Raw genomic sequence first — 72089 nt, 5'->3', positions numbered from 1 at the left:
TAAATCGTTTTAACTAGAACATTTTCGAAATAGTCTCTGAACTGTTCGTGTGATGCCAATTTAGCCCTAAAGTATTTAGTTGCTCTAATTTAGTCCATCGACTATATAAAATTGATTCAAAATGATCCCTCACGTTATAAAGAAATTATTATGTGCAGACGTCATATGCAGTTCTACATCTGGATGAAAATCAGGTACAACCACGTCAGCGGTACCGAGCCATGGTACTGAGCGGTGCCGATCGAAGGGGTGATGTGGCACCTTCTAGTTAGTCTATGACGGCGTCCGGCTTCCGCACGACTTCCACACAGAATAATTTTTCCATGTTGTAATTGTAATGTAAAATTGAACCAAATTTAGTACTAAAAATATCATTTTGGTTCAAATTTGTATGGTCAATGGAATAAATTGGAGCAATGTAATACTTTGGAACTAAATCGGTCTCATATATGAACAAATGAGAGACTATTTTAAAGTACTTTTTAATATAAATAAAATTATATGGAAATTAATGGATTATTCTTAACAACAATATTCCTGCAGCAGACCTTTGTCCTGGATTTTTAAGCAAAATTTATATAATAAGGACAGTTAAAAACGCCAAAGGTAAAGTAACAAGGTAAAATCAATGCATTAAAGGTAATACAGCAGCATTTACATGCTAAGCTACACAAATCTTTTAACTGGACTGGCTTTCTACCTTTAATTTCTCTCAGATCATTGATGGTAAGTAACAAGTTCAGAGTTCAGAATTCAGATAACACTGTAGGATGCATCAGAGTGTATTAAGGCATCAATAAATGCCATTAGAAGCAGGAAATAAAAGAGATCATTAAATGCTATTCACACATGTAATGGTGCAATCACAGAAGGGTTATATAGCTATGTATAATATTAAAATTTTGACTTTTTTTTTTTTTTTTTTTTTGCAATTGTCAATTATTTGATCTTTTTAATCACTCAAATATAAACTTGATTTTTTTTTAATTTAAAAAATAACACAATCTGCATTATTGATGAAGGCCTTCTTCAGTCGAAAGTCAAATATGTGTATGACTTCGTTCAGTTGCTCTAGCAGAACGTCAAATTTTTCGCTATTTGCTTGTGGGTTGTTACACTGTTAACCTGCTATATATATATTAAGTATGGAAAGGAATATACTATGAATATTCTTTTTTTTGTGTTAGAAAATGGAGTTCAATTGGAGACGAGTTTTTGCATTTTGATGTATTACTGTATTTTGAAGTGAAAATTAAGTTTTTCGGTTGGAGATGCCCTTACTATATACACGCAAAACAATTTATTTTGGGATATGCAATTTCTTGCCAACATTGATATAAATGGAATATAGTTTATTTAAAAGCCACATAATAAATGGTGTAATAAAAGGTTAATAAAATAGCCTTACTATATATAATAATTTATGTAATGCCTTTTGTGATGCAATGCAATGTGGTAGGAGCAAGGACCTTGGAGTGCATGGTTAGAGCCCCAAGTGTGCTAGATTTTGTGAAGTTTATTGCTTACTTCTTTCATCCTACACATGCTCTATTTTTATTGCATTCTTAGAAACAAGAGAAGATTTATTATTTTCCTTAAAAATGTCTGTGAATTTTTTAATGCTTTGGACATTTGAGTAAGCTTGTTGAGTAAATCTTCTACATTAAAGCTAAAAAAGAACAAACTTCTTTTAAATTCTTTAGCCACTTCTATTTTTCTATAAAATGATTAAAACAAATATTTATCCAATTTATGACACAAAAGAGTAGATCAAGCTACCAAAATTCATGTGTTAGATTTTGTATTATAGCATAGCCCATGTCCTCTTAGTTATAAACATAAGATCAACTAAAAAATGTCTATTGGCACATAATCGTAGTGTAAACCTAAGATATGTTTGTATGTTGATTAAGATAATACTATATTTATCAATTGTATTAAGATTTTATGTCACTAAAATTACATCATTCTTTAACTTTGGTACTTTAACTTCTTTTGGCTCATCTTGCCTAATTGGAGAAATTATTATGTGCAGTCATCGAACACCATCCGGAGGCGAATCAGGACGCACCATATCACTTTTTACTGTATATTGCTATGTATCGGGTGGCGTGGTACATTCTGATTCGGCTCTGAACATTCCGGTGACTGTACATAATAATTTATCGCTTGATTGACTCCTTCATTCGAGTAGTTGCGTAATCCCCTTTATGTCGAATCAAGAACACCAATTAAATATTCTTAATTAAAAGTATTCTCAAATATCACACTCATAATGTAATTTCATTTGGGCAAGCTAAAACAAAAACTTCCTAGCATCAATTCTCATCCAACTTGATCAAAATATGTATAGTTTTTACTGACTAAACTTTTAAGGATATTTCCTGTAGCAGCCACTGCTACATTGAATGAACAATGTTGCCCTTTAAAACCTTCAACAAAGATCATGTCATGTAAAATCAGCCTGCAAATGATCAACAGTGAGAAGGGAGAAAGGAGATCAGAATGTCACAACAAGCCAAACAGGTGAAAGACAAAGAGCAAAGTAATGGAGGGCAGTGGGAACCAATTAGTAAGAGGAGAAAAAAAAAAAAGTGGAAGTCACATCAAATTCTCTTTGTTTGAAATGATATCCAATGCTTTTAATTATAAGGATGTGTTTGTTTCCTAGGAATTTCAAAGTGGGAAGCTATGATGGTAAGTACTTTGGCTTTTTGGTGGCCTACTTGATAAAGAAGTTTGGACACTATTTCAGCCATGAAATCTCTTATCATTTAAATGATTAATTAATAAGTAAATAGAGTTTTTTTTTTTTACATAATTTTTCATCTACAGTAATCTCATGACTATAATTTTTAGAACCGAATTAGCCTTCAACAATCTCTTTATAATTTATTTATTAGCACTCAGATTTATAACAAAAGTAGTTTTTTTTTTTTCCCCTTTGGAGTTTGGAACAATCAAATAGGATAGGCCTGCAGCCTCTAATAAACTTAATGCAACTCAGAATTCTCATGGTGCTCAAAAGCAGTGTTAGAAATAAAATGGAAAGAGAAATGATAAAAGATGAAGGTTTTTAATGATTCAGAGATCAATCTCTTATATTCATGAAGCATAATTTTTTTAAAGGTTTTGTTGGGACTGTTTTTTTACTATTTCTTAAAATAACTTTTTAGTATAAAAAATAAATTTTTTTACTAAAAAACTACTTTAAGAAGCAGTAAGAAAGCAGTCAAACGAAGCCTAAGATATGGAGTTTTTGCTATACAATGCAGTGCTTCCGATTTCTGACTACTAACTTTGTTAAAATAGTGAATAGAATGCAACAACAACAACAACATCAAGCATTTATCCCACTACGTGGGGTCGGCTTCATGAATCCTTTTTCTCCATTGTGTCCTATTAAAGGTCAAATTCTCGTTTAAATCTAATAAAGAAAGGTCATTCCTAATATTTTCTAACCAAGTTTTTTTAGGTTTGCCTCTACCTCTCTTAACAAGTCTTTTTAGGTCTGCCTCTACCTTTCTTAACATAAGTCAAATCTAATACATCTACTCTCCTAACCGGGCCATTGGAAGTCCGCCGTTTTATGTGACCAAACCATCTAAGACGACTCTCTCTAATCTTATCTTCTACTGGAGCTACTCCAATCTTTTCACGTATATGCTCATTTCGTATCCTATCTTTAAGGGTAAAGCCACTCATCCACCTGAGCATCCTCATCTCTGCCACACTTAACTTAGTATTATGCTTCTCTTTTAATGGCCAACATTCAGCACCATAAAGCATTGCAGGCCTCATTACCATCTTATAGAATTTTTCCTTAAGTTTGAGGGGTACTTTTCTATCACACAACAAGCCCGATGCATTCCTCTACTTCTACAATCCAACTTAAATTCTGCTGATAATATCCCCATCTATTCACCATCACTCCGAATAATAGATCCGAGATATATAAAACATGTACTCTTATTAATAACTTGATCGTCCAAAGTCACAATCCCCTCACTAGGTCTATTACTATAAAAATAGTGAATAGAATAATGATATTATATAAAAATATTCTCATGATAACTCTACTTTTTTTATAACTGTTGATTGCCTCCTAAATAGGGGAATTATGATTAATCAGATTTGTGTTATATGTAAACACCATAATAAAACTAAGTCACTCCCAACTCTTCTTCGATTGTGAAGTTTCTTTAGGCTCCTTAAAAATTGCATCCCTAAAGAAGAATTCTTTCACTTGGGAGGGGTCGTTAAATCAGGCCTTAGAATCATTTAAATTCAATTGGTTGTAAGATTATTAGGAGAATCTTCATTCTGGCTGTGCATATTACCGATTATTTCACCTGGCAACAAAAGAATAACAAAATTGGTTTTAATCTGCTATTGTTGAAGAGATCTATTTTGTTTGGTAATCTGCTAGCTGCATAATATGATTTTGAAGGATATTTGATGGGAAAAAAAGTCCTTTTTTTATTATTTTGGTTTTAGTTTTTTATTTTAATTAGGGGTGTCAATTCGGGTCAACGGGTCGGGTTCGAGTCGAACCCAGAATTGACCCGGCACTATTCAGGTCAATCCGAGGAACCCGACCTGACACAAATGACCCGAGGTTGATCCAAAATTGCTAGTTTTAGGGTAAAAAATCGGGTCAATCTTTGATTTTCGGGTCAAAAACAGGTCAAAACAGGATCAATCTCAGGTTTTCGAGTCAAATACAAGTTTTCGTGTAAATAACGGGTCAATTTCGGGTTGCTGGGTCAACCCGAACCCGAACCGGTTTTCAAAATGGGTTGATTTGTTGAACTCGAACCCGACCAATTTTCGGTCCGGGTTGACCCTAACCCGTATATTTTTGGGTTGAGTTTCGGGTCGTGTCAAAAATTGACACCCCTAATTTTAATTATGAAAGAGCTTCAAAGATAGAAGGCCCAGAAAAATTCCTCAAATTGAACTCAATCCCTAGAAAGTGGATTTATTATTGTGAATTTATTTATTTATTTTTTCAGCTTTTACGATCACTTATTAAATTAAAGAAACCTGATCCAACTAAAACACATCAAATACCTCACTTTCAACCTAATAGATGACACTACTAAAGTTAAAAGCATCAACAAACAAAATACAATGGAAAATTGCTCATTATAAAGCTCACCAAAAAGTGATTTTCTTCTCAGAGAAGCAAAGGGAGAGGCGACAAAAACCATTTATTCTCTTCTTGGCCGCAGCCAAATGTTAGACTACAAACTGCCTTTTGTACTCTTTATGTCACAGCCTATCTTCTTTGCTTGGAGAAGCCATGTTGCCTTCCTCTTCCCTCTCTTTAGATGGCTTCTAACTAAGGGGTGCAAATAAGTCGAGTCGAGCTCAAGTCCGGCCTTGTTCTAGCTCGACTCGCGAGACAAATACCGAGCTCGAACTTGAGTCGAACTCGACTCGCCATGGGAAAACGAACTTGTCGAGCTATCTGTCGAGTAAGAGCTCCGATCCCGCATTCGAGCTTTTGTTTCCTGCTCGCGGTTTTGTTTTCCCACCCTCCTCATCTTCCCGCCCGCAGTTTCGTTATCTCGCTTGCCCGATCGAGCTCTGATCCCGCTTCCCCCCACGTACAAATTGCCTTCCCACCTTCTGTCCCGCTCATGATGCGATCCGTTTTCCTGCGTGTGAAACCGATGTTCAGTTCCACCTTTGCGTCCGACTGCGTTTTCAATGTGCAGTTCCGTAAACCACTCGACGAGTAATCGAGTCGAGCATAAGGTTGTTCGAACTCAAGCCCGTGGAGCTCAAAATCATGTTTGACTCGTTAGTTCAATAAGCTCAACTCATCGAGCCCGTTAATGAGTCAAGCACGAGCCGGCACACAAGTCAGCTTGACTCGGTTGCACCCCTACTACTAATAGTATTTTTCTTCTTATGACTTTGCGCTCACTATCCTTATTCCATTATAAAATAAGAGTGCATCATTGTCCTCATAATGAACGTGTTGTTAGGATAGTGATAAACTTCGAGCAAAAATTATTCTCTAGACGAGTTTCCCTCACACCCACCTTTGCTTATCTTGTGACACCAATTAACTAGCTTCTCATATTTTTTCTTTACGAGTTCTCCGCTCTGAAACCATTTCATTCATTACATCTACCTAAAACTCTTCTCTTTATTGGGCATGCCAATTATATTTCTCATTTCCCTCTTTATTTATATTACTTTAGTTTACTAACTACCCTTACTTTCATACACCCTATCGAGCACACTTTCTCCTCAAACTAGAATTATCTTCGGTCAAAGGCTCAATACTTAGCACCCAATTTTCTCCTTGCCGGCCGCATCGACCCAATTGAGTTGAGGGCAAAATCTTGTCATTCATAGCCATAAAATTTTCATATCTTAATTTTTTTTTCCTTTTGCATTCAACACAAAACCTTAGATTAAATAGTCCACTAACCTAAAAAAAAAAGAGTTAATTAGTGATTTTTCTTTATATAAAATTAAAGATATTGATAGAAATAAAATTTATTTTTACCAACAGATATTGATGTTGCTCCTACTATATATTATCTTCCTTTCTTGTAATAAGAGTCCAAATGAAAACTTTGTCTTTTCATAGAACCAAAACTAGTAAAACTTCTTTCTTAATGAATAAGCAAACTCAATATGACTATTTTCTTTTCTATTTTCCCTTTTTTTTTTTTATAAGCTTATGGCTGTGAAGATTTTAGTATGTAAATTTTGGCTCTATAATTCTAGCACATGATATATGCTTGTTCTTGTAGGTTGTACATATAGTTATAGGAATGAAATTTGAAGAGAAATCATAAGAAGATCACAAAAATATAATAAGAGAATTATAAGATTATAAAACTAGTAATTATTTATCCAAATTATTAAATATTGAAATATTGCTCAAGTTACAATCACAAGATATGATGCCATTTTAATATTAAATAGTTAGAATGGGATACTCAGACATAGCTATTAAAAAAATAATTAAGCTTTTAATATCAATAATGAGTTTTAATCATTAGTCTAAGGCTTCTTTTGGGACAGCTTTTGATCAATATTTTTTTTTATGCTTTCAAAAAATTATTCTATTAAAAAGTTGTTTTATAAATCAATAAGAAAATGTCTAAAACAAATACTTATAACTATCAAACCAATATTATATTAATTTTAATATGAACTTTTTGTATTCATCACCCAAATATGTGATATTAGCATTCATAATTCAGCTTAATTTAATTGTTCCATGTGATTTGTGCCTTACATGAGTTCTATGCTTCGTTTGGGACAGCTTCCTTACTGATTTATAAAGTAGCTTTTTAATACAAAAATTTCGAGTTCAATAATTTCTTATATTAAAAAGCTTCTTTAGAAAGCAGGAATAAAGGTGTCTCAAACGAAGCGTTTGTTACTTCTATGATATCAAACAATGTTCAATAATTAGGATTTCATATGGTTGAGTGAGTTCTCATTGCTTAATATTGGATGGTATTGAAATACTTACGTCTAAGAGTGAGTAAGGGCTTAGGCGGATCCACATTCAAATTTGCCCACCCTTAAAAAATATATATTCATTAGAGAGGACTTTTTTGGAATTTTGCCTCCCTCCCTCTCAAAGAACTTTTTTGTCATAAATTTATTGATCGTGCGCCACTTTTTTCCATCCCACCTCCCGTCGTTCTCATAATCACAGTAGAAGTCCTCTAGTTCCATCGTTCGCAACTCGCAATATCAGGTCTCTTTCGCAGTCTCAAGAGGTCGCCGGCCTTTGCTTTTGCAAATCGCAAGAATTTGACCATCCTTAAAAAAATAGTACTCCCCCTATGCGAGAGAGTGATCTCCAAAAGTAGATTACTCTCATGTTAGGACGAAATCATCCACAAGAATTTAAACAATAGTAGGAACTTCCAAGCACCCAAAATTAAAGTTTCATTTGAGACGACATTCTTACTATTTTTCAGAAGCTTTTTGGTACAAAATTTATAAATAATAAAAAGAGCGTATCTATGAAGAATAATAAAAGCCAAACAGGCGAGATGACCAGTGGACTGGCAGGATGACCGATGGACAGGCAGACTCAGCATTTCTTATACACTTTATCATCCTCCATGATCAATTAATGCATCAAAGAACATTACAAAATCAATGCAAGAAGACAATACTTATCTCTATAAATAACTCCCCAACTTCAAAATACCATTAACCCAACCATCCACTCTTCAGTTCCCCTTTCATCCCATGAGGAGACAAAGCAGTGAACCAGCTGTTCTTCACTCCTCCATTGCTCTCCTGCAAGAAAGATTCAGACAACTTCAAAGAGTAAAAGAAAAGAGGGAAGAGAGAGAGCAAATAAGAGCCATCAATGAACATCTTCATCTTCAACAACAACAGCCAAAGTGGTTCGTTCACCCTGAGCTTCTGCATCCTTCAAGTCATCTAAGAAATAGTTCTTCTTTTCTCCTTGGTGAAAGTAAGGACTTCAATGAGTTTCAGAGCTTGGAAGCTTCCCTGTCATTGCGCTCATGGCCTCCTGCTTCGGTTATTCAGAGCTCTAATGGCTTCAACGAAGAAGTTGACACTTCTCTTCATCTGTAGATTATTCTTTTGGCTTTAAATATACTGCTATTTGATCTCTTGGGTCTCTCTATCTTCGAGTGTTCGGTGTTTTTTGAACTATGATGCTTGTTTTTTATCAGAAATTACTGGTTTTTGTGCCAATCCATATCATCTATGCTTTCCAAATTTGTTTTTTAATGCTTCGTTTTGCTAGTTTTTCATAATCAAAGGTCATTTTACGACCGTTAAGTTATGAATTTTGAAAACTAAATGAACCGTTGGAAGTATTTGGCAGCTTTTTAGATGATATGAGTTGGAAGCAAGATTCTTTGATGCAATTAATTACTAGAAAATTGTTTTTCAGAGAATTTTTAGCTATTTTTGATAGTCCTCTTATCTTCTTGCTTTCACAAATTGCCTTTTCCTCAGCTTTTCATTATGATAGTCCTCTTATCTTCTTCCTCCCATGTCTTGATCTCTGCTCTGTTTTACTTTCTATGGGTTGATTGCTTGAACTTCGAGATGTAGTAATAATATTTCAAATAATATGATTAATAATGTAATAATTATTAAATAATTTTAATTTAATTAAAATGTTGCGTTACTAAAATTGATTATTTAGCTACATTATTATTAAAAATTGTGACATTAAGGTCCTATTTTAGACAAATTTATTATTATTTTATTTTTTAGACTGCAATTAAAATTTCATTCGTTTATTTTTTTTTTAATTTTCAAAAAAATTTATAATGAAATGTTGGATTAGAGTTATTATTATCTGATAACTTTAAGAAAATAACTGTTAAATAAAAATAATATTTATAATATTTACATTAGCTTTCAAAAATTTATTCTGCCCACAGTAGCTTCCAAACTATTTTTATAAAACTTTATAGCCATCCCAGATGAACATAAATATTTTTATTTATCATAAAATTAACGAAAGTTATGAGTAAATATTAAGCGAGGAAGTAATTTTGCAGAAAAATATAGAAATGTAACAATGAAGCAATGATTACGTAAGCCACAAATGTGAATGTGACAAAGAAACAATGGTGTTGTTGTGGACTAAATATTCGCGGCGATATATAGAGAAATATAAAGTTTAATGTTTTAGTTTTGTATGAATATCCACCATGCAATTAGATAAAAGAGAGGGGTGTGATATTCATAAGAGGCACCGGAGTTTTTACATGGAAACTCTTGAAAATGGGGAAAAAATCATGAGGCGTTGCCTTGTTTAAATGAATCCACTAATATTTGTAGTTGATTACAAATGAGGCATGTTCCTTAGGGAGAAGGTCTTAACTTGATGAAACAAATATACATCATATAGAGTGCATTACATGGTGGGAGTTGGAAGAATCGGTATTGAAATGTTTGTTTGGTTAGCAAGTTCATAGTTGGTGAGCGATGTAGGTCGGAAGGATCATAGTCGGATGATGGATGTCGAAAATACTGTAGTCATGGGACGAAGGCTAGGGAGACTATAGTCTGAAGATGGTGGTCGAAGAGACCTTAATTGGTGGGCGATGGAGGTTGGAAAGACCGTAGTCGTAAACGGTGGTCGTAAGAATTGTTGTCGACGGGTGAAGGAAGTAAAAAAAGAATGTAGTCAAGCAACTGTAGTTGGGGAGACCATAGTCTGGAGATGATAATCAGAGAGACTATAGTCAGCGGACGACTGAGGTCAAAAAAATCATATTTGGGTGATGGTGATTGGGGAAACCATAGTCTGGAGATGATAATCAGAGAGATCGTAGTCGACATGCAACAAATGTCGAAAAAACTACAGTCGGGTGAATGTGGTCTAAAGGACCATACTTAGGTGATGAAGGTCGTAAAGACCTTAGTCGGGTGAAGGTGATCAGAATGATCGTAGTCGGGTGACAGTGGTCTGAGAGACCATAGTCAGCAAATGACGGAGGTCGGAAAGACCTTAGTCGGGGTAAACGGAGGTTCGAAGGACTGTCATTGGTGGACAATGGAGGTCAGAAAGACCATTGTTTGGCGATGGAGGTCAGAAACACCATAATCATTGAGTGATGGCGGTTAGAAAAACCATTGTCTGGCGATGGAAGTCGCAAGAATCATAGTTAACAGGTGATGGTGGTCATAAAGACTATTGTCTAGCGACGAAGGTCAGAAGGTTCGTATTTGGCGAGCGACGGTGGTCAGAAAGATTGTTCCCTGGCGACAGAGATCAAAAGGATAGTAGTAGGTGAGCGACGGCGGTCAGAAAGATCATTGTTTGGTGATGGAGGTCGGAAGGACGTAGTCACCAGATGGAGATGGTAAGAAAGATCATTGTCTAACAACGAATGTCAAAAAGTTGTAGTCGGCAGGCGATTGGTCAGAAAGACTATAGCTGGGGATGAAGGTCAGAAAGACATTAGTCGGGCAAAGGTGATCATAAGGACCATAATTGGAGGGTGACGATGGTCAAAAATATCTAAGTAGGATGGCGAGGATGGCTGAAAGGAAATATGGCGACCACCATCCGATGACAATTGGTGATCGGACGGAAGTTTGGAGAAAGTTCGACGATGATCGGTGGTCATGCATAAATACAGCGTTAGTTGGTGACCGAGCAGAAGTCTAATGACAATCGGTGGCTTGGCATAAGTTTGGCGACAATTGGTGGTCGAGTGGGATTTTGGCCACAAATGGTGGCCGGGTGGTGGTCGAAGAGGAGCTTGGTGGCAAAAAAAGATGTCAGATTGCTCTTCCTCTCCTCTCTCTCTCTCTCTCTCCGCCCCCGCCTCCAAATAAAAAGAAGAATGAGAGGTCTATTTATAGTTTTCTAGGACACGGTCAATAAATAGGAAAAAGACAAATGGCATGTTGGGAGTGGTTCGAATGAATGACTGATATTGATTCCCTTTATCAATGATAGTTTATGGAGCATTTGAGTGCCTTAATGATGTTAGAATTCATTGATCTTAGGCTCGTTGGATTCATCTCGTTTATCCGCTCGATTCTATTATAAGCATGGCGCATTTGAAAAACATTTTGTGATCCAATTTTTTGTTTGAATATTCCAATTGCGATTCAGGCCCTTGATTTGGACCCATTTGGGCTCGGATTGGATTGAATTTGGTATCGTTGGGTTCATCTTTCATGACATTCACTTCAAGTAAAAGTTTGTTGAAATCATAGTTCGGTTCATCCCGGATTTAATTTCAAAAGTTTTCAATCTAAATTGCATCAAAACTCGTGCCCGATCATAGAAATCTATGCATGAGATATAAGAATGCTTAACAATGCCAAACCAAGAAGATCTGCCCAATATTTGATATTTCAGCTGCTGTGGTGTCTCAGAGTTGCAGTTTTAGAAGGAAAAATCACTTTATTTGCAGAAGTTATTAAGCTTAGGAGTACGTTTGGGCAGCTTTTTCATTGTTTGATTTTGAATACAGCTTTTATATTTTTGTTCGGCTAAAGCAATAAAAAAGTCGTCCCAAACGAAGCCTAAGTCTTTCACACACAATCAGAACTCTAAATCGCCTTCCCCAACGAGATCTCTTCACAATTCTTCCCAACTAGAATCCGTTGCGACTTGTCGTGACCATCTCTTCATTTTTGAGGGTTATGAGAAGGTCTTTAACATTAATAAAGTATTATATTATTAAAATTTAGGAGTTAAATATATAAATATGATGATTATAAATTTTTTTTTTGTGATAATTATATATGCTTTGTATGTAAATTCCTTCAAATTTTTTTGTTTAGGAAAAGCCTTTTGCAACTATATGTGTCAAGACTACAATAAAAAAATTGTAATTTTTTTTTTCTTTTTGAAAAGGAAGAAATTTATAACATTTCAAAAAAAAATCCGAAGAATAAAAAAGAAAAAAAGTTTTTAAAGGATAATAGCAAAATAACTCGGAGATAGAAACGAAACCAATATATCTCAGACAAAATAGAAATGTGGAACATAAATATATTTATATAATTGAAAAAGAACAATTTTTCTCAGAATTTGTACAATTGCATTTTCTGAAAGTTGAAAAAATAATTAAAATACATATTATTCTAAAAGAAAAAAAAAAACATTTCAGGGGATAATTGCCCACCCTGAAATCTTCCTAGTTCCGTCTGTATTGAAGAGGAAGCCTCTATTTAAATTTACAAGGTTCCATAAGAGTACTTGAGATTAATAATAATAATAATAATAATAATAATTAGGTGAATGTGAGTTCATACTTTTTATCTGGTCCGATGAACGTACGTAGAGGTACGTTCGGCCGGCACTGAGATTGCGCCACGTAGCAGGCAGAAAACGAGAAATACCGAGCAAATACCGAGCAATACCAACAATAACGAGAAATATCATTATGTGAAGACAAAATACCGAGCAATACCGAGTAATACCGAGTAATAACAAAAAATACCAAGTTTTTTCTAGAAAAACTAGATATTTTTTGGTATTACTCGATATTGCTCGGTATTACTCGGTATTGGTCTTCACATAGCGGTATTTCTCGTTATTACCAAGCAATACCTAGCAATACCGAGCAAATACCGAGCAAAAACCGAGTAACTCAGTGATGACCGAACGTAGAGCTACTCTGATCAGAGGACCTAATAAAAGTTCTTCGATAAGAGGGGGAATTCCTTAAAATATATTTGTGCTAATTCAGTTTTTAGTGTTAGTCGGTTCGTTAGCCACTCTAATACTTAAATTTTAGAAAATGGGCTGATTGTTCTAGTTGCTTGCTTAGTTTGTATGGTAATGGGCTTTTAATAGACTGGGCTTTGAGCTTGAAATATTGTTTTGTTGCCCTTGCTTTTGGTTCTGGATATATTTATTCCATTCGGGCCTATAGTTTGGAGTATCTGTAAATGGGCTTAAATGGTCTTTTTGGTTTTGAAATGCTGATCTGATAAGAATTTGTGGAAAGTTAGGTATCTTTTTATAGTTTGTGTTCAATCTTGATAGAAGCTTTTGCATAAGAATTAAATATTTTTAAACAAAAAATACAAGAGTTAATGATTTGGCTTAAAGTAATTATGTGATTTGTAGGTTTTATAGAACTTTAAAAAAAAACAAATTATTTGAAGATATCCTAATTAAACAGTTTAATTACTTTAAAATGCGTGTAATATTAATTATTTATGGAGTGCATTTATCTTAAAGTATATTCAAGAATTTTAAGGCTTATCATAACCAACATTTTGATTAGAAAATCCTAACACAATTTTCTTTTGACTTTATCATTTTTCATTATAGTTGAATAATGTTAGTGAACGTGAGTGATTTTTATGACAACTTAATATGATTTAGTAATATATTAATCTGAGTCATCGAATGACTATAAGAAGTTTTTTATTGAGGGATAGTAATAAATAATGTGGACAACTCTCATTAGAATGAATAATATTTACATGAGTTTATTTGATTTAAGTTCATATCAAATAGACAAAAATATCAAATAGAAAACTTTGATTTTAATGTTAAAATGGGATTTATGATCATTTTAATATCACCCTCCTAAATAATATCTACTAAATACATATCAATAAAACTTATCATACCCTTTTTTTTTTAATGCAAATTTTCATGAAAAATATCTAAAACTTATCATACCTTAGAACTAGTAAGGCCCAAGAGTCTTTTTTTTTTAATTAATTTTTTTAATTAGTAGTTATCGACTGCCTAACGCAATTTTCTATTTTTCTCACCCAAGACTTGGGACCTAACAATGGTGGTGCAAACCTAAAAAATATTGGTTAAAAAATATTAGAAATAATATTTATTTATTAGATTTAGATGAGAATTTGACTCTTAACAGAACACGATGGAGAAAAAGCATTTAAGTAGCCGACCCCACATAGTGGTTGTAGCATGGTCTGGTGAATCTATATACTTATATTTATTGAATAAGTTTTAGATGAATTGACATTTATTTAACTCTAGAATATAATAAATTTTCTAACAATTTGCTAAAAAATGATGATTTTATTATTATTAATAAAATTATTTTTAAAAAATATATATCTTTTATTTATAAGCAACCAAATGAGTCCTAACTCATCTCCCAAATTAATAAAAGAAATATGATTGATATGATTTTATAATTTTAGTGAACTATATCAATTGTTCAAATCAATTACTAATAATGATTAGTAATAATCTTATGAAATATATTGGTAAGGTAAATGATAATATATTTAACCGTATGAGCCATAATTTGTACTAAAATGAAAAAAAAATAAAATTGTGATGTAATTTATTTATTTTTAAATTATTTTGAGATGAATGAAATGTATAAATGTTAAAAAAATTGCATAAAATTATTTGAGCTTTAGTTTTTTATAAATAAATAATCAAATTAGTAAATTATATTATTCAGCTCATCAAATATTTATCTAAAATAAGCATTTTTATGTTATTTATTTTATTTATTTCGGGTTTCTAATAAAATCCAAACCAAATGTTCGGTAATCACGTTATTTTTTGAATTAGGCTTCATTGGGCAACTTTTTTACTACATTTAATTTTTAGACTGTAATTATATTTTCAATTTGAATATTATTTTTGTTGCTTTTAAGAAAATTTATTTTATAATTTAGTTACTTTTTACAACTATTTAAAATAATTTTTTTCATAATAATTCATAGTCATATTTACAAAAAGCTTCAAATAGTCTCAAACGAATCCTTACAGTATGTTTGGGGAGAAATTATTATGTATCGAGTTTGGATGTAACTTTTCGTCCGGACTCCAAGCACGTGAAGACACTTGGATTTTCTCTCTTTTGTACACACCTTTTATATAAGAGAGAGAGAGAGAGAGAGAGAGAGAGAGAGAGAGAGAGAGAAGTCCATGTGTCTTCACCTATTTAGAGTCTAGATGAAATACTTACTTCGCATGTAATAATTTTTTATGTTTAGAATGATTTCAATTTTTATAAAAATGGTTGTAAAGTTAGTGTAGAAAAAAGCTTTTTCGAAAGCTATTATGAAAGATAATATTCTCAGCACAATTTTTTTAATTAATAAAAAAATTGTAGCAAAAAAAAATTATAATTATCACCTGAAAAAATGAAAGAGGAAGAAAGCTGTCATAAACCATTCGTTATCAGATGATTAGTAAAGAAATTAGTTCGGCGTGAACAAAGCTATACGGAATCTAAGCAGATTCGGCCAATCAGAGCCGTTGTTTTAAATTCGGCACGAAGACGCGTGGGATCCGTACCGTACGTATAAGATCAATAGTCATCAATGCGGGTATGTATCGACGGCTGAGATTACAGTACATGTTACTTTTCACGTGAGAAGATCTAACGGATACTGCTGATGCAATTCCTACAACAGCGAACATTTACGTACACTAAGATACTACCTAATTACAGAATACGTACTTAAATAATTCTCTGAAAAAGTTTGTTATTCAGATTAATCTGTATTAATTTTTTTTATAAGAACGAAAAAGTACTGGATAAAATATTAAATTAATATTATATGTTTGTTGAGTCTTGAAAAATTAGTGGCGGTAGAGAGATAGACTTTAGCGTCCTGATATCAACTCCTTCGATCATAAATCATTTATTGAGAATTTGAGTGTCTTGATGATGTCAAAATTCGACGATCTTGGGCTCGTTCGATTCTTCCGGTCAAGCCGCTCAATTCAACTATAAGTATGTCACATTTGGATATCATTTGATCATCCAATTAAATATCTAAAGCCTTCAAATAGGCTTCGGGCCCTTGATTTGGATCCATTAGTGTTCGCATTAAACCGATTTTAGTGTCGTTGGGTTCAACTCCTCAAGACATTCAATTTGACTATAAGTTTGCTAAAATCAAGGTTTAGATGCTCACATATTTAGTTTTAAAAAATTTGGATTCATATTTGCATCAAGATTCATGCCCGATTAATATGATTTTTTTATGACATATTAATAATAGATCTTAATTGCCATAATGAATAATGGGTATTAAAATACTTAATAGGCATAGATCAGGTTTTAAATTGCAGTGTCAATAAATGATCAAATCTAATAACTCGATCAGGCATGACTCGAAAAAACTAAATTTTGGTTGAGCTAACTATTTTTTGTGCTAGGTTTAGGTCTGAAATTTAACTCGATTAATTGAAAGTTGGGTTTTTTTTTTTTTTAGTTGGGTTTGATTTGTCTCAAAATTCTAAAATAACATCACATTCATGTAATTATCAGTTAGCTCATGGTTAAATGGCTTCATTTTAAATGCTTTATATAATATCATTTAATTCAAATGAATTTATAAAAAGTGGGATAAAGTTAAGAATTTTTTTTTTTAAGAACACTTTATTCCATAAAAAGAAGGGAGATACAAACAAGTCCAGTCACAGACCAAACAAAACACCACAATAAGGTCAAAACAACCAAGACCTGACAACTCACATCAATGCGGGCATTAATAAACGAGACAGGCTCAGTTAAAGGTGGATCAACTGCAACAATCCAAAACACTTGAAGCCAATCAATTTGTGACTTAACATTATCCCTCGATCTGACACCCACGTGGGCATAAAAAAGCATTAGCAAACAGTAAATCAACTGAGACATCAGCTTGCTGCTCATTTACTCCAAATCCCATAGAAGTTGCTGACACAAGCCGATCAACAGGCGTCACAGGAGACACAATAGAAGGGTTAATAGCAACAACACCAACAAACACTTCATTTCCAACAATAACAGCAGGACTAATAGCCTCCCCAACCACAGCCCCATCATGAAAAGCACCAATGGAATTCTAGGTACCCATAAGAGCCAAAGCATCATTAGAACCCCAACATTTACAACCTCAGACAGTCTACCCAAAGGAACAGTAGCATCCAGCTCCAAAGAAGCAGGGTCAAAATTCACAACATCAACCTTATCACCATCATCAATACAATTCACCATATAATTGTTTAAGGTCAAATTAGCATCCTCTCCAATAGCATTCTGCAAGGTCATAGGGGAGCCATCGCCCCCATCAATTAAACCCACCACATTTCCATCATCACAATCATTCACATGATGAAAAATGTTATCCTCATTAACTACCAAAACCTTCTCGCCCTCAGGTAAATCAACAGCAATCGCAGAGACATCGTGACAGCCAACCCCGAAAGAACCAGGAAACACAAAAGGAATATCAACCGAATTGGCTAAACATTGGTTCGACTCAAGTTCCACAACAACATCCTCATTAGACACGCCGGACTAACTCACATTTTTATAGGCTCAGTAACAGTAGGATGAACCTCCCGATTCATATGGGCTTTTAACAAATGCGGGTGCAAGATAAGACATTATGATTTGGAATGCCCCAAAGATTTGCAATGAAAGCAATACAATGGAATATCCTCCATAATAATTGATTGGACATACCCTAAATTATCCGGATAAATCCAAACCTTGTCAGGAAATTATTTGGAAACATCCAACTCGACCAGAACACGAGCAACTGAGGGTCTAGAACCAGTAGAGATAGCATGATAAATTTTAAGGGGGCAGCAAAACATGGAACCGAAGCCATGAAGAATCCTTGGAGAAAAAAGATGAGGTCTCAAATTCGGAAAAGACAGTCAAATAGAAATAATAGGTGATTTATCATCCATATCAAACGAAGACGACCACTTGATCAACCACATGTAACAATTATTAATAAAATAGGATCGATGTGCAAAGATACGGCAGTAATCCAAATCGTTCACTATTTTTATCAAGACGTGCTTCAGATTGAGCACCGTAACAGAGAAATCACCGATAAGTTTAAGGTTGAAAAAAAAATTTCGAATAGCTTCAAGGGAAGGCCGGTGGGTAGGAAATTTCCCAACCAAAGTGAAATCAAACGGCGCGGCAAGAGAAAGAATCTCGGCCTTAAAAATTCACAAAGAGGGAAGCCCGCGGTGAGTAGTGATTTTCAGGTTAGGAAAAGAAGATACGTTACTAGATAAAACATCATGAAAGGACTTGGAAGTTATTTTGCCATCAAGAAATCTGGCATCCACTAAGTGCTTACCAGCCATTGAAAGCAGAAGGCACGAGAAAGCACAAAAAACTCAAGGAATGCACAAAATGAAAAGGCAAATCATTTCTCTGAACGAAGATGCATTGTCGGAAGGGACGAGCAAGGCATCAAAACAGGTTTCGCCACGGAGGGAAAAAAATCCTAGCAGAGCTCATTCCTCCCAGATTGTTAAATCTTTATAATTATTTTAAGAAAGATGACCTAAACTAATTACACATTTTTGTTTTATTTGATAGTGGTTGTATTGCGTAAAAAATTATGTAAGTATACCTTGATGTAATTTATGTCAGGATTAACTTGAATGCTCTTAGATTTATGCTGATTAGAGCTTGATTATGATATCATAATTGCATCAATCCCAGAGTGAATCTAAGAGCATTAAAACACATCATGATCCAAATTATATAAGGATATTCTTACTAAGATGAAACAAATCCAAGCAAACCCTCAAAAAAGGATAATGCTCATAAATTTGGTCTTAAAAAGAGTAAAAGTGCTTAATTTCAAAGTATTAAGTAGAGGAGAAAATTGTGAAGAATATTTTTATAAATTTTTAATTTATAAATGAGTTTAAAACGATTAAATTTTCTTTTATATGAGTATAATATAAGCTTCTTTTAGGATATCTTTTAACCTCTATTTTTTTGTTGGTTAAAAAAAAAATTTAATAAAAAACTGTTTTAAAAAATAGTAAGAAAACTATTCCAAATGAAATCATAATTTTTACTTAATGTATATATATTTTATTTATTTCAAAACAAATTTAATAATTTTAAGGCTTATGAAAATTAACAAATATTATTATAAATTTTTTTTATAAATTAAAATTCATCTTTTTTTTTTTAAGATTGTTGCGTCCTGGAATATTCGCGGCGGTAGAGAAATATTTAGTTTAACGTCTTAGCATTGTACGAAGGCTCGGATTGGGTTGATCTTGGTGTCGTTGAGTTCGTATTTCCGAGACGCTCAGTTCGACTATAAGCTCGCTGAAATCGGAGTTCAGGTGCTCCCGGATTTAATTTTTGAGGTTTCCAACTAACTTTTGCCTCGAGATTCGTGCCCGATCAAGCTAATTTTGTGATGACGTATCAAAGATAAAAGACGATGTGGTAGGCTTATGGAGCATTTGTTCTCAATGCTGTGCTGTGTTCAGTTCGAGTAGCACATCGTTGAAGTTCGGATTGTTAGGGTTCGGCCACGCGTCATTTAGGTCACAGGTACACAAGTCACGGGCTTCTTAAGAAGGCTGGGTTTAGAATTTAAAGGTGAGAATTTCAATGCAAATCAAATAATTACATGCATAAAAATTTTAAAGATGAAAAACATTATTTTTATTGGGATTTTAATTTGATCAAGCATAATAGTTAATGAAAAATGTGAATCTAGAAGCACTAAAAAGGTGTTGAATGTACTGATTTTCTTTACTTCAAAAATTATTTAAGAACTAAACTAGCTATAAACAATGCAAAATAATACTAAGAATGATCATATTATTGCAATCATACTTGTTGCATCTTGAAGTATTCGCGGTGGTGGAGGAATATAAAGTTTAGCATCTTAGCGTTGTACGAAGATCCAGCACTCAAGCATATAACAGAGAGGGTGTAGCATTTATAAGAGATACTAGAGTTTTTACGTGGAAACCCCTGAAAAAGGGGGGAAAATCATGAGGTCTGGCCCAGTTTGAATGAATCCACTAGTATTTGTAGTCAATTATAAATGAGGCCCTTCCTTAAGAGAAGGCCTTGAATTAATGTCACAAATGTACATCATATAGAGCGCATTACATTTTGGGAGTTACAATAATCAATATAAACAAGTTTTTTTGGTCGGCATGACCATAGTTGATAGGATAGAGGTTGGAAAGATCGTCGTAGGCAGGAGACTGGGGTCAAAAAGACTATTGTCCGGCGATGTACGCCTGAAGGATTGTAGTATGCAGGAGATCGAGGTCAGAAAGACCGTTGTCTGGTGATGTATGTCGGAAGGACCATAATCAGCAGGACACAGGGGTCCAAAAGACTGTAGTTGGCTAGAGGTCGGGGAAAGATTGTTGTTTTAGGGGGAACTCTGGTAGAATTATGGGTATTAAGTGGTGGCCCGATAGAAGTCTGGGCTTCAGGTGGTGGTTCGACAGAAGATTGGGCCTTAAGTGGTGGTTCGACAGAAGATTGGGCCTCAGGTGGTGGTCCAGCAGAAGTTCAGACCTCAGGTGGTGAATCGGTAGAAGTTCGGGCCTCAGGTGGTGGTCCGACAGAAGTCTGGGCCTCAGGTGGTGGTATGATACAAGCCTGGGCCTCATGTAGTGGTCCGATAGAAGTCCGTGTGTCAGATGGTGGTTCGGCAAAAGTTCAGGCCTAAGGTCGTGATTCGACAGAAGTCCAGGCATCAAGTGATGGTCCGATAGAAGATTGGGCCTCAGGTGGTGGTCCGTCATAAGTCTAGACCTAATGTGTTGGCTCGGTAGAAGTCCGGGCCTCAGGTAGCCGTCCTGTAGAAGTCTGGCCCTCAGGTGGTGGTCTGACAGAAGTCCGGGCCTCAGATAGTGGTCTGGCAAAAGTCTGGGCCTTAGGTGGTGGTCCGGCAGAAGTCCGAGCATCAGGTGGTGGCCTGGTGGAGCACAGGGCCTCAAGTGGTGGTTTGGTGGAAGACCATGTGTCACATGGTGGCCTGGTGGAGCTCAGGGCCTCAAGTGGTGGTCCGGTAAAAGTTTGGACATCACGTGATGGCCTGGTGCAGCTCAGGGTCTCAAGTGGTAGTCTGGCAGAGCAACAACGTCATGTGGTGATCCGGCGAAGCTCAAGCGGTGGTCGAGGAGGATCAAGGAGGCAAGAGCGATATCCAATCCATATCTTGCTCTCTTGCTTGGAGCCTCCTTTTCAAGAGAAATGAGGGGTCTATTTATAGATTTGTAGAGTGGCATGACATGTAAATAGGTGAGAGATCAGGGGTAAATGAGGAGTGGTTGGATGGACGACAGATGTTGAATCCCTTGATCATGGAATGTTTGATGGACATTTGAACGTCTTAGTGATGTTGGAATTCGGTGATCTTGAGCTTGTTGGATTTGTCTCGTCGAACCGCTCGATTCGGTTATAAGCACGTTATGTTTTGAAACCGTTTGGCAATCCAAATTGTGGTTCGAACCTTCCAATAGCACTTCAAACCCTTGATTTGGACCCGTTTGGGCTCAGATTGGGTTGGATTTGGTGTCGTTGGGTTCGTGTTCTCGAGACGCTCAGTTCGAATATAATTTTGCTGAAATTAGAGTTCGGATGATCCCAATTTTAATTTTAGAAGTTTCCAACTTGATTTTGCATCAAGATTCGTGCCCGATCAATATAATTTTTTGATGATGTATCGATAATAAAGTTTTTGAATATGAGTATTTGAAGTGGAAAAATTGGCATAATCAATTTAAGCTGAATCGAGGGAATAAAAAAGAGAAATTTCACTCTCTTGTGCTTGTATAATGGTGCACATCGACCATGATGTCAATGATACTTAGAGTTAGTTGATGATGTGAATCATTATTAGCGATGAGCATACATTGATGTCGACATCATGCATTATCCTTATTAATAATGATAGGCGTCAAGATTTATGTCCATTATGATGTTAGCTTTATAAATAATGGCATGTAATAATTTTGACGTTAATAGCATGCATGCATTGGCTTTGTTGACGACGACATGCATCAAGATTGATGATAATGGCATGCACCAATCTTATTGACAATATCATGCATTGACATTATTATCGAAATCATGTATAATCGTTATTGGTGATAATAAGCATCGATATTATATATCATAAGGTGATATAGTCAGAGATGTCAGATATGTATAAATTTGCTAAAATTATTCAAACGATCCAACAACTAATTTTGAAAGTTTTTTTACTTAAAAAATGTGCCTCTTTCTCAAAGTTCCTATCACAACCTCATCATATTAGTAATATCACTAAGACTCCAAAGGCTTTCTCTACTAAAGCAACCAATGAGTTCAAAAGGCATATTCAAGAAGATCACAAGGATTACCTTTCCAACTATTGAAAGTAACTTAAACCGATAGAGATGACTTTCTTACTGCTTCTTAAATCAGTTTTTCAATACAAAAATTAAAATTTTTGTACTAGAAGCTGTTTTAAGAAACATTAAGAAAATCATCCCAAATAAAGTCTAAGAACAGTATTTTTTGATATAAAATTTACACCAATTTTAGTACTTCGGCATATGAGAAATTTTGTTCTTGTCCCAACAACCTTGATGTATTTCATGAATACAACACTGTGCACTCTTCTTCTTTCTCTCTCTACGTGTCTTCTTCTCCTTCTTTCTCTTCTCTCCTCATCTCTCCACCCCAATCCATCTAGATACCAGTACATTTTCACCTTCAATTCCCCCTCTCCATCCATTTACTCCTTATTTCTACGGCCAACTATATATGGCCTTCAATGTTTCATAAATTATGAACGTGCAAACAAACAGTCGGTTGGCTGCTCTAATTCAACCAAATTATTATTTTTATGCAGCACTAGAAAATATTTATCTGAACAATCAAATGAACTGTTCTATAATTATCTTATTTATTTAATTATCACTATTAGGTGTGTGAATACGACCATGCCAGCCCAAATTGGTTGGGTATCATTCAATTCAACTAATTATGATGAAGATTAGCTTAAAATTATTTGATTTTTTTTTAAAGATTGGTGCTCTATGTAGTTTGTATTGTACTAATCTCAAAGAGAATTTAATGATTTTCAAGCATATTATGATATAATTTCTTTCACATTTGTGTTACTATTCAATAAATGCATGGGCGGACTAGGGCTAGCGGTTCGAGCATACATACACATTATCTCATATGACATTCTAAATGATAGAGCTTGTGTTTAGTCGAACTGGGAGTGTAAGATAGGCCGTTGACAAATGATTATAAATAAATTATTACACTAGCTAGGGGTGTCAAAATTTGATATGACCTGAGAATCTGATGAAAAAAATTTCGGGTTCGAGTAAAACCATTTAAAAAAAGGGTTGGGTTATGGTTTTATATTCTGACCTAATTATTGTAGTTTCGGGTCAACCCGAAGCCTGAAAGCAATCAGCCATGCTCATACTGCTAACGGTCATCTACTAATCCCGCTTGCTATCGTCCGCTCCTCCATTATTGTGCTCATCCGTCACGGTTGGGAGTCATCCTCGCGGTTTATTGAAAGCTTGTCCCTCCTTCACACTTTTCCTCATGCTTGTATGCTCGCACAGTGACGCACATTCGCCTGCGCAGTCGGGCCCAACCAACTGGGTTAGCGGGGTGGGTCAAATTGGGTTAGAGGCAAGTCTGGTTCGGGTATGGGTTTGTGATAAAGATTCATTAAGTCGGATGAGATAAAGAATTTTTTTATTTGATTTCATTATTTAATTAAACATGATTATAAATTAATATAAATTTTAAAAATAATAATTTTATATTCACTATTTAAAAAAACTAAAATAATTATTTTAAAAATATTTTTTTATCTCATCTAATCCAGTACCGCACGTCTTAAAATTAAAGAAAATACAATTTACAACTACCTGTTTTAATATTAATATTATTATTATTATTATTATCAGAATTATAATATATATGACGTTGACTCATTATCTTCTTGTATATCGTGTATCTATTACACATTAATTTTATGATAATGAGGAATATTACTCCAGCATTAGCATGATTGTGATGTAACTGTAATTTAGTAATATATGTATTTAAGGAATATTATTGGTTCATATACTGAAAAAAAAAAATTATTTTTTAATTAATAATGAAGCCATTTATTTCTTGATAAAGCAGAGCTGGACTTATTTATAGCCTTCCTCTAATAAATTGCTATGAAAATTCAACTTGGAATTATGAAAGATTGATTGCACACGCATGGTGGTTGATATTTCTATAGTTGGTGTACCCAAAAACCTTATAAATAAATACGTGTGGTAGCTTTTATGATATTATTATATTTCTAATACTCCATGCGGTCAAAATTTTGCTATTTCACTAATAGATGTGATTATATATTGTGGGAAAATTTGAATTAAAATATTTTAAATAAATCTTAAAATTATTGAATTTAGTTGAATGGTTGTAGTCACTATGATTCAATAGTTGCATAAGAGAGCATTCAAGCAAGAAGAAATTTGTATCATTTAGGTTTCGTTTGGGATGACTTTCTTACTGCTTAAAATAGCTGTTTAGTACTAAAAAACTGATTTAAGAAGCAATAAAAAAGTTGTTCAATACGATGTCTCCTTCAGCCTAATTGTTGTGAATAGTATATGTCAATAGTTTTATGGTTGATAAATGTAGAAATATGTGTATAAAATTATCTTGAAATTCTAACTGTTTAAGGGTCTAAAATTGATGTGTTGTGCAGAAGGAGTAAAAAATGTTTGATTCTCTATTTGTTAAATGCTTGAGATATATAAGGGCCTAAGTGGGAGGCTAATCTGATGTGATTGGAGATTGATGTAACATGTTTATTTTTGTTATATGTGAATGTGTGTTATTGCTGCTATCTAATTGATACATTATGTTGACACTGAGCTAAAAATAGCTCAACTTCTGATGCATGAGATATTGCAGTTAGTAACATTATTCTTAACATTATGTTGAAAGTTTATGTATGAATAATATGTTTTATTGTTTTCATGATAATAGAATAATATGTTTATTTATTATTTTGTATATTATTAAGAATTTAGGTAGGTTTCTTATAACCTATTATGTTATGGTTTTGTTATACTTAGTCTTTCTGTGTGTGTTAATTTCGAGTCAGGAAACGGGAAATGAATAAGTTGAGTAGATATAAATTACATTTTTTTAATGTTAGGTATGTTTTCTTGTTAGCATATTCCTTTCTGAAAATCATGATATATTTATGATGGTTATAGAATGATTCTGTATCATATTATATTTGTGATGATAATTTGAACCCTAGAAAAGGCTATATAGTGGATTGAATCACATAGACCTGAAGATATTTAGCTCTGTATTGATAATCATGATCAAATTAAGAAATCATATAGTAGAATATCAACCCAAATTTTAATCAAAGTAAAAACATTTGACCAACAAAAACAACTTTTGCAAGCAAGATTTGATAGAATAGAGTCATTTTAGTCAAAATTTTGCCCAAAATGTCATTTGATTAGGTAGACTAAACTTGCAATATCAAACTCTAAATATTACCCAAATTCAATAACCTATATATATTTATTTTATTTTTATGCCTAAGTCATACATAGTTGGGATGGTTGGCTATGGATTAGGTCTACATTGCAAATGAAAAGTCAACAACTCAACAATCAAATGATTAATATTGTTGTATGTAGCTTGTTGCTTTGTACATAGAATTTTGGCTTTAGATTGGACATTAGGAGGGGAGGAGAATGGTTTGATGTGTTATTTTATTTCATTTTAATTTCTTTATTCAATGGGTGTTTGGACCAAGCAAGCATGATTGTGAGTTGTCATGTAGATTAAATTTTAATAAATTGGGGCCCACATGTCATTAATATAATATATGTAATCATAAAAGGGCCAATTAACATTCATACTTAGATTGACTAAGCCTTAGTTGTTAGCTTATGCAGGTTTCTTACATGTGAAAGATATTAGGTGATGTTGAATTGTTTTATTTTTTTATGAGTTTGATTATTTAATCTTTCTCTCACTATCACTTTCTCTCTCTAGATTGTAGACTTTGTATTTTAATATTTTATAATGTCCAAATTTGGTATGATTATTCCACTTATTTAGTCTTATTAAATAAATAACTACTATAATATAATATCAAAGAAGTTTAGTTTTAAGTTCCCTAAATTTCATGATAGAAGTCTCGTATTTGAGTTTTGCTCTTATAATCAGGGGTGTAAATGAGTTGAGCCAAGCTAAAGTCACTCCTGCTTGAGTTTGAGCTTGAGCTTAATTCTTGGAGTTCAAGTCTGCTCACGAGTTGACTCATTTGTTTTGAATATTTAGGTCAGTTAAACAAAGTCAAATACACATTACATATGCAATACTTGAACCTAAGACTTCTTAGGCTCCGTTTCTGACCATTTTTCATGTTTTTTAAAGCAGCTTTTTGTACTAAAAAGTTATTTTAAAAAACAGAAAAAAATCGTCCCAAACAAAACCTTAATTGATAGTCAACGGTCCCAAGTCCCAACGACCGAATCAAGAAGAGTTGCGAATATAAGATTGTTCCCAATATATAAAGTTTTTTAAATGGGATAGATTTTAGTTCATTAATTATTGATAAATTTTAGAATACAAATAATAAGTTCCATTTTAAAAAACAGTCAAAATCGGGTCACGGGTCGGGTTCGGGTCCAACCCGAAATTGACCCGACACTGTTCAACCCGACCCACTTTAACTTAAGGTAAGATTTAGTTCAATTAATTTAAAATAAATCAACATTAATTTAATTTGGGCAATAATGTTTATAATTTTTTGAAATATCATTTACTTATTTCATAAAAATCCATTAAAACCCTCCTAAATTAATTAAAAACGGGTTAAATCGGATTGATTTCGGGTTTCCGGGTCAACCCGAACCCGACCCGATTTTACAAACGGGTCGAAATCCCTAACCCGAACCTGACCCGGTTCGGGATCGGGTTGACCCGAACTCGAAATTTTTGGGTCGGGTTTCGGGTCGAGTCAAATATTGACACCCCTAGTCTCATACATACCGTTCTCTCTTTTTTTTTTCTTTTTCCTTTTTTTTTTTGGTTTTTTTACAAGTTTGGATAATGATTAAACGTATATGAAGATCGTTGACAATCGATCATATCGCAATTAATTAAAAAAGGCATTTAATGTTATCCTAATTATTAATATTATTCATATAGCCTTATTAATTATGCTATTAGTTAATATAATTAAAAATGATTTTTTATTTATAGAAGGTGATGCCTCTTCATCAAAGAACAAGTCTCTTCACGAAGAGACAAAGCAGTCGCTATTTAGATGCCAGTTAACATTCATATGACATTATTTATATTAATTTTAATATAATTTGAAAGTTTTTTTTATTCAAATTAATCATATTCAATAATTTCATAAATATTGTTTTTTATGATGATAATTTGAGTGAAATTGAAAGGGGTCTTTTTATCTTCGCGCAAACTATTTGATTTCATATGGATAAATTTTAAAAAGGAGCATCATATAAAACTATATAAGTAAAAATAATTAGAAGAAAATTAAAAAAAGGAGATAAAACACACTAAACCATTTTGTATATTTTTTAACAAAGAAAAAAATAATTAAGTTTTCATCATTTTATTAGTTTCTTAAGGGAGAACTTTTTTATTGCTTTATTTTTAAGACCACAATTACAATTTATATTTATCTACTATTTTTTCGTAATTTTAAAAATATTTGTGTGCTAAAAAGCTATATTTTATGGCAGTTTTAAAAATTGTTAGTTTATCCGCAATACTTTCACAAGTGCCTTTATAAAAAGTTGGATCCTCAGGCTTCGTTTGAGACAACTTTTTGTCATTGCATTTTCGATGCTTTAAAAATTTGTGTTAGAAAATTGCTATAAAAACATCAAGAAAATTGTCGCAAATGAAGTCTTAAGTTTCGTTTGGGATGGCTTTCATACAGCTTTTTAAAACGACTTTTTGTATTAGATAGCTATTTAAAAAAGCAACAAAAAAGTTGTCTCAAATAAGAGCTATTATTTTGTGCGGACAACGGACGGTTCTCCCGTCCAATTACACTTAGGTACCGAGCGTTGTACCAAGCTCGTTACCAAGCGCTGTACCGAGCTTGATACCTAGCACGATACACTTTTGGGGTGACGTGGTGCATTTTTATTGATCTCCGGATGCCATTCAGACTATGCACAGAATAATAAATCCACAAACAAAGCCTTAATCTCTTTGCATTTAATGGGAGCCTAATTCTTAACCTACTATTACTGTTTCTCACTTATATTTAGATACTAAAAAGTTGTTTTAGAAAGCAATAAGAAATATTTCCCAAACAAAATTTTAGTTTAATTAGAAACTTCACAATACTATTAGAGAAGTGCTTTTATGGCTGTACGGAAAATCTTAACTTAATTAAAACTAATTAATCGAGTTTAAACTTAAATTAGTAAGTATTTGGCTGCTGGTGTAGGTTAAGCCTATAAAGGACTCATTAAAATAAGCCATGCCCATCAGCTATGCGAGCTTTAGACCTCTTCATTTATTGCTGCTACACTCTTTTTCTCTGCCCACTGTAAAAGGAGAAAAGCAGAGAACAGAGATTGGGGTTGGGGCTATAGTCTCTGCAGCTTAGCTTGCAATTTATGTTCTACACATAAAACACTTTTGAAAATTTAAATGGCTTATTTGTTAAGTTACTTTCACTATGGCAAAAGCAATAGTTGCTTTCTAGGAAGAGATAATTATTAAAAAAAAAAATTAAAATATTAATCTAATTTAGAATTTTATTTGCTTATTTAGGGTCCCTTTCATCTATCATCATTAATTATAAATGGGAATTGTTTTTGTTTTATTTGTAAAATTAATGTATTTCAATACAATTTTATGTGACATTCATATTTATTAAATATTGTTTTTATGATGTTATTATGATTTATTTAGATAGCAAGCATAGAAAAATAATTAATGATATATAATTGCTGGTGAATAAAACTAGTTTTTTAGGTGATTTTTTGTATGTTATTCTAAGGTTTCGTTTGTGATATCTTTTTTTATTGTTTTTTAAAATAGCTTTTTAATATAAAATTTATTTTAATTAGAATTTTTCATTCTAAAAAGTTAATTTAAAAAGCAGTAAGAATGCTTTCTCAAAGGAAGCTTAAATGACAAGTAAGTGATGTATGTAAATTTTTATTATGATTGAGAAATTATGTGTAAGGAATATTTAAAATATTTCATAATGATATAAGAATTTTTTTTTTTGTAGATATAAGAAATTATGATACATAACTAATTTCAAGATTGGGCATCAATAAATCTTTAATTTTTTAACATCATCAACTCTTTTTCTTAAATAAATTTTATAATAAAAAATAAAATTTCTACCAATTGAGTTGTAGCGAAAATAAAGTGATGGTTGGGCCGCATGATTTCGCCTGACCAGCTAGTTGGGGGAATTTGTTCATATCAAGATATGCTATTGTTATTCTACCTCTTATTTCAATAAATTTGCTTTTTACACAGTTTCAAAATTTTAATTTCGTCATGCAAAAGTTACAATATCTTACTGTGAAACTTTTAGTATGTTATAATTTTGCTCATTTTGCACATGATGACATGATTATATTAGATTTTTATTGGGCATTTTTGTATTTTAAGCTATGTTATCTTATTTGAGTAAGATAAATAAGTTAAGAAACTTATAAATAATTATTACATCAGGTTTAGACAAAGTAAATGACAAGCATATCTGGTACAATTCATTTGATATAAAATGCTACAATTTATTGGTGTGTTTATAAAAAATATATGAAAATGGGCATATTGCATTACCCTGTGAATATTCTTATTCATGATTTACATGTTTCATATATATATGAAAAATTATACAATAAATTGGATCTTCAACACGATGTAAAATGTTATATATATATACTATGAAATGTGTGTATACAAAATAAGATGATTATTATGATTCATGTCAACATAGATGTGACAACCTATATGGGAGGGTGAGTCGACGGACGTTCCTTTAATTAATATGAGGTTAATTAATAATGTCATGTCCTAGAATCTAAATTAAAAGAATTCTTTTTCTTTTTTATATTTTAATCTAATAATATCATAGCTATCTATTTTTTTTATCAATAATAGTATCAACGAAAAAAAAAAATATAGTAATCAAAATATTAATATACATATGTATTTAGTGCTCCAAAAATCATATATAATACTCAATAATCATATAAATACACCATATCATTCAGTCCTGGATACAAAAGAATAATTAAATAAAAGAAATAAAACTTGATGAATCTTTATCAATCTTATACTTCTGATCCTTTGCCCTGAGGTAAAATCATTTAAATCATACAACTAAACTCAAAGCACGATAATGAAGCAGTATGTATGTCATCAATTAATTCATAATATTTGCAATCACTATGATCATGAATATGTAAAGAAATAATAAAACTTGCATTCAGTAGTAGTAAGATTTGTGAAATAGTAGGAAAGTATATATGGTACAAAAGCCAATAAAAATAATACAATGTAAAAATTAGTAAATTAATATGGGCGTCAAATCAATATAGTAATCATTATATCAATACTTATTTAATGAATAAGAAAATCATATAAAAATCAGTAGAACTAAAGCCTCGATGAAGACTATCGATATCATATCAATATAGTAAAATCATATCATAGTCTACACATACTATCCAACTATTCTATATCAATATCAGATCAATATCATAATCACATATTCAATATATCACATAATTGGTAGCAGTTAATCAGTAAATAGTAATATTATCAATGAATCAGTATCAATATTAGTATTAGTGAATCAAAAATAGTATCGTCGGTAATAGTAACAATAAAGAAATATATTAATAGTAACACTAGATTCATACAATAATAGTTAATTAATGTAATAAGAGTAAGGTTGTACAATAATAATAAATCAATAACATTTATTCTAGTAAACACACTAAACGAGTAAGGAGTTATGGCTTGCAAGGTATTTTTTTCCGTAGTTAGTAAGTCAATAATCGTTGATTTAGTAAATAGAATCATCACTCTTTGCCTATCAGCATAATAATAACTCTTTAGAACTCCCAATCAGTGAATCACATGAATTAGTAGAGGATAACACTAAATTATAATATTTAAAATAAAGCACATGAAAGTTTTATGGTGCAAAGTTCTACACATTTTTTGCTAACGGAAACATAATTTTAATAAAAAATTCAGAAAATTTTCATATATTTAAAAAATGAATAAACATAAAGTGACTTATCTCGATCAATACAATTTTTCCAGCAAAGCCAACAGCTGAAACTAGTCTGAAGCGGCTCAAAACATGAATTTTCTCTCTCCAGCCTCTCTCTTTCTCTCTCATACACGCAGGCAACTTGAATGCAAATGATTTGATTAAACAGAAAATTTTAATATTTAATAAGTTCATAATGGCTTAGCACTGTGACGCTCAAATCAGAATGCTATGACGCACAAAAATCTGCAACAACCTGAGAGCTGGCGCCGTAACGTTACTTTTCTAATGCTTTGTCTGAGTGCAACACTACTAGGCTATAAAAGTGGCATTCTTAGATTTTATAGAAATTCACATGCAACACTTGGGACATATTATAGAGCACGCTCAATCAATTTCATGCATTAAAACATTCACAAAGATATGCAAATAGTTGAAAAACTCAAAAGTTCAAAACCTTACATTTTTCAAATTGGATCAGAACTAGTGGAACTAAATGCTTAACCTATAGATTTCACATTTATCCTAATATATTTTTCACCATCCATGATAATATTTCATTGCTAACATTTAGAAAAATTAAACGTAATAATTTAACTACTCATAAAATTTATGATTTAAATTATGTGAAAGATGGTGAATGATGTGAGAGGATAAATGCCAATATTCTTGTATATATATATATATATATAAGAATATTGGAATTTCAATCATTACGTGTGTGTGCGCGTGCGCAGGCACATCGATTTCAATCATTTTGACTTGAATTAGAACTAAATTTCAACAACAAAAAAATCACGTAAATTATGCATAAATAATTTGAGTCAATTCGAATGAGTGGTTGACCCTAGGATCTATATGTGATCCTCACATCTTAGATTTGAGGAGAATCCTCTTATATAATAGTTCATAATACTAAAGCGTGACAATTAAGTTCAATATTATGAAAATTTCGCCTTCCTAAATTTGCAATAAATCAAATCTCCCCCTATTACTTCAAAGACCAATTTCGTCATTTACTTGGACTAATTTTCATTTTCGAAAGAACCAATTACTTTAAAATTTGAATTCAATTAAATTTAGCTAAAAAAATTTAAATTCTTGTTAAACTTGACTCATTCAAATTCAACATGATGCCATGCTTATTAGTCTCCCATCCAAAAAATTAATATAAGCTATCATAAACTTTACATGACACTATAAGTATTTATTATTTTAATGCACATGCTTATAACATAGAATAGTTATTTTTAAATATAAGAATGAAGTTTTTTTAGTTTATGAGATATTCCTTTTATGGTATAATCAATTAATTAGCAAGGTACATAATATGAATTAATATAATAATAAATGATGCAAAGATTTAAAACTAAGATGATGTATACATAAATATAAATATTTTTTTATATAGTCATGATTTTTTAATTCAAATTATTCATATTTATAAAATTAATTATATTTAAAAAAAATTATGCGTGGGTTATTAATTGTTAAGAATTTGATCAAACTAAAAAAATGATACAAAATAAAAAAAAAGGATTTATACATTTAAAATATAAATATCAGTGAATGATAAAAAATCTGTGAAAGTTAAAAAACTAATTTGTCATATATATTTGTATTATTGACCTTTTGGTGTTTGTCGATCATAAAAGATGATGAGATAATGATGCAGCCAACAGCCAATAACAAATGCTCCATACCAACCTACAGCGCATAGAGGGAGGGAGTCACATTATAGAAAGCAAGAGAGAGAGAGAGAGAGAACGAAAATAAAAGGAGAGAGAGGTGGAGTGCGGGAGAGAGAGAAAGGGAGTTTTCCTCTTTCCTCCGCTTCGTATATCTGTAGTTTAGCTTTTCTCTTTTACCTTCCGTGATCAATGTTTCTGCCCCAGATTGAGGAAAAAAACTAACTCGGCTTCTCTGCTATTTAGCTTATTATTGGCTTCTCTACTATTCTTTGGAAAGTCCAAAAAAGGTATAATTTTGATGAGTTGTAGGGGCTGAACAGAGAGAACGAGGGGAGAGGGAGAGCAAGAGGGTGAAGAGTTATTCAAAAATCCAAAGAAAGGCAGTGCCATCCTTTTCTGCCCCCCTCTGAGGGAATTCCTGTGGCTTCTGTTGCCACTGTGGAGTGGGTTCTCTAAAAGGTGTGGTCTTGATGATTTATTTGGCTGAAGGCATAAAAGAAACATGGAGAGTAGGGAATAGTTGGAAGGATTAGCTCAGGGAAGCTTTCACCGCTACAGTGTTCTTCTTCCCCCTTCTTATGATAAACCAAAAAAGTCTTTCTTGCAGGTTTTATGAAGTGGGTTTCTTCAGCAAGTTTCTCTTTGATGAGTTCTTCGGGGTTTGCCGGCTTTTTCTTCTATATTTCTCAGATATTTGTGCTTAGCATGGTGCGGAGTAAGAGTTTGTGTTCTAATGGAGTTGGAAGATCAAAGGCATGTGGTGGGCTTGGAAGGTGGAGGGTGAGGTTGCTGCCTCTATTGGTTTTTGGTTGTATTGTTGGATCCTTATGGGTTTTCTTCGAAGTTCAAAAAGACGGTATTTTGAGATGGGAGGAGAAGGTTATTAGGGTTTTGTGCGAAGAAAAGATTCAACTTTTTCGGGAGCAGTTCAATCTCAGCAAGAGCAAGCTTCAGTCTATGGCCATGTTGTTCTCCTCAGCAGATCAGGTATTGGTTCCGAGTTTTAAGCGATTTCAACTTATTTGAAACTGAAAAACAGTTTTCTTATTATTGATTCGGTCGATTTATTTCGGTTTCCTTGAGATGATGCTCTTTTTCCTTAGCTTGTTATTAAACGCTATTAGTTTGAAGTAGATATGGGAGTTGGTACTTGGTACCTATCCATCATTGTTTTTTTTATCTTGGATTCTTCCTTCCTCCTTTTGTTTATTGCGATTTGACCGCAAAGGCTTGTTCTCCCTTTCTTTCATTGTCTGTTTTTGGTCTAAATTAATGGTAGAAGTCTTCTATGTTTGTATGAATCATATATTTTTAGTCCCACAACGACAAAGATTTACACAAGCTGCTTTGCATTTTTGTGTTATGAGCATAAGGCCTGCTTAATGAAGGGGAAGCTCGTGGGGACCATGTAGTTTGTTTGGTTTCTTCCATTCAACAGTAACTTATTAGAACAAGCACGTGTCTATGATTTTAAGTTATATGTCCTTTTGCTAATCGGTTCCCTGTAGATGCTGTGGAAAACTGGGACACACAATTGGGTCTATTCGGACTTTCTTGGTTGTGGGTTGATGAGTGTCTATTCTTGTTTTGTCTTCCTTCTCGTCGTTTCCAGCTCAAATGTTGAAGTATTGTGTGTTGCCTTTTGCCTAATGTATAAGCGGGTCTTATGTGACTTGCACAAACCCCAAATGGAATGAACACTGGTCATCAATGAAGCTTAAGTTTCGTTTGGGACGGCTTTCTTATTGTTTCTTAAAGCAACTTTTTAGTATAAAAAGTTTTAATTTTTGTACTTGAAAGCTGCTTTAAGAAGCAGGAAGAAAGCCGTCCCAAACGAAGCCTTAATGGAAGAATCAGAATGATATCAGAACCCGTTAACACAAATGGATTGTTGCCATGTTGCAATGTGAGGCTTGGTGCATGTTTGAAATGTTTCTATGGAGACTAAACAAGTAAGGAGATCAGAAAGAAATCCTGCTTGTGAAGGCATGTTAGTTCATTATTCTCTGTACACACAAGAAGTTTTCTGCTTGTCTTTATCATTTTCAAGCAAAACGCCAAAACCTTTGTGTTTTTTCATAATTTTTAAGATTGGGATGAGTTAGGGGGTTGCTTATACTTGTACATTACTTAAACTGAGCCTTCTTCGTTCTTTAGCAAGGGCAAGGTGTTGTTTGTACAAGTCCAAGTTAGTAAGTTTAATATTTTAGGTTGAATCATGTTTTAATTCAGTATTTTATTGAACTCTTTGCTGATGAAGTGATCATTTTCGACGGTTCTTCCATGAGGCACTTGTGGTGCGGGTCGACCTTCGTCTTTGTTTTGGATTTGCAAAAATTTAACAAAACTTTGGACTAGCCCCTGTGAAGCCGGCTTAAAGCGATTCTAAATTGGATGGATGAAAGACTTCGGAATAAATTAGAGTTTTTTTATGACAAAAGTGATATAACTCCATCCTTTTAATATGTTTATGCCAATAAGATGATTGATTGAGTTTTCTTAATGTAGGAGATAAGGAGACTCTTATCTATATTTTGCCTTCTACCTGTTTGCTACAATAACCACAGTTTGTCATCATACCTGTGATTGCTAAAATGTTCATGATTGCCACTAGTTGATACTTTGCTAGAGTGCCTGTGGTTGTTAGAGTGTGTGTTGTTTTTGTAGTACCGGAGTAGAGAGGAAGAGATAGAAAATCCTTTGTGAGACTAAGAATTTATTTATGTTGTAGGAAACAATCTATTTATTTGCAAAATATGAATAATAATTAATTTAAAATTGACCTAATCTCATCCTACTAATTATTTAGGAATAACCTTATATTTTTAAAACTAACTCTATAAAAGTAGAAAATTCAAATTAAGTGAAGCACCTGTGAATGGATTTATAAGTATACATTTTTTAAGTTTTATACTCGCTCTGTTGTTAAAACATCTTCCATAGTCGGCCACCTTAGCAAACTTAATCCTATAATTCCTTAAAACTCAATGTTGCCTCTCTATTAATTATTCCTATCACTATAACATGTTCATTAACATGAACAGTAACAACAACATCAATCATTTATCTCTACGTGGGGTCATATACATGAATCCTTTTTCTCCATTGTGTCCTGTTAAGAGTCACATTTTCATTTAAATCTAATAAAAAAGGTCATTTCTAATATTTTCTGACAAAGCCTTTTTAGGTCTACCTCTACCTCTATATTATAGGCCAAATATAATACATTTACTCTCCTAACCGGATCATCAGAAGGCTGACGTTTTGTATGACCAAACCATCTAAGGAGACTCTCTCTAATCTTATATGCCACTGGAGTTACTCCAACTTTTTCACGTATATGCTCATTTCACATTCTATCTCTATGAATAAAGCCACTCATCCACCTAAGCATCCTCAATCCTCATCTCTGCAACCCTTAACTTAATTGTACGCATCTTTTTTAATGACCAACATTCTGCGCCATAAAGCATTGCAGTTCTCACCACCATCTTATAGAATTTACCCTTAAGTTTGAGGGTTACTTTTCTATCATAGAACAAGCCCAATGCATTCATCCACTTCAACCATCCAACTTGAATTCTACTCATAATATCCCCATCTATTTCACCATCAATTTGGACAATAGACTCGAGGTATCTAAAATATATACTCTTATTAATGACTTGATTACCCAAAGCCACAATTCCCCATTAGATCTATTACTAAACGAAAACCTTTAGACTCTAAGGTTGACCTTCAAAATTCAAGTTTACATTCAACTCTATGTCTCTAGTCTTATCAACAAGAAGAATATCATCAACAAAAAGCATACACCAAGGTACATCTCCCCGCAAATGTATAGTAAGAATATTCATGACTAAAGAAAAAAGAAATGAGCTTAAAGCTCATACTTGATGTTATCCAACTGAAATAGGAAAATACTATTATGTGTGAAATCTGATTGTGTTGATTAATCAGGTTATTATGTTACCTCGGACCTCAAGTTTCTCATGCTCGCTAGAGGGTGCGGGGGGGTTTACCCCTTGCTTGGGTTCGGGTGCAAAGACTCGAATTTTTTTTCTTCTTTTGTACAACGCCCCGATGCTTTGTTCCCAAACGTCCCAACGCTATTGATAGATAGCAGAGCGCTATAGCGTTCTGGATTCGGCGCTCTAGCGCTGCGAGTTTGAGCACCACAACATCATCAGACACTTGACTGACTAGACAGTTTTCTTTCTTGTTTTTCTCAAGGGTTGCGTCCCTTGGTGGTTATAATTGCTTTCACTTGTATTTTATGTTATGTTAGACATTTAGAATTGTACATGTGAGAAGAGAAATAAGGAGAGAGTGAGAGATAAGAGAGATATGTACTTATTTCTTTCAATTTTCACATTGGATTTCTTGGTTGATACAGTCAAGAGTTGTCATTTTATGTTCTCTTTATTTTCTACTTGTGTTTCTAGTTTTCTTTCTCCAGTGTCTGTTCAGTGTTTTATGTTGACCCTTTGTTTTCCCTAGTAGCCCCTCGGTTTTTCAACTATTTCTCAGTTTTCCTGCTGTCCACTCTTTTTCTCTGTTGTCTTCTCGTATACTTGCTGCTGTTTGGTCTTCCCTAACTGTTGTAAGTGCTGTTTGGTCTTTCCTAAGTGTTGCTAGCTTTCCCTATGCTGATTGTTTTTCCCCATGTTGTTGCCCTGCTGTTTTCGTGCTGTTGGCTGCTCATTTTTCCTACTATTGCTGCTCGATTTCCTCTTTGCTGATTCATATGCATGAGGCTTTAAATATGGGTTATTTGGTGGATTCTAGTAGCTATTTTGGGGGGCACATTTATGTGGTCTATTAAATTATATTTCCACTTATTTCTTCTATAAATTAGAGATGATTTTCTTTGAGAGAGAGATGTGATAAATATTTGGAATGTGAAACCTTCGGGTTTACCATAGCTTGCGAGCTATCCTCTTCTACCTTTCTTCTTATATTTCGTCTCGAACTCCTATCTATTCTTCTCTCCACGGTTCTTATTCCACCTATATCTTTCTTCTCTAAAACTATTGTAAGTTTTAAGTTGTGTCGTATCTTGTTCTATTATAAGTAGTAAGTGGTGTTAGTACTACTTTATTGTTGTATTTGTTTGCATCATTTAAGGTTTATGTGAATGAAAAATGAAGTGTGTTTTTATTTGCATTCCTAGAGCAAAGTTTGTTCTTAGGTTGCATCATTGGTGTGGCGTGGCTTCGTCGATTTTTTCCTCCTATTTTGGATTTTTCTATGTTAAATCCTGGTGCCCTTTATTTTTCCGCTGCTTTTACTTTCTTGCTTATTTCGTCATTATGGTGTTTACTCCTCTTCATCCCCAACAAATACTTGGTCAAACCACATCGTATTTGAACACAAGTAACAACTCTTGCATAAATATCCATAATGACTTGAGTATAAGCATTATTAAACCCTTTCTTTTCTAAAACTCTCATAAAACTTCTCTTAGAATTTTATCGTAAGCTTTCTCTAAATCTATAAATATCATATGTAGATCCTCCTTATTCTCCCTATACTTCTTCATCAAACTTCTCAATAAATGTATAGCTTCAATAGTAGACCTACCCCATGAATCCAAATTGATTTTGAAAAACATTAGTATCACATCGTAATCTATTCTTAATAACTCTATCCCATAGTTTTAAAGCATGACACATTAACTTATTTATAATTCGCACACTCTTGTGCATCATATTTATTTTTAAAAATAGGAATCAACACACTCCTCAACTCATTTGACATCTTTTTAGTATTCAAAATAATACTGAATAGTTTCGTATGTTAAGTTCTTTCATCTCCTAAGCATTTCCACATCTCTATTGAAATATCATCATATCTAACAGCTTTTCTATACTTCATTTTCTTTAAAGCCTCTCTAACTTTAGTTTTACTCCAATTAAAATAAAAATATTTATTTCTATTTAAGGTGCTAAGGTCATTGAAGTCAATTGTATTCTTTCAATCTTCATTGAAAAGCTTAACAAAATATCTCATCAACTTTTGTTGAATATCCTCTTCTAATAAAAATACTTTTTGATCTTCATCTTTAATGTACTTTACTTGAACTAAACCCTTAATTCTCCTTTCTCTTTGTTATATATATATATTGTCCTCCTTAATCTTTAATCTATTATATTGATCATTAAAAGCTAAATATTTGCTTCGCATATTACTTTCTTAGACTCCTTACATGCATCTTTATATCTTTGTCAATTTTTTACATCTAAACCAATTTTTTTAACAAAGTTTATTATTTTTTATCTTTTCTTACACATTTAATTCCACCATCAACTATTTTATCCTTAATGACCCGAGTATAAGCATTATTAATCCTTTTGTTTTCTAAAACTTTCCATAGTACTTTTCTTGAAACTTTATCATAAGTTTTCTCTAAATCAATAAATATCATTTGTAGATCCTTCTTATCTCCTCTATACTTCTCCATCAAGTCTCTCAATAAATGTATTACTTTCATAGTAGATCTACCAGGCATGAACCCAAATTGATGATGAGAATTTTGTATGAAGGCCAATGAATGGATCTTGACATGCTCGTCCATCATGATGAGATTTATAAACCAAGGGCCTCTAATGCTGAGGATGATGATGAGATATTTGCATGATCTGCTACCTTGATAAGATTTATGCACCAATGAGTCTCTAATAATGATATATGGGCACAATGGGCTGTTAGCACAAGATCAAGGTGCCACCAACGATGACATTGCATTTGATAGCTATGAGATTTATATTCATTCATTTAAAACTTAAGAAATTTTGATGATACAATTTTAAATGACTCAGGAGCATTGGTCAAGTTATCTCATTTAAGCAAGATCATGGGTTTGAATTTTCTAAATAATTTTTCTTCAATGCATGGGTAAGGTTTCATGCGTTACCGCATTAAAATATGTACTGAATGACTAATTTTGTAGCAGTTCAGAGCTTCATTCACTGCATACTTTTTTCTATCATAATAAACATCCTTTGAGCATTGCTTAATTCCAGCAGCGTATAGTTCAGATTAGTTCAAATAATCACCACTTACTAACAAAACTGAAGTATCCTCATAAAAAACCATGACTTTTGTAGACAATGCTGTCAAGCATCAAAGGTCCTTGAGATATCTCCAGTTTCAGTTCCTAGTCATTGTCTCATCATCAAGCTTTTGCCAGTAATTCTTTTTTATGCTATCTTTTGCCTATTTTTTCATAATATAAAGTATAATATTACATTTTCTTGTCTACTTAGTGTGATAAAGGTTTGATGTTGTTGTTGTGTGCCATTCTAATTTATTTTGTATTGTGTATGCTAAGGGCCCCACATTGTATATGTTAAGCCATAAAGAAGTTTGTTGTTAGGCATGTTCAACTTGAACTGGCCTAGCTGGCCCAAAGGCCAGCTTAGGTTTATAGGAGGCGGACAAGTGCCGCCTCCTTTCCCTCTTGCCGCCAACACTAGTGGGCCCCACTAGGAGTAAATTGATGAGAGAGGGTTGGGCGGCTAGGGTGATAAGAAAATTTGAATTATGGATGTTTGAATTAGGGAATTAATGTATTAATAGTATGGCTTGTTTAGGGTTAGAGTTATGCATGCTTTGATTGGTGTTTCTTTTGGAGTTCCTGGCGTCTTGGCTCTAGATTCTTTATCTAGAGATTGGGAGAGAACGATCCTCCTTTCGAATTGAGGATCACTTGTATATTGTTTTCGTGTTTTTATTTATTTATTTTTTTTAATTGTTTTCGTGTTTGTTTGGGTTTGATTCCCTTGTTGCAATACAACATTTTGGGGCTGATTTCACCCAGATTTTGCATTATTCTCGCTGTTTTCACCAATTAGTGATAGGATTGCTTGCAAACTCAAGTATACCCCTTAGGGTTACTTGCGAACTCAAGTATTTCCTATCATTTGACTGATGGTATAATTTGACAAATTTGTCAATAATTAAATTTCTTTTGCAGGACTGTGAAAGCATTTTAAACTCGAGAGTAACGGCAAACTGCAACCGAGAACAGAATCAAAACCTCCCTAAGCTTTTGATAATTTGTTTTGTTATAATGGGCATGGTACTTAGTTCCATAGTAGTGCCTATTTATAGAAATTTGTTCAATCTTTCGAATAAGCTGTTGCACCAGCAGCAATATGAGCCGCATAACCTGAAGGCAGGAGGTAGATGGCGTAAGAGAATTCTATTTATGGGAATCTTTCTTGGAATGTCAGTCTCTGTGTGGATTTATTTCAGCATGAATGCAACCATTGTTGCAAGAAGAAAGGAGACTCTTACAAATATGTGTGATGAGAGAGCTAGAATGTTACAAGATCAGTTCAATGTGAGCTTGAACCATGTCAATGCATTAGCTATTCTGATATCAACTTTTCACCATGGAAAGAACCCTTCTGCCATTGATCAGGTTTCTCTGCTTATTAAACTTCTGATATATATATATTTTTTTCAGTGTTTTGGTTAATGAATTCAAAATAGTGATTTTACGATTTTTTATTCCTTTTCTATAGTATTTGGTAATTATTTTTTACTAATTTGGTTAGTTTATTTTTCTCTAGGACTGCATTTGGTATCATACCTATTTGCTGGTGTGTGGATTGTAGCTAGAATTGGAAGTGTTTGGTAGAAGTTTAGATAGCTAACTCATAATGTGGAGATCTCTAATTTGTAAATTTAGACTTCGTTTGGGACGACTTTCTTACTGCTTTGCAAAGCAGCTTTTTAGTGTAAAAAATTATTTTTTTTGCTAGAAAACTGCTTCAATAAGCAGTAAGAAAGCCGTCCCAAACGAAACCTTAATGTGCTTGAATAATCAATTAATGAATGTGGTGCAATGGGAGGCATATACTATAGTATTTGGTCATTAGTGATTGTATTTTTTTGTATTATATCATGTTAATTATTAGTGGTTGAAGTATCATTTATCATTTAGGATTAGCTTAATTTTTTTAAAATTTATTTCAAGAGTAGCTTTATCATTTTAAATGTGGCTTATTATTATAAAAAAGTATCAATGATCATGGAATTCAGATAGTTTATGATGGAACAATGGAAACAATTTCTTCTGGCATACCCTCTAGGAGAACGTTTCCTCCCTTGTTTCTAGCCGTTAGGCTACTCTTCCTCTTTCTCTCTATGCTTTCCCTCCCTTTTGGGACATTAATTCATCTATTCTTCTTTTTAACTCCCTGCTTTTCAATCTCCGCCCGATTCTGCTGTACTCAATAATCAAAATATCAAAAGCTCACCAAAATCTTTGCTACCGCTTCCCCACTCATCATCATAATGATTGGTTAATACCAAAACTGATGTAGAACGGGAGGGAAGAAGATGCGAAGCTCCGGTGTAGTCATTGGGTTGTTTGAGGAGTGGACAGCAACCCGAACTTCCTACTGCCTTTGGGCAGCAACCGGCCTCTTTCCGGCGGGCTGGACAGCACTACTCTTTGTTGGAATGTTCCGCATTAATATCCTTATTTTGGTGACATTTTTTATCATCTAAATTGTAGAAAAATAGATTGACCTTCTCTTCATCTTTCTTGCAGAAAACCTTTGCAGAGTATACAGCAAGAACTGCATTTGAACGCCCATTGACCAGCGGTGTAGCTTATGCTTTAAAAGTTTTACATTCTGAGAGAGAACAATTTGAAAAGGAACATGGATGGAGTATAAAGAAAATGGAAACTGAGGATCAGTCTCCTGTTAAAGATGATTACGCTCCTGAGAAACTTGACCCTTCACCTGCTCAAGAGGAATATGCACCAGTTATCTTCACTCAAGAAACGGTATCACACATTGTATCAGTTGATATGATGTCTGGGAAGGTAAGCATAGGCTTATATAAAGCTTTTTTCAATATGTTACCAAAATAGAATTCTAAATCTTATTTTATTTCCCCTTTCGCCAGGAAGATCATGACAATATATTAAGAGCCAGGGCATCGGGGAAGGGCGTTCTAACATCTCCATTTAAGCTTCTTAAATCAAATAAACTTGGGGTGGTTCTCACATTTGCTGTATATAAAATTGACCTTCCCCCCGCTTCTACGGCTCAAGAGCGTATTGATGCTACCGTCGGGTTAGTTGTTGTTGTACCTTTTCTTAATTAGTTCATATATTTAGGCTTTGTTTGGGACGGCTTTTTTACTGCTTTAGTACAAAAATTTTAATTTTTGTATTAAAAAGCTGCTTTAATAAGCAAGAAGAAAATCGTCCCAAACAAAACCTTAGTTTCAGTAATTCTAATATTTCTTGTATTGAATTTGTCAGGTATCTTGGTGCTTCATTTGATATTGCTTCTTTGGTAGAGAGACTTCTTCAGCAGCTTGCAAGCAAGCAAACTATCATCGTTAATGTGTATGACACAACTAACTCATCCGCTTGTATAAAGATGTATGGTCCAGATGATGTTTCTGATAGAGATGATGTGCATATTAGTTATGTTGATTTTGGCGATCCGACAAGAAGACATGCAATGCATTGCAGGTAGGCATTATTTATCATGTTGCCGCTATGTTGAAAAGCATGGAAGTTGAAATTTCCTTATTTGGAACCTTTGTAATCTGTTCAGATTCAAGCATGAACCTCCACCTCCATGGTCAGCTATAACAACATCATTAGGTGTTGCTGTGATTGTTTTGCTCGTTGGGCACATATTTAATGCTGCCATTAATCGGATTGAAAAGGTTGAAGATGATTATCGCGAAATGAAAGAGCTGAAAGTTCGGGCTGAAGCTGCCGATGTGGCAAAATCACAGGTGATATTTTGTTCTTGCAATGAAAATATCGCAAAGGGAAAATGAGTTTACAAAACAACATATTTTCTCCTACAATATTTCAAGGGATCTTGCTTTTTAGTATGGTTGTCAATTTCGGGTCACGGGTCGGGTTCACCTCGAACCCGAAACTGACCCGGCACTATTCGGGTCAACCCGAACTCATCCCGTTTTTTAAAATGGGTCGGTTTTCCGGACCTGAACCCGACCCGCTTCGGGTCCAGGTCAACCCGACACGACCGTTTCCAACAAAAAATTGCTAGTTTTCGGGTCAAAAAACGGGTCAATCTCCGCTTTTCGGGTAAAAGAACTAGTCGAAAACCGGTCAATCTCGGATTGCCGGGTCAAAATTGGGTTTTCGGGTCTAAACGGGTCAGTTTCGGGTCAAAGGGTCAACCCGAAACCGACTCAATTTTTGAAATGGGTCAAAATGTTGAACCCGAACCCAACCTGTTTCGGGTTGACCCTAACCCGAAATTTTTGGGTCGGGTTCAAGTCGGGTTCGGGGCGTGTCAAATATTGACACCCCCTACTTTTTATATGTCATTTCACTTTTAACTGGTGTGATTACTGTCATAATTCATGTCCAAGTACTAATATTTTTTATTTATTTCTTGTAGTTTTTGGCGACTGTTTCACACGAAATTAGAACTCCAATGAATGGTGTCTTAGGTCTGTTGCTTCATTTTGATGTTTTGCTTTGTTTGTATTACTTAAAATTTATGTTAAGGATGATAAAGTTTTGGTTCAATTTCAGGTATGTTGCAGATGCTTCTGGACACAGATCTTGATTCAACACAGCAGGATTTTGCAATGACTGCTCAGGCGAGTGGGAAGGCCTTAATTTCCTTAATAAATGAGGTTCTTGATCAGGCTAAGATAGAATCTGGTAGGCTTGAGCTAGAGGCTGTACCTTTTGATCTTCGCGCTGTTTTGGATAATGTTTTGTCTCTATTTTCTGACAAATCGCAAGCCAAAGGCATCGAGGTAAACCTGATGTGCTCGGTTTTGAATTTTCTGATTGCTATTTCCATCCCATTTTGATGATATTTAACATAAGGTTTTGTTTCTCTCTTTTATTTTTGTGTGTAGCTGGCGGTTTACATTTCCAATCAGGTGCCAGAAGTTCTTATAGGAGACCCTTGGCGTTTCAGACAAGTTATTACAAATCTTGTTGGGAATTCTGTGAAGGTTTGCTATTTGTTTTTCTTGCTTCATGTTATTTGTTAGTTTGTCCTTTTGCTATAACATTATGGTATTACCTTATTTATTATGAAATTTATAATGATATTTTGTTTTTATAATGTTTAAGTATTGAGCTTATGCATGAATTTCACCAAAGTTCCTTGTATCTTTGCATGTACTGTACAATATTTCATTATGGCATGGGATTCAAACTTGTCTCCTTTTGGTTTGAAGGAATTGAAAGAGAGGAAATGCAAAGGGAATGGAGATTAAAATGATAGAATAGAATAGAAATTAGTTCTCATCCACTTATTTGGATGGAGATTGAAATGATCATTTTATAATTTTCTTGGTAAATTGAATTTCTTATGACATCTACACCAAACAATCAAGATGTAATAATCATCATTAGCCTTATCCCAATATGTGGGTATGTGTCCTCCTTTTTTTTTTATTCGTTCCTACTAAGTGTTGTCAGTGGAGTTAAACTTATACTTCGCAAATTATTTTGTACAACTTCTATTCATATATTTTTCGGTTTGTCCCATATTTGTCTACTGGGCATATTTTTTGCTCTTAATTGTATATGTTCAAATCAACCTAGTCTATTGTCGATTACTTTCAATAAATGTCAATCCAACCATTCGTTCTTTTATCCAAAGTTTTTCTTGAAGGGACATGGAAGCCTTTGCCCTCTCCTTGGAATTGGCTAGTCCTTACATTTTTCTTTGAAAAGGAAGGTTCTAGTTCAAAATATAGTATAACCCAATTTGTGTTGTTTAGCCACTTGAACGATATCGTCCTATTTCCTACATGATTGTTATGCAATTTATGTTGAACTTCTGAACCTAGTTGTGCACTTCATCGGGCACAAAATTTCTACATGAGGATTTCATGCTCTCCAAAATGTTCTAAACACCTCATTTCTAACTCTTACACGAGTTTTTACAATTTCGTCACTGAAACTTCGTTTGTTTAAATTTGCAGTTTACAGAAGAAGGGCACATCTTTGTTTCGGTTCATCTAATTGAGGAAATGAGGAGGATTTGTGATGTTGACAACCATGTGTGTAGGAAAGGGCATGATCTAGTTGAGAATGGCATGGATCTTTTGCAGAATACATTAAGCGGTTTTCGTGTGGTAGACAGGTGCAAAAGTTGGGAGAATTTCAGAATGTTTGAAACCAATACTGAAACTACTGATGTAATTAACATACTGATTACAGTTGAGGACACGGGGGTTGGAATTCCTCTAGATGCTCAGAATCATATTTTTATGCCTTTCATGCAAGCCGATAGTTCTACGTCCCGGATGTACGGTGGGACGGGCATTGGATTGAGCATAAGTAAATGCTTGGTGGATCTAATGGGTGGGGAAATAGGATTTGTAAGTGAACCAGGTGTTGGAAGTTCATTTTCATTCACTGCTGTGTTCAGGGAAGGGTGGAAGAATTCAGTTGATATGAAAAGGCAGCAATCAGAAATAACCGTGTCGGATTTCCGAGGAATGACAGGATTGGTTGTTGATGGAAGGAGCATCCGTGCCGATGTTACAAAGTATCACTTGCAGAGATTGGGAATAGAAGTGGAAATTGCCACAAATCCAGAATCTGCACTCTCCAAGATACTGGATGCTTGCAGCCCAAGGTGAGATTTCTTTGGTCATTGTGCATAGGGGTGTTAAAAAACTATATGTTTGTGAATAAATAAACCAAAATTTCATCTCATTAAAACATTTGAGCTCGTCGCTCGGTCAAGTTCAACTTGTTTGCATCCTTAAGTGCGTGCCGCCGTTTAGTTTAGTTTGTTATGACATCATTTTCTTTTCCTTTTATCGATATCATGGACATTTTAGAAGCTGATTTGCAAGATTTTCAGTTAATATGAATTTTTCCTATGGTATATTAAATGACTTGTTAAAATTACATTATTGATGAATCACTAATTATTTTCCCTTACCCTTTATGCCAAATCCAGTGGGACTGGACATGTTGACATTGTACTTGTTGACAAGGATGCTTGGGGTGAGGGATCTGGTCTGGCATTCACTCGTCCAATTATTGAGCTCAAGCAAAATGGTAGACTGGGTCCTCAGGAAAATATCCCAAAGATGCTTCTGTTGTCTACCTCCCTAAGCCCTTCTGAGGTGGATATTATAAAATCGGCGGGATATGTTGATTGCATTATAAAGCCTCTTCGCGTAAGCATGATGACTGCTTGCCTTCAGAGAGCCATGGGAGTAGGGGATAGGAGGCATCAAGAAGCAGGGCAACCGCCGACGCTAAAAAGCTTACTGAGCGGGAAGCAAATCTTGGTTGTCGACGACAATTTAGTTAATCTCAAGGTCGCCGCTGGCGCTTTAAAGAAATATGGAGCTGTAGTTAAATGTGCAGACAGCGGCAAGGCTGCCATTGAGTTCCTTCAGCCTCCTCACAATTTTGATGCTTGCTTTATGGATGTTCAGATGCCTGAAATGGATGGGTAATTTCATGTTTAATCTCTTTATTTATGATAACAATAAATTTTGTGTGTTAGTAGTTACATGTTTCTCCTTGTTTCACCCTTATTTATATTTCTATATATATGATGAACTATGATATATAATTCTTACTCTTGGGATACATGTACTGAAGTGTTATATAAGCTTCATACTACACTGCATTACAACTACTTGGACTGCGCTTGCTTTAGATGAGATTAGAGAGAATGGTGATGGTGATGGTGATGGTGATGGTGATGATGATGATGATGTTCTTCATCATCATCATCCCCCTTGACAACAAAAAATTTTTATTTATATTTGGAGTAGCTCTAGTGGAAGATAAGATTAGAGAGAATCCCCTTAGATGGTTTGGTCACATCAAAAGGAGGCCTTCCGATGACTCGGTTAGGAAAGTTGAGGTATTATATTTAACTTATGTTAAGAAAGATAGAGTTAGACCTAAAAAGACTTGGTTAGAAAATTTTAAAAATGAATTTTCTTTATTAGATTTAAATGAGAATTTGACTTTTAACATGAAATAATGGCGAAAAGGATTCATGTAGTCGACCCCACGTAGTGGGACAAAGGCTTGATATTATTGTTGTTGTTGTTGTATTTGTTGTAACATGTGTTAGACATCATAAAATTTATTGAATAATCATGATTTAAAATTTTTTATTATTAAAAATTGCCATTTGTTCAGCTTCTTTTCAGCTTTACAATTGTAAAATTGAAAGCAACAGCTCTACAAACACCTCCCATCTATGTTGCATGTGTCAATGGAGTAAGATGTTCTGATCCTATCATAGAAACTATAATGTTAGTCAGAAGGGATTTATGTGTTGCTTTTCTAACCATTTAATTCATTTTGGTTTTTTTGATAGATTTTAACTGTTTAAACACTGATTTTTCAGATTTGAAGCCACCCGGCGAATCCGAGACATGGAGCAAAAGGTCAATAAGCTCATCAAGTCAAGAGAAGCATCGGTGGAAATGTATGGTAATGTTGCACATTGGCATATACCCATACTGGCAATGACAGCTGACGTTTTCCAGGCAAATTATGATGAGTGTGTGAGGTATGGCATGGATGGTTATGTGTCGAAGCCATTTGAAGTAGAACAGCTTTATTCTGCTGTAGCTCAGTTCTTTGAGTCTGATGCAGCAGTTGTAGTTTCATGAGATCAGGCATTTCATGGTTCCTGAGAAGGGATTTTGCTGTAAGTGTGAATAATTAACTGATGCAGATGTTCAAAGTAGCTGAAAGCTAAGATCGGATTCGATGCCGCAGTCTTTGAACCTTCTAAGTTCTTCTCAGATGCTGTCTGGTAATTTCCTTTTCCAAATATACTTTCATCAAACAAGAATTTTACTTGTGTTTTAAGTTTTTGAAGGTAAAGATAGAATATTAGTGCCCCAACTCTTAGTTCATTGGTATCAATTAAGGATAACTTTAGCAATTTTTTATAGGTAAAGAGATTATCTCCTCTTAAACTACTTAGAAGTTGACTTCTATCAACAATAACCACAACATAGTTAGCATCAAATTGTGGGAAAATGTGTTAGTATAGATTGAGTTATGCTTTCAAATATATGCTTAAAGCTTCGTTTGTGATGGCTTTCTTCCTGCTTCTTAAAACAGCTTTCTAGTAAAAAATAAAAAAATATGTACTTAAAAGCTACTTTAAAAAGCAGTAAGAAAGTCGTCCCAAATGAAGCCCAAATTTCTGAGATGAAACAAAGGCTTTGTTTGGGATGGCTTTCTTGCTGCTTTAAGAAGCAGCTTTTCAGTACAAGACTTTTAATTTTTTACTAGAAAGCTAGTTTAAGAAGCAATAAAAAGGCCATTCCAAACGAAGCCTAAGTTGAACTACTAGTTCATCCTTAGCCAACAGTCTAGAAAGTGGTTTTAGAGCAATTATTTTGGTCGATATCAAATTGTATCATGCACTTTGCAACCCGTTGCTTCCATCATTATCAACCGAGCTTTAAAAGCCTAAGTAATTCTCACACAAGCCTAATGTAATTGAGCTAGCTATTGGTGCATTAGTTTTAATTGCATTGAAAAGCTTCCATTTGAGGAAAAATAGTGACTAATGTGGATGCTCATGTGAGGGAGAGATTGTTAAGATGAAAGTGAGAGTACAAAATAATCCCACATCAAATAGATGAAACATTTCATTATAAAAATATTTGCGGTGATCCTCACCTAAAGATTTAAGCTTTATTTGAGACGGTTTTCTTACTGCTTCTTAAAGCAGCTTTTTAGTATAAAATTTTAATTTTTAAACTAGAAAACCGTTTTAAGAAAACAATAAAAAAATCGTCTCAAACAAAACCTTAAACTTGGTGTTGAAAAATGATTTGATCATCGGTATGTCAGGCCCAACTTTAATTATATATGATTTGCTTCTCTTATTGCATCATTGGATCATGCAAACCATAGAATGAATTGAAAAACAAAGCTACAACATTTCCAAACCCAACTATTTGTGGCTCTTCCTTTCTTATGGCTTATCTTCACATCAAAATTGCTTGACATGCAGAAATTCCTTGTGGTGCTATCAATAATTCCTGACTACAATTTTATTTTCAGGAGTAATCTGGACATTTGCGGCAGATTCCATACTGACTCTACTACTAATATTCTTATAGCACTGCTCCTAAGAAGTTGCAGCTTTTTCAGCCCTCTGTGGCAATATTCTTGTAGAATACCAAAGTGATTGAAGTTTGATCATTTGCTCGAAGTCGATACAGCTTCAAATTTTTCCTATACAGAAGTTTTATTTGTTGAGATTATGAGAGAGAGAGAGAGAGAGATGTAGATAGAGTATATATGAATTTGTTATAACTAACCTTAGGAATAGAGGGTTTGCAATTGGTTTTCTTTCCATGTAATAGGGAGGCATGAGAGCCCTTGACCATGGCTGCTCTTCTCTACTAGGTTGTATTTCTCTTCTTCTTCTTTTATGTATGTAATAAATATTATTTATTTTGTTGTCATTGTGGGCATAAAGTAGAATATTTTGTTTTTTTTTTTCAAGGAATGTACATCAATTATTTCTTAGCAGTCTTATGCAAAGGATGTAGTGCTTATGCAAGTTTCTTTGTAACTGTGTCATTACATCAAATATTTTATATCTGATTTGATTTATCTATTATTTTGTAGCAAAATAAATATGATAGTATTTATTTTTTTGACATTAAATATTTTATCCACTGTGAATTGGTTTAAATACTTTAATTTATTTGCAGCGTTGCGGTGTTATACGCACAACACCTCAAGCACCGACATCTTAGTCTTGTGGTGCCAGCTTTTTTGTTTGGCAGCGTCGTGGCGTTGAACTACAATGCTGTGACATTGTGCTCTCTATATGTATAAGATTTTTTTCTTATGTCCTCGCCCCCAAACCCTCGAGTAGGAGCGCGTTACCTCTCATGACTCCCTGGTGAGCTCCACATCAATGTCGAACAACAAAATTAAAGTCTAGTCAATAGTACGATAAATTATTATGTGCGGATGCTGAACGCAGTTCTATATCCAGAGAACAATCATAATGGGCCATGTCAGCAATACCAAGTGCGGTACCGAGCAGCAATACCGAGCGGGGTACCGAGCCACGGTACCTACGTGACTCATTTTGGTTGGTCTCCGAATGGAGTTCGACATATGCATAGAATAATTTTTTCAATAATACACCCAATTGATTAACACAATCTTACTCCACTAAAAACTGACATTGCCTTGATGTAAATATTTCATCTAGTTAATGAAATAGGCCATGCTCTAAAAAAAAAAGTCGTCAGCTCAGTAGGTGAAGTTGGCTTTCGTCTTTGACTTGCATAATTATACTTAGTGGATAATCATCATCATTAGCTTATGGCACATGCTTTCCAAATTTCTTAATATGATATAATTGTATAATTAATACTTAACACTTAATTAACAATTTGAAAGCATATAATGAAAAGTTAGGATCACTTTACTTTTCCAACACCTGTATGTGATAAAAAAATCATATGATAAATATAATATGTACATGATTATAGAAATAAAATAATAATACAAAATTTCTAATTCTAAGAAATAAAAAAATAGAAAATGAATATTATTAAATAACCAAATTTTAAAAATGATTTTTTATAAGTTTAAAATAAAATTTCATAATTCTAATCAAATTTATTGAATTAGAAAAACTCCTACACCAAGTTATACTAATAAAACATGGAGTCTTAGAGGAAATTGTATTACATAAAGTATTACAAGAGAGAATGGAGGTTTAAGAGTTTACGCGGGAGGACGATTTATTGTTAAGAGTGTAATTTTTATATGGGTTCCAGTTGCTAGTGGGTCGAGTCTGAGTTCTGATATTTGACTCTTTTAGTAAATGAGCCGTGTTCGGACTTCGGATTGATCGGATAAGGGTCGGGTTCGGGTCTGTTTGGAGTTGGACCCAAATTCAACTTGTTGACCCGTTTTTATACCCCTAACTATTGCCCAAAACTTTTTAAAAAAATGCAAATATATATGATCCCAAAACACAAATTCACCATAAGACAATAAATTAAATTTAATGTTAAATAGATTATCAAAAACTCCTAAAAAAAGTTTAAAATATATAGAAAATTATTTCCTCAAAGCTATAAATTCAAATAATGTATTATAAAATTTATCTTACCATTTAAAATACAAAAAAAAAAAAGTTCAAAACAAATACACAATGCAATTTAAATTTCGTTTGGGATAATTTTCAGGTGTTTTTCGCCAATTTTTAAGAAATTTTTTGTACTAAAAAAATTACCTCAAAGTAAAAAAGATGTTCCCAAATGAAACTTTAATTTATTTGTTTAGAACTTTAGTTGTTAATCAAGAAGTTTTGAATTCAAAGTTTAAGCATAAGATGTATGTGAGTTTAACTTAGATTTTATTTGATATAGCTTTCTCATTATTTTTTAAAATAATTTTTTTTAAGTACAAATATCTTAATTTTTATATTAAAAAAATATTTTAAAAAATAATAAAAAAACCGTCTAGATATATATATATATATATATATATATATATATATAATGAAATGTTGATATTTTCTCTAGGCCGCAGGCGGACGATTCATAATTGCGTCCCATCAAGATGTAGCGACGCGTCAAAAATAGGCCCCACAATTCCTGTAGCCATCGTGGTATGGCGGTCACGTTAGGTTATTCCTAGCTGCGTACTACCACTGTTCACCTGGCCCAAATAAAAAAAACCGGCCCGGCTGCAGTCACACAAGAGGCCACACACACGCGGCCAAGAAGGATTCCAAAATAAAAAATGAAAAACTCGAGGCTTCCGCATAAAAACCGATGAACAATCCGTGGCTATAAAAGGCAAAGCTATGTTTCCATCGGAAGCACGGAGATCTGCAACTCTCGCTGTGTACGCCTGGGTTTTAGCTCGTCTCTCTCTTAAATTTCCTTCAATTAGGTCTCCGGCTACGTCAAAATGGTATGCGTTTCTTTCTCTCTATCTTTTAGATCAGATCTCTGTTGTTTAGGATTCGGGATTTTATTAGTCGGACACCAATCGTTTTGCTGGGATCTAATTGATGCGTGTTTCTTTATCGGATTGGGTACTGAATCAATGGTGATCGTGGATTGATTGTTTACTTTTGATGATTTTGCTTGTTTATTGAATTTGGTCAGCTAGAACTGAAAGTCGTAATGGATAGGGTGTTGATTTTGCTGGATCTGGTGATTGATGCAGTAGGGTTTCGTTCATCTGATCATTATGTTAATCGGGAGAGAATATCTAATGGGTAATCTTGGAGATGCATGGTCTGGTCCTTGTTTATGACGAGATCTGAGTTTTTTTTTCCTGACGCCTAGGAATTTCGTTATTGATTATTGAGATGCAAAACTTCGATTGGAAATTTTATTTGTGTTTTCAATTATGTATTTCTTTTAGTGTAAATAGGAGATTAAGATGTAATGCTAAATTGAATTAGTTTATATATTTATTTTGTTACATCTATTCGATATCTAATTTAAGCTGTGTTAGTTTTGTTAGGATATCTGAATTTGATTCAAATGTTTATAAACCAAAGCTGTGAACATGTTTTTGTGTGGTAGAAGGTTCACAAGATTAATAAATCGGATATAGATCATAAATTGAATTTTCATGTTTTTTGAGAGAAGGTGTAATTTGTTGTATGCCTGCATATCAATTAGTACATATGCAAGTAGTTGCGTGGCTCTTTATCAATATTGTCTTAGTAAGTTAAGATTGTCTGTTTGAGGGATTAATCTAGATGTTCTTATCCCTCTGTTCTTAATTCAGGATTTTTTATATTTTTGTTCATGCTTGGGTTGCAAATGCAAATGTGCACCAGGGGAATGGATTCTGGGAATTTCAAGTTGAATCTATAATGTGGGGACCCTATATTAGTGGAGTAAGCAACCATTTTCAATCTCTAGGCATCTATCGCAACATTGGCACCATTGAACTTAATCACAGCCTAGGCATCCTAGAACTGAATGCTCATAAGTTTGCTATGTCAATGACCACCTTAAGAGATACATTTTTATAGTCAAACGTGTTATTCTGTCTTTATGCCTTTCACATTGCAGTATTGCACATTACAAAATTCAGAAATTTCCAATGCTATAAAATTTTAACAATCTTCTGCATCTTTTGGATTGTCCATTGGAATGTTTGATTCATTTGATACGTAAAAGGTTTAAAAAATTTTAGTAGAGTTTTAGATGCAATTATTTTGTAGGTGGAGATTAACTTTGGGTATGCAGATCTTATTGATCCCTACAATTGGAGATTTAGTATGCTGCAATTAGGCCATGTACAATAAATTAAAAAGTTCAATTTGAGTGTTGGGATGTACAATATCATTGATATCTAAATTGAGTGTGATTGAAATAAGCATTTTAAGATGCATGTATAGTTAAACTATGAAGCATTAATTTATGAATGATTTTATTAAAAGAATAATTGGAGTGACATCTATTGAAGATGAGGTAATTGAAAATAGATTAAGTAGTTTGGACATCTATATTAATGGGTGAAAATTATATATGTTAGATGTGTAGATAAAATTAATGTTGGAGGATTTGGAAGAAGAAGTGGTGGACTTAAGGTAATATTGATATAAGTAATCAAAATTTATTTGTAAATGATTGGTTTAACACCTTCGGCATGACTTAATAAGAGTGAGTGAAAATTGATGATTCATAAAGCCAGTCCCAAATATTTGGGAGAAGGTTAACATGATGATGATAAAAATAAATTATAGGAGCTTAGGCGTTATGTTCCCCACGTTGATTAGTGATTGGATGGCAAATATCATGACTGGAAGATATTGACCATCTAATATGGGGGAAACAAAATGGAAGGGATCTAGAGCCTTGTTTGTGGGGTCGACTAAATCAATTTATGAGGCTAATCAACACCCTTGGGTGCCACCAACTATTCTTCAGCCATCCATTCATAATTGATCCACTTCTCTCTTTATCTTCTTTTTGTTCTTGTTAGGTGTTGGAAAATTTGTGATGGTATAATAAGAGTTTTTTTTTTTTACTTGGCATTGTATAAAGATCCAGACACATATAGATGATAAACGTTTGCAAAAGACATAAGTTTTTAAATAAACAATCTAGGTAGAAAAAATTCATGGGGCCTGCCCCAGTTGAAATAATCCACTATGCAAATAAAGTTTATGGAAGTTTTCTCTTATAAATTAAAGAATCCAAGGATTACAAATTATGAATTACCAACTCAGTCTCTTGTGAATGTATTGAAAAGTATTGTGAAATGGTGATGGGCGTTGACGAAGATCAATAGATTGTTGGGAGTAAGTAGATGTCAGAGTCGTTAACGAACGGTGGCGGGCAGGACATGCTCGTCGAGTGTTGGATGTCTCAGCCAGGGAACCAAAATCTTGCGATGAAAGTCAAGCATTAGTGGTCGAGCTTCAGTGATCAAGTGATGGTGTTTTGTGATTATCAACATCAATCTTTGGGCAGAGCTCTATAATTCATATCTTTAAGCTCTCTTTAATTTTAGATGTCTTTATGTGAAAAGTGTGAGTCTAATTATAATATTTGGGAGCATTGTTTAAAATTGCGCAATATAAGGCTTGCCTTTGCGCAATTCTACTAAAAAATTCCTTGAGACCTATGCCTCGAACCTTTTTATGAGGCTTGCGCCTCAACTTGGTTAAGCCCCGCCTTGAGAAGCGCCTCGACTGACTGGCTTAAGACTATACGCCTCACCTTACGTATTTTTTTTATTAAAAATTACCTAAATCCTAAATTAAAGCCCCAAATAAATTATGCCTTAATGCACCCCCGAGCCACAACAACTTCCTCTCGACTACCTCGACCTCTAGCCTACCGCCTTCGCCATAGCCACCACTTCCTGACCATCGTCAGGGATTACTTGAAAGATACACGCCACCACCATATCCTCTAAAAATTTAAAAGTATTACTCTCATCATTATATTGATGACAAATATTTATGAAAGACGAAGATGATTGAAAGTAATGATGAAGAAGCAGATTGACAGGCTTGGACTCCATAGGATGAGACAAGGGAGAGACTAATTTATTATTATGATGGCTTCAATAAAAAACCCCTCACTGATGTCCGTGCAGATTATTTCTGAGTTGTTGACAACTATTTTTGCTTTATTTAAGAACTAATTGTGGATGAGTAAGTGATAAAGAAGGAATTTGGAGTTAAATTTGATGTTAAATCACGCTTTTATGCAATTCTTTTATTTTATGTTGTTTTATTCTTGAATTTTAACTTTATTTCACTCAATTTATCCGTTGCCATTTTACATCATATGCAAAAAAATTTTCTATGTATGTCAATTTGTTTCTTCATAGTTCAATAAAAAGCTATTATGTCATTTTTTAGCATATTATTTTGGTATTATATAAACAAATCACTTTTAACATTTCTTTTCACTTTACGCAATTACTATATTTTGAAGCTTATGTCTCAAAATGCCTTGAGGTTTACGCCTCGCTTAACGGACGAAAATCACCTCAATACTTGCACAACTTTAAACATTGTTTGGGATTGTCATTTTGGTTATGTTAACCAAAATCTACAAACACTCCCTAAGATGATTTGTGCTAATTTTTTTTATTGTAGAATGTTTCTTAGCCGGTTAGATATCTAAGTGATATTAAAATTGAGTGATTTTGGGCTTATTGGATTCCTCTTATCTAGATGCTTGTTTTGAGTGAAAGAACACCTGATTTGGAGATGATTTGGTCTCACAAATAATTTCATGAAGTTTTCAACTATTCTTTTAATGCATGATTTATGCTAATTTGGATTTATATCACAACTCGTTTGTAGGTCTATGTCATTGAAGCATCCAAGTTCGTTTAAATTGGAGCTCATGTGATCTCTAATTTAATTTTGAAAGTTTTCAATTAAAAAAATGTCTCAAGGTTCTATTGGGGAAGTAAAATTACGTAGTGAACACAAACAAGAAAGAGAAAATGCAGCATAGTAGAAAGAACACTAAGATTTAATGTATAAAAATCCGAGACTGGGAAAAAACCACGGAGCTACACCACACTAAGAAATCCACTATGAAAGTTGGGAGAATTTTGTACATATCTCTTTATCTCTCAACTAAGATGCACGCACACAAACGCTAGACATGGCTAGCATTATTATATAAGACACGGGTACGACTTAGACAATACATTACAATTTTTAAATAATGTATAGAAATTAATATAGCATCATATTATAAATGAAAAAATAATAATAATATGATTAGCTTCAAAGGATTGTCTTTGGTATTCAATATCATTAGCATTGAATATTATTACTTTTAACTCTGTGCAAACGAATATGTTAACCTTAAACTTAGCTTCAATCCAAATATAAACCCATGATGAAGCCTAAACTTAGCTTCAATCCAAATATAAACTCATGATGAAGCCTACATTATTCCAACTTATTTAGATGCAAGAGGTTCTTGAAAAAATAATTATTTAGATGCAAGAGGCTCTTGAAAAAATAAAAAGATAATAAAAAATAGGAAAAGATTAATGTTTCAACATTAAAATATACATTTTTTGCTCAAACTAAAACTCAATACCTAATCTAACATTTTCCTTAGAGCACCAATTGACCTCTTTTTATCAATGTTGAAAATTGCGTATTCGGGTATTGAGGCTTTTTTCATTCATGAGGTGAGGCGTAAGCCTCAAGACGTTTTGAGACGTAAGCCTCAAAATCAAAAGATTGCGTAAACATAAAATGATAAATTTTTTATATACTAATGAGTGAATAATATAAAACATAAAAAAGCATAAGATATGAAGTGAAATCAAAATATCCCAATAATAAGACAACATGAAATATAATTAAACTCAAAATTCTATCTTTCCCAAATCTCAGTATTATTTTCATTAACATATAATTCTAATTTCTAAAAACAAATAGCAATGACATATCACATAAGAACTCATAAGCCATCAACACTGTCATCACTAAGGGGTTCTTCATTTGAATCATCATTATGATGAACTGCTCTCTCCCCTTCCTCCTCTCCTATAGAGTCCAATGTCGAGCATTTACTTCAAGATTTATGTAAGTTTTAATATATATAGCGTGAAGCGTAAGTCTCATGCCAATGAGGCGAGGCGGGCCTCAAGGCAGCCTCAACCAAGTTGAGGCGCAAGCCTCATACGAAAAACTCGAGGCATAAGCATCGAGGCGTTTTTTATTGGAATTGCGCAAAGGCGGGCCTCATATTGTGCAATTTTTAACCATGCTTTTTATATGCAAAACTTGCATACATAACAGAGAACTCTTATATATATAACATTTGAATTTTTATGTGAGGATAGGCTTAGTGGTATTTTACCTTGGAGATAGACTAAATTGCAATTAAATGAAAAATGTAAGCGGACACATGAATGCTCTTCTTTGTCTTGGATGAATTTGGGATCGCAAATAGAAGCAATGATGTTTATGGCGGTTAATTAAGTCAATAGTAAAGTTTAGATCTTAAATATGTACATAAATGAATTATAGGTATCATTTATGTAAATACCCCTAAAAATATCACCAAACAAACCAACTAACATCTACTAAGAACTTAACATCACATAGTATTATATCAACGAACCAAAAGGCGGCTCCACACAATATTGCATTCAAATCTAATCATACAAGTAATCAACAACAACAACATGAAGCCTTTATCCCACTACGTGGGGTCGGCTACATGAATCTTTTTTCTCCATTGTGTCCTATTAAAAATCAAATTCTCATTTAAATCTAATAAAAAAGATCATTTCTAATATTTTCTAATCATACAAGTAATCAAACGAAAAAAATCAATAAAAAAAGAATTCATACCATGATGAAACCTTCCTTAGCTGGGTAACATAATGGATAGGGTATTTTCACTTGGAGATAAACTAAATAGCAATTCAATGAAAATGCAAGTGGACGCATCATGCAAGTAGGAAAAACATTATTTACCTTCGAATAGTTGCTTATGGAAATAGACACGCCGGCAAACTATACTCCATTTGAATGTATCTACCCCACTCTCCCTCTACTTTCGACTGCGCAAACACAAGAAACGAAACCCTTCGATGTTCCTTTTTTTTTAACCCTTCGATGTTCTTTTTTTTTTAACCCTTCGATGTTCCTTAGATGCCTTCGGTGACTGCAAAAAATGGCAAAGATAAACAAGTTAATCCCTGTGCTGAAATGAAGAGAACGACTGAAGCCGGACGTACTGGGCTACAAATCAAGCAGTCGCCTTCTTGGTTGGCCTTGCTTTGTCAAAAAATGATGAAGAGTTGAAGAAAAAAACGTATGAAGATGACGGAGGAATGGGTATGTACCGTGGTTCAATCTTCGATCTCTCTGCTTGGCCGGCTTGCCTGGTCGCGTAAAGTAAGAAGACGAGGAATATGGATCGTCAAAAGTGAAACACTAAAGCATACGGACAAAAAGTGAAACCCTAAAGCATACAGACGCATGGATAATAGGATATATGCGATCAAACATGTTTTATTTGATTACGGGAATGTTAGAAAGTTAAAATTTTTCAATTTAATAAATTTTATTATAAAATAATATGACATGCATGTCAAACACGCGTATCCATTTTAATTAAAATATTATTTTAATCAGACATACATGTGTCTTGTTTGACACATGCACCAGTTGTGTCGGGCACGTGTCCGTGTCCGACACATTTCGGACACTAAATTCCCTCTTACGGAGGTGTGTCGATGCACCATAGTCTTTCAGTCTCACCTCATCTCTCTTCACTCTTACACAATTCTCATACAAAAACTAACAAAGAGATATACAATAAAGATAAGGGACACATCCTTCATGAAAAACAAGAGAAAACTCCTTAGCCCGCCTCGTAGAGCCATGGCACTAGGTTTGGAGCATCGTGGCGCTCCACTCTGTCTCCAATTTGCCTGACATCACACCGTACTGCTGGGGTTCGGAGCGTTTCAGTGCTTCACTCTGTCTCTTGCTTGAGCGTAGCGCCATAACGTCAAGGTTTTGAGCATCACAGCGTTGTACGGTTGTACAACTAGTGGTGTCAAAAATTGACATGACTCGAAAACCTGACACGAAAATTTCGGTTTCGGGTTATCCCGTATCCAAAATGGGTCCGTTTCGGGTCTTGATTTTCATCCTGTTTCAAATTCTGGGTCAGGTTCGGGTTGACCCGAAAACCTGACAAAGACTCGGTTTTGACTCAAAGAAGTGCACGAAGAGGAGAAAGTTACCTTCACAGCGAGTGAACTCCTGTTGTTGCTTCCAATCACGTTGTAACTTTCAATTCGATCGAAAGGGAATGCCGTGCAAGGAGTGAAGTCAAACAACAATGAAGGAGCTTCACAGCGAGCGAACTCCCGTCGTTGCTTTCAATCAAAATGTTGTAACTTCCAATCCGATCAGAAGGGAACACCATCCAAGGAGCGAAGTCAAACAACAATGAAGGAGCTAGCCAGCGAGCGAATTCCCGTCGTTGCTTCCGATCAAATGGTTGTAACTTCTGATCCGACTGGAAGGGAACATCGTATAAGGAGCAAAGTCGAACAACTACAAAGAGCGCACGAAACTGAGAAAGTTACCTTCACAATGACAATCATCAAACTCTGTCGTTGCTTATATAATTGTATTAAGTATTATTTAATTTATAGATAATGAATAATGTATTGTACTTATACATAAAGACTGTTCATCCAATATATAATTAATTTAAATATGCACTCAAAATTATAAGGAATAAAATTTTTAATAAGTTCGGTACTTTATCAAACCCATAATGCTCACAAGGCACATTATCAAAATTATAAGGAATGATTTTTTTTAAAAAAAAAATTCTATTTGAAATACTGGAATGTTTGGACAATAAAGAGAAAGTTGATGGTAACGATCAAAATATTTGAGAATTAAATAAGCTTCATTCTTATTATTAGAGCTTAACCTTGATGATTTTATACTATATCAGTTGAATATCATCTATTAATATTTATTTAAAGTGTTTGTTGTTTTAAATAATGGTAATTATAATGTTTAATGGATTATGTCGAGTATTAGACATTGAAGACATTCAATTGTTGTGAGAGATAATATATGCTTATGGAATTCTATTTAAACATTGGTTATCTACTATTTGTATTAGTATAAAATGAAGATTAAATGACATGAAATTTAATTAATTTTTTTGACAAAAAATATAAGTTAGATTCAACATAATTCAAAATGATGCGAAAATATATATTGAAATGATACAAAGATATACGATGGAAATGAGATTTTTCTTCAAAACACTTAAATGTAGACTTCCCCTTAGGGTTGTGAACTTATTAAATTATTGTCAATTTCAATTTCACCTTTCCTTAAGAGCAGAAATCATTAAAAAAAAAATTACTCCAAACTCTTCAAATTTGCTCAATCATTGATTATTGAGGCTTTAATGGATATCAAAAAATCAAAATTGAGTCCATGATGTCAAATAATGATCCTAGGGACCTGGAGAAGGCCATAATAGGCTTGTTAGTTCAAGACTAGTATAGTGTCCAACAACAATTGACACGTGTGCTAGGCATGTGTTTTATACTATTTTTCTTAAAAGTTAAAATACTTATCTATTTTTAAATAAAATATTAAAAAAATTTAATATCCATTAATAGCTAAAAATTGTTGAAATTTTTTTGAAAATTACAAAAAATTTATTGCTCCTTTCCTCCACTTATAAATATCCTATATAAGTAACAAAGCCCTACATGAGGTCCTGGTTGTGTACCCATGTCTTATTCGGACGCGCTTCGCCCACCCACACCCACCCATGGTGACTTCCGGGATTTTGTACCCACCTCTACCCACCCACTTTCCACTTTTTTTGAACACAGTCTGCCACGAAGTGATGGCCTTGAGGCTTGTTGTCATTTGCTATGATGGCAAACTTTCAAGTCGTATATCAAAATTTATCGTACTTGTAGTGTGGTTAAGTGCTGCACAATACATAGTGATGATTGCAATAGTATAAGTAAGATACATGGTGATTATTAATGTAAATCGATTTATTCCTCGATATTTAGTACCCACCCATACCATACCCACCCATACCCATTGGGTATGGGTGGGTACATGGGGGAGTGTGGGTATGGGTACCCAATGCAAGGCTCTGATAAGTAAAGAAAAACTCGCACCAAAGTTTGCAATTCTTGTGATGGAGCTTCAATCTTCTTCCAAATGAATATTGATAATTTTTTTTTAGACGAATTAGATCGGAGATGACCAAGGTTCTTTGAAAAAGGTGTTAAAAACTACCTCCATTTGGACATATAGTAGTCAAGTCAGAGATTTTTCAGCCCATTTTAAAGCATTATTTTTCCCTTCTAGACGAGTCTATTGTCCTCTAAAATTATAATTGCGTTTGAGACCAATTCAACAATACTTTTTCAGCATTATGATGCATGTATGACAAGGAGAGTTTCACCATAAACCATGGTAATTTGTATGGTATCTTGATTTTTTTTTATTTTTGCACCATATTTTTATTTGTTCTTGCTCAGTTCCTTCTATTCTTAGTCTGTTTTTTTTTTTAGAATGATCATATATATATATATATATATATATATATAGTTTCCAAAAAAATTTCGCAAAATTTTATCATTTTTTGGGGATTTTTATGCTTCTTTGGCTAAATCACGATGTTTCTCAATTTGAATTTTTGCTATCAAAGAAGTTATGAAAAATTTGAATTTTTTTTTTTTAAATATTGATAACATCTTTACCCACCTCGTCAAATTTTTGCATGTTAAAATGTTGTCATTTGGTGGGATAAAAAATTTAAGAACTATAGCTAAACAACTTGATACTTTTTATGATTGTTGACGATGAATTTCTTGTAAGTTGTAACTTGTGCATTTTTTTAAATTAGCTGAATTTTTTTGGTAGATGCTCCTCTTACTAGTTTCTTTAAAAAAATATTTAGAATTTTTATCATTTTAAATATTTTAGAAAATTTTTGAGTAAATGTTGTTTAGTTCATGCAGTGTCATTGCGGTAGATAAATTCATTAGAAAATCAAATGGTTAGTATTCTCATGGTACCTTTATCTGAGGTTGTCAATTAAGAACGCCCACGCCCTTTTTGAGATTATCTACGACAAGGCTTGTTCTTTTTCCCCGTTTTTTGGTTGCTATTGCAATGGACTTCTTTTCTTGCATCGTGGAAGAGAAAGTGAGAGTTGGGGATTTTCTTTCTATTGTTTTTCAATCATGTTATTTGCTGATGATCTATTGTTATTTGATAAGGCTGTGAGATCTATCTCGACCCCGCCCTGACCCTCTATTGGACCCCTGGTCTCGCCCACGCAAGCCAGCCTTTGGATTAGCATTTTGCAAACGATCGTGTTGGGTTCATGTTAGAAATCTTGACCCGTTTGTAAAATCGGTTGGGTTCGGGTTGACCTGTTAGACCCGAGTCAAGTCGCGCTCGACCCAAACCCGACCCGTCGACCCGTTTTGGCACCCCTAGACTCCCGCCCTCATAATCATGGTGTATGTGGCCTTTATTTACAAACATCAGGCTTTGTTGATAACTTTAGCACCTTGGGAATATTGAAGTGTGGAAGAGATTTATGATTATCAGACTATCCTATATATTATACTTATCTTTTAAATTACTACAATATTGAAAGGGGAAAAAACAAAAACAAGGTCAAATGGGGGATTTCATAAGCGATCAGCACTGCCTGTCATGAACGCCTTCCTTCCATCACATTAATCTGTGTCTGGTTCCAAAATCTCTATTTTGAAAGCGTGGATCTTGGTCTTACTAGAATATAATAAAAGTTCCATGTTGAGCTCACTCGATATAATAAAAGTTCCATGTTGAGCTCCTGTAGTAAGATTTAGAAGTAGATATAATCATATAAATTAGCTATTTCTGCAATTTACCCAACCACATTTTCTGAATTGATATTGTGTGCTTGAAACAAGATGATCTTCATGTTTAATAAAATTTCTTCTCCGCAGACCACTTCAAGGCGCCTCGCTGACAAAAAGATCGCTAAATTTCAGAAGAACATAACAAAGAGAGGATCTGTTCCTGAAACCACTGTAAAGAAAGGGAACGATTATCCCGTTGGTCCTATAGTTATTGGCTTCTTCGTTTTTGTGGTCATTGGATCATGTGGGTTGAACCTGACCTAACCTCTGTTCTCTATTTTTGTCTCTATTGCGTTTCATTATAAACAAGGAGGCTCACATGAAATTTCTACACTTGGTTTGCAGCTTTGTTTCAGATAATTAGGACGGCCACTAGTGGCGGGATGGCTTGAGGAGGGAACCGACTGATGGATGGGAGTAGCTATTGGTTGGAAAAAAAAATAGAGCAACTGTTCCAGAATATTCACAATTTGCAAGGTTTGAAAATTATATTACAGCATGAGGGAGTTTAGAATTTGACCTTTGTTAGGTGTAATCATGTTACAGTTGACAGTATGATCTGGATGAACAGTGTGTGTGTGTGTGTGTGTCCTATCTCTTCTTTAACTTCTTTTTTTTTTCTTTTGAACTGAATTTAAATCAAATTAAAATAAACTAAGAAGCTAATCATAATATAAGAATATGGATAACAAATTTATACATTTTGAATAGAGTTAGACGTAGGCTAAGTGATTCGCGAAGATAAAATGAAATCCTTTTGTACCGTAACTTATATTTTTGTCGAAGTCATAGTTCGGCGGTTGAGGATAGCTGCAGTACTGAGGTAGAAGTGTATAATGAATGAGACGAATGCCAACTGGAACTAAAATAATTGTTTTACCCTTAATTCGGAACCATAGATGAGTTTTGGTAGAAAGAGCTTAAATATATATTTTTTTAAAGAAAAAAAAAGTTTTTTTTTTCTTTCTGAGGGTTTCATTGGCATTATTGTTCTTAAATAAACTAAAGAGACGATAAAATAAATTTGGCAAATATTTTTAGAATTTTAAATATACTTATTTTAAAAATCTATAATTACATAAAAATAAGCATTGGATGATTATATGTTTTAAAATAAAATTTCAAATTTAATCAATTGTAGATGTTTCTAATTTTAAATGACAAAACCGACATAAAAGTGTGCTAAATAATTTGTTTGTTATAACTACATTTATATTAAATTTATGCCTTAAAACTATTTAAGATTAATTATTATAAAGTAAAATTAGTGATTAGTGAAAGTGATTATATATTTGCAATACATTCTATTAAGTCATTCCTAAGCTCATAATTGGAAAGCTCAAATCTATCATCCCCAAACTCATTCAACTAGCTCAGCATGCATTCACGCCTGATAAACATATAATTAACAAAATTATCCTTGCTAATGAGCTTATTTTTTATTTCAAATATTCAAAACGCTCGTAAACACTTTTGTGCCAAAATAAACATAAGAAAAAGGCATTGAAGAAATTAATTTGAAGCTTTCTGGACTCAAAATTAAGGATGTCTACAGTTGTAAATAAGTTGAGCTGAGTGTCTACCAACTGAAGTCGAGCTTTTTTTTATTTTTTTTTAGCTTGACTAAAAATTGTTTAGTAAGCTCAAGCTCAACTTGTTAAAAAATTTATAGACTCAAATTTAACTCCATTTCTCAAACTTGTGTGAAAAGTTCAAGATTGATTTGATTATTGAGCTTGATTTTTTTTATTTTAATTTTAAGGATATTTATTTTCAATATAGGATTAATTTAAAATTTTTAAATATATTATATAATATTACCTTAAATTAATTTCAATAATGAGCTTTTGGCTCGAGCGAGGCATAGCTCAAGCTTAGGATCATTTAATATACGAGCTTAGTATAGCATCAAGCGCGATATCAATGCTCTATAAGCTCAAGTTGTGAGATCATTAACAAATCAAATTATAGACAGCTTGACACAACTCTCCTTGGCCTATTGGTTGAGAGCTTAGGCTTCCAACTAAGAGGTCCAAGGTTCGAGTCTATGTGTATGCGTGTGTGTGAGTTTGCCTTAATTGTCTTAAATGTCCCCAAAAAAAAAATTATGGATAGCTTGAAATATTAGCTCCTCACTTTCACTAGCAGATATCAACATATATATATCTACTATTTGAAATTATCTTCATTACTAATTCAAATCTACAAGCATTCCTAAAGGTATCAGAATGAAAGTCACTAGCCTCATTAATAATTTTCATCATAATAACGACTACATCTTATTTCATTAAACACCACCACTTAACCATTTAATAAAAAAGATTCAAGTCTTCATAATCTAGATTATTTACATATGATGACCAATTGCAAACTCATTTAGAGATTCTTAATACTAACACCTATACCGCCTACTCATGGACTAAGTAGCTAAAAAAAGCAACTTGCATTTGGAAAGCTCTTTGTTGTTGCAATTTGTTAACTTTGATATCATGTTGCTACTATTTGGTGCACCATTGATTCATAATTATTTTCTTATTTGTAGAACTGTGCTATAAATTCCTTATAGTTTCATGTTGGTGTGGTTTGTTGGCCCATTGGGCACCCCATCAAAGCTTTATTAATGAGTGTGCTATTCACATATGAAAGGACAATGTATTATTCAGTTGATCTTATCATCATGTAACTAAAATTTTCTATTGGAGCAAGCCAAGGACGTGGAGCTCAAGTATAAACGAGCCAAGCTGAACTCAAATCACCTCTAACTTGAGCTTGATTATGTAATCGCATTTGAACTCGAGCTACATTCAAAGAGTTCAAGCAGATTCAATTATAGTTTTAAAAACCCAACCAAATTGAATACAGTCCAATTCAACCGAGAAGATGATCAAAAAGATTGAAGTATCAAATATTTAAAAATTAATTATTATATTATTATGTTAATTTTATTAATTTTAATTTTAATTTATATAATCATCATCTTGATCAACCCCAATCAAATTAATCAAACAGTAAAGCTCTTCTTCAAATTAGTTGTTTTATCAGATTTTCAAAAACTGATGTATCATGATTTTTTTTTGCATTTTAAATTCACCCCAAGTTTCATTAAAACAGTAAAGCTCTTCTTCAAATTAGTTGTTCTATCAGATTTTCAAAAAAAGATGCAGCATGAAATCTTTCGGCCAAATTCAAAGACCTCACAAGTCATCATTTGCCATTCCTAACGGCCAACCCACAAAACAATAATTAAGGGCAGGTTCAAATTAATATCTTGACCAATAAAAATGTGTCCCGTCACCTCAAAAATATACCAAACAAGATGCTGAGCATACACAACTCTCCTTGGCCTATTGGTTGAGAACTAAGGCTTCCAACTAAGAGGTCTAAGGTTCGAGTCTCTGTGTATGCGTTGTGTGTGTGAGTTTGACTTAAATGGCCTAAATGTCCCAAAAAAAAGATGCTGAGCACATTAGAGGAAGGGAGAATCGTCCGAAATTCACAATTAATGCTCCTACATTTGGAAGAATTGAATGTTGCATTGTTGCCTCATGTGCCATTCGGGGCTTAATATTGAGAAAGAGAGAGGAATGACTTTTCATTTTGGACAGAGAGAGAGAGAGGTGAAAGAGAGGATTAAGGCCACAAGAGACAAGAGGAAACCTGATCAAATTTTTGTAATAGTCACCAACATCTTACATATATATGAAAAACATTAATAATTTGATCTACATTTAACTCCTCTCACCCTCAAACAAACATTGTCCTATGTTTATGCTTTCTAAACTATAAGAGACATGTTATTTGAATTCTTAATTTTGATCTACAAAATTCTCTTAACTCTAACAATGAGACGCCAAACAAAATTATTTTATTTTAAGATCCCACTTCCCTAAATAAAATTTTGACAACACCACAAGCACTTTCTTGCCACTACCATTAAACTTTCCAATGCATTTAAGTTGTTTTAAACAAAAAATCACCTATATTTATTTTATAATCATCTAAATAAAATTTCAAAGATATTGTATTTTTATTCTATTCTATTATAATTTACTATGCAACTTCTTTAAAAGCAAATGAAAAGAGGAATGGTGAACAATAACTACACTTTTAATGTTCAAAATCACACAATCGAACAATTCTCCATATCCGGATCCATACTTAATACTCTCTCCATAAGAAAATCAATGAAGCATACAATTTAGATTTACTTATAGTATCAAATTTAATTTATCTTCAATGTAGTTAAAATTGGTTCGAATTTTAAATTCACAACTATGACAATCTCCACCCGAAAAACTCATTTTATAATCCAAAAATACCCACATTTTGAAAATCGGACTGGACCGACCGGTCCAACCAATTCAACCGTGAATCAGTCTGAAGGCCAGTCCAATTCAGCCTTAAAAACCGGCTGTGCACCAAACCGGCTAGAACCGATGTGAACCACCGGAACCGATTAACCGGTCTCACTTCTCTAAAACTAGCCGGTCAAAGTTTTTTCCACTTGACTGTCTACAGCTCCATTGTGTGTGCTCGAGGTAAAAGTTTTGTATAAATGTATTGCATGAAGCGTAATGATCATACATCTGTAATGCAATGTATGTCCCATCCTTCTACCCTTTCTTGGAAGTAGAAAGACTATTCATAGCTATTAGCTTGACACCAAAGAAGAGTTCAACACAATCTTTTATTTATGTCCTAGTTGATCCTGATTCAACACCCACTGTTGACCCAGCACAAAATGAGAATCTGGCATTCGGTTGGAGCTCACACCAACTACAAATCCTCGTTTGGCATTTGGATGGAGAAGCTCTTAAGCTCCCCTCCTGCTGCTATGGAGACTGCGGCCATCAACAGGCCGCGACCAATGGGTTTTATAAAATTTAATTAAGAAAAAACCCCTGTATTTTTAGAACAAATTGCAGGAGCCTGTTGAATACTAAATAACTGCAACAAAGCAAACCCTAAGATCGCTGCATCAACAATTGCAATAATCTCTGTCGCTTTAAACATAATAAAAAATCATATTCAACCGGCACAAAATTTAAAACTTAACTAAACACCAAAAAACCATTATATGTTTCAGAGCATCAGACAATAAGCGGAATTTAGAAGTCCTCAAAGGATTTCAGAGTGTAGGATAAGAAATTTGATTTGCATCATCTGCTCCAAAAAAGTACCAACTCTTATAACAAAAATAAGAATCGCTTCCAAGAAAGTACTCAAAATTTCGATCGGACCATTTAACGCTAAAACAATGGAAGAACATGCAAAGCGCTGGTAAGCCAACCTTATTTCGATCTAAGCACTTATTATATCTCCCCATTCAATAATGTTCATGAGAATAGGATAATATGTGCTAAACCCAAATTTCTTTCTCCAAAACAAAATCAATAAGCGAAATATGATAATAAGATTAAACGGTTTTGATATAAGTAAAAACCTCAGAAAAGAAACAATAGTTAAGTATCGCAGACGCAAGTCTAGAACCAAATTTAGAAGGTGTAAAGGAATGAAAAGAACCAGTAGAAAGGGAAAACCTCTCAGATGCCATTAATTAGGCAACAAAATTGCAGACAATCAACACGGCATCAGATTCAGACCGCCCGTCTGCGTTTTCGTCGTCATCGAGGAGTTCGAAGAAGGCGATTGTTGTAAAGAGATGCAGCGATGGCCATGTATGGAGTAGGAGAGGTCAGGAGATGGAAGGGTTTGAGGTAAAATGTGAGAGAGGGAGGGAGCGAGTGAAATAGAGAGGCTGCGAAGAAAGAAATCGTCGCATAGCTTTCTCCGGACGGCCTATAAATAGTTGTTACCCTTCGAAACCCTAGAACACTAAAAAGGATCATACATCACGGATTCATTGTCTTTGAATGATGAGATCTCAACCGTAGAAAACTTAATTATTAAAAAAAATAATTTTTTAAACTATTTATTTCATATAAATATGTAATTAGAAGAATTAATAAAAATTTCAGACAAGAATAAATGATGCTTATCATATTAATTTAATTTTATTTATTTACTATAAAAAATTAATATTTTTATGATCTTATTAGGATATATTGTAATGTAAAATAAGCTCATGTTAAATTATATTGAGTGATAAAAAACTAAAAGACTTATTATTTATTGATTATGTCATGATTTTTTTTTTCAACTATTAAATCATCAAAAAAATATTATGTAGATAGTAAAATATCATATTATTTTCAGAAATATTTGAACATATTCTAATATTATATTTTTAACATCTTTCATTATTTATCTTTCATAAATGCATCCTACCTCTAGGAGAAGAAAAATGATTTTTTAAAGAAGAAGCAAGTGTTTAATTTAAATTAGTAATAAAAACAAAGTATTAAAAAAAATTTAAAAAAAAAACAAATTAGCCAAGCGTTTTTTTTTTTTTTTTTTTTTGGATGAGCAAAGACGCTTAGGAATGATAAAATTAGAACAAAAAATTTTGAGGGGGGGCAAAATACCCAAAATATTCTAAAATATCCCCTCTAAATATTTTTTTTTATGGATGAGTACATGGAGAATCCGCCCATGATTATACGTGCTCCATCAAAAAAATCCGAAGAAAAATCTCCCCATCACATTGATCTAATTTGCCTATTAAAAATAAAAAGTATGACTGATAACATTTGTTTACATGATATTGATATCAAATATTTCCATAGGCGGATCCACCAAGGACTGAGGCTCGGCAAATGCCCACCCTCAAAATATATATATATATAGAGAGAGAGAGAGAGGAGAAATTTTGGAATATTTTTTGCTCTAATTTTATCAATCCTATGCATCTTTGTCCATCCCACACAAAAATAAATTTTTTGCCCACCCTGAAAAAAGAAGCTGGATCCGCCCCTGAATATTTCATAATGAAGATAATTGTCACACATTTTTAGTCTTTTTCTTGATGGCTGAATATCCATTAACTTTGATTGTTCTAAGATTCAATTTGTTTGGCTGATTTTAAAGCTCTGAGTTCCTTTTGATAGTCATCTACATAACAAATGTCCATTATTATAATATTAAGGTCACATGGAATTATATCACTCATATTGGAGCCACAATTTTTTATCTTCAGTAGTATTGCCATATTTTAATTATATTAAATTGGTTAATAAGAAAATTGATGGGGACTAATCCTTCTTAGGAAATTGACCGATTGTAACAACTGAATTTTTCAGTTCAAGCTTTTGAATCTTCATAGCTTAGAGTTTTCTTTTCTCATGGTTAAATAACTAGCCTAACCCTCTCATCAAATATAAAATGATTAAGGTTTTATCCTCGACTAATCAGTTTAGTATGTTTTCTAGTACTTAATATAAAATTAAGCCTCCAATTTCATTAAGGGGTGCAAGCGAGTCGAGTCAAGCTTGAGTCGAGAGCCTAACTTGAGTTCAACTTGCAAGCTAAAATTCGAGCTCGAACTTGAGTCGAGCTCAAGCTCAACTCATGACAATGAATATGAGCTTATCGAGTAGCTCGATTCCACATCCACCTCCGCCAGTTTCACGTATTTGCTGGACTTCCACGTCCATGCCAGACTCAACAAGCTCGATTCCACGTCCGCCTCATTCCGAGTTTGTGCCCGTGTCTGAGTCCACATTCGCGTCTGCCCTGATATTACATCCATGATTCTGTATTCGTGTTTGAGTACGACTTTGCCCCACGATCCTAAATTAGGGTCCAAGCCAACCCCGTGAGCTGCTCATTGAGTAATCGAGCCCAACTTCAGTAGGATCGAACTCGAGCTCGATTATACAATGAGCTCAAAATTTTTACTTGAGCTCAAAACTCGATAAGCTTGACTCCCGAGCTCATAAATGAGTTGAGCTCAAGCCTGCTCGCGAGTTAGTTTGGCTCTATTGCACCCATAATTTCATCTAATAACTTTC

General features: G+C 33.6%; 3 protein-coding genes and 1 non-coding gene across 4 annotated transcripts; 3 read left to right on the top strand and 1 right to left on the bottom strand.

Annotated features, from left to right (window-relative positions):
- Positions 1-8241: 8241 nt before the first annotated feature.
- Positions 8242-8598, top strand: LOC110105295. Its single transcript, XM_020834736.1, has one exon. It carries the CDS (start codon positions 8242-8244, stop codon positions 8596-8598), a length of 357 nt encoding a protein of 118 aa, XP_020690395.1.
- A 24667-nt stretch (positions 8599-33265) lies between these two features.
- Positions 33266-50775, top strand: LOC110105273 (probable histidine kinase 5). The gene is made up of 14 exons (XM_020834704.2): positions 33266-33532; positions 33853-34232; positions 41224-41673; positions 42811-43089; positions 43173-43342; positions 43534-43749; positions 43835-44021; positions 44660-44711; positions 44797-45026; positions 45132-45230; positions 46212-46870; positions 47201-47704; positions 48620-49033; positions 50302-50775. Exons 2-13 carry the CDS (start codon positions 33858-33860, stop codon positions 48885-48887), a joined length of 3489 nt encoding a protein of 1162 aa, XP_020690363.1. The 5' UTR covers positions 33266-33532; positions 33853-33857; the 3' UTR covers positions 48888-49033; positions 50302-50775.
- Positions 50776-53034: 2259 nt separating this feature from the next.
- LOC110105269 (stress-associated endoplasmic reticulum protein 2-like) lies at positions 53035-64746 on the top strand. The gene is made up of 3 exons (XM_020834698.2): positions 53035-53193; positions 64267-64423; positions 64525-64746. The coding sequence occupies exons 1-3, from the start codon at positions 53191-53193 to the stop codon at positions 64569-64571; spliced, it is 207 nt and encodes a 68-aa protein (XP_020690357.1). The 5' UTR covers positions 53035-53190; the 3' UTR covers positions 64572-64746.
- Positions 64747-69262: 4516 nt separating this feature from the next.
- On the bottom strand, positions 69263-69350 carry LOC114579972. The gene has a single exon (XR_003701257.1). It is a non-coding gene; the product is annotated as a small nucleolar RNA R16 (small nucleolar RNA).
- Positions 69351-72089: the final 2739 nt, after the last annotated feature.

Source organism: Dendrobium catenatum, unplaced genomic scaffold (assembly GCF_001605985.2).
Source record: "Dendrobium catenatum unplaced genomic scaffold, ASM160598v2 fragScaff_scaffold_716, whole genome shotgun sequence".
NCBI lineage: Eukaryota > Viridiplantae > Streptophyta > Magnoliopsida > Asparagales > Orchidaceae > Dendrobium > Dendrobium catenatum.
Note: the sequence above shows the minus strand (reverse complement) of the source record. Positions and strands in the feature narration are given on the sequence as shown.

Bases quoted from the DNA above. Each gene is read 5' to 3' on its own strand.
- LOC110105295 (XM_020834736.1), top strand. From the start codon at position 8,242: ATGAGGAGACAAAGCAGTGAACCAGCTGTTCTTCACTCCTCCATTGCT.
- LOC110105273 (XM_020834704.2), top strand. From the start codon at position 33,858: ATGAAGTGGGTTTCTTCAGCAAGTTTCTCTTTGATGAGTTCTTCGGGG. The intron at 43,750-43,834 runs GTAGGCATTATT...TAATCTGTTCAG, and splicing joins AGACATGCAATGCATTGCAG to ATTCAAGCATGAACCTCCAC. The intron at 45,231-46,211 runs GTTTGCTATTTG...TTAAATTTGCAG, and splicing joins TTGTTGGGAATTCTGTGAAG to TTTACAGAAGAAGGGCACAT.
- LOC110105269 (XM_020834698.2), top strand. The intron at 64,424-64,524 runs GTGGGTTGAACC...CTTGGTTTGCAG, and splicing joins TTTTGTGGTCATTGGATCAT to CTTTGTTTCAGATAATTAGG.